We start from the raw sequence: 72089 nt of genomic DNA, 5'->3' as shown, positions 1-72089 counted from the left end.
TAATAATAATAATAATAATAATAATAATAATAATAATAATAATAGCAGGATCTTAAGGAAGTTAGACACGAAATCGGGTGGAAAAGGAGAAAAATTTGCGCTCAGGTCGGTTGGTCAGGTTGGTTGGTCGGATGGTCAGGTAGGTTGGTTAGCGGTCGGATAGGTAGGTTGGAAGGTCTTCGGTCGGTTGGTCTGGTCGGTTGGTCCTCGGTCGGATGATCAGGTCGGTTGGTTAGCGGTCGGATAGGCAAGTCGGAAGGTCCTCGGTCGGTTGATCTGGTCGGTTGGTCCTCGGTCGGATGGTTAGCGTTCGGACAGACAGGTCTGATGGTTAGAAGGTCGGACAGACATTTCTGATGGTCTGCGGTCGGATAAAGTAGGTCGACTGGTCTGCGGTCGCAAAGGCAAGTCAGCTGGTCCGCAGACGGATAGACAGGTCGCTTGGTGGGTGCGGCCAAGGAGTCTTTTGGACTACCGATTGGTCTCTGGATTGGTTGGGTGGGCTATTTAAGTTCTGGAACTGGTGGAGGCGTTTGGCGAGGCGGTTGATGTAACTGACCTGACGACGTTCCAAAACGTTTCGTCTTGGGCGGTTGACGACGGTTCCAAAACGTCTTTTCAAGCCAGTACAAAGGTAGGTTAAGGGCTAAATTGTCATTTTTGAAATGAGGGGCAAGATAGACTTTTCAAGTGGCAGATCCGTACAAACTCGTATTTATAAGATATAATATATATAGAATGGAGTAAAAATATAAATATGAAGTGATATAATTGAATATCACTTTTATTACTTTTAGTTCTACACACAAAAAATAATAAATAAATAAATAAATCAAAATTAGGATCACTCAAAAAAATTTTCATCAGTTTTGGTTATTCCGATGAGATTACAATAAACCAAGTCAGATGGATGTACACTACTAGAAAAAAATTATTTTGTTGCGGTTGAAATTGTGCAAAATCTATCTATTTATGTGACAATTTTAATACATTATCACGAAATTGTCATAGAAGTAGTTCCGCACTGGATTTTTGGTCTAATTATAATTGTTGCAGAAGACTGCGGCGATTTGTTACGAAAAGTTGTAACAATATTAATATTTATTGTCGCATCTTTTTGCAACAACATATATTAGTTGTCGCAAATGACCGCAACAATGAAAAATTTCATTGTCTCAACTTTTTGCAACAAAATATTGTTGATACATAATTGCGGAAGGTTGCGACAATTACTACTTACATCGTTGCAGAAGATTGCGACGAAGATTGTGACAATTACTATTTCATCGTTACGGAAGGTTGCACAAAATGTTGTAAAAATTATTCTTTCATCGTTGCGGAAGGTTGCGAAAAATTTTGTGACAATTACTATTTCATCGTTGTGGAAGTTGCGACAAATGTTGCGACAATTACTATTTAAAATTTATATTGTTGCAAAAATATGAGATAAGTAAAAATTATTTTGGTGCAAAAACTGAAAAATGAATATATATTGATGCAAAAATTTGCGACAAGTAATTATTTTGTTGCAAAAAGCTGAGAGAATGAATACTTTCATTGTTACGGTCATCCGTGACAACTAATATGTGTTGTTGCAAAAAGACGCTATAATGAATATTAATATTTTTGCAACTTTTTGTAACAATTCGTCGCACTATTACGCGACAATCATAACTAGCACTAAAAATTCGATGCGGAACTACTTCCGTGACAATTTTGCGATAATTTATTAAAATTTTTGCAAAAATAGATAGATTACGCAACAATTTCAATCACAATAAAATGACTTTTTTCTAGTAGTGATTACACTACAAAAAAATAGTAGATCTATAACAGAATTTTTTCGTTCCTAAATTCATATTTTTCATTACTAATGGACTTAGGGACGGAAAGTCGCTTACACGGTTCATCTTTAGTTATGTTACAAAATAAGAGATGAGATGTTACTCTTGGAACAAGATATCCCCTAATTTATTTCGGTATATGGGCACTTATGTTCTTTTTGTTGTTGTTTTCTGATATTTTCATTTGCAGTAAATTGTCTTGTCTGGTTGTTGCAACGGGTTAACAACAATATTTTTTGTCTTATACTCTCTCGGTTAGTGAGCACACATGACAAAAGAAATTGATGTTTTTGGTGGTTAACTTGGTTACGGATTTCGTGCAGAGACACCCAATATCATTTATGTGCAAGGGGTTTTAATTGTGTTTGTCTTACATGCACAACAAGGTGGCTGTATAGATAACTTCGTTTGCGAAGCGAGAGTGTGGTTGTTGGAAGGGTTTTGAGAGTTGTGTATAGTGAGAGAAAGTGTGTTCAATCCTCTCAAACCCAACCATTTTTTTCTCTATATATTGAGCGAGTGCTTGTCACTTTTATCCGCCGGAGACCTCGTCGAATGAAGGAGAAATCAGAGTTATGATAAGGGGAGACGTCCAGATTCTGAGCAGTCTTGCTTTCTGGTAGTTGTCAGTACGAGTTTGTGACAACACAAGCCTGTGGAGGATTTTTTTCGAAGGTAACCAATGTAGAGGAATGGGTTGAATGAGTGGTGGTTGTCTTTGTTCTTAATCAGCCCTTATTAGTGAATTTCTCTTGGATTAATATCCTCCGGATGTAGGATTATTTATATCCGAATCGGGTAAACAAACTGTGTCTCATTTACTGCTTTGTATTTCTGCATGCATACGGTTGGCAGTAGGGTGCTATAACTGATATAAATATGCTTCGAGAGTTGGCCTTTGTTTAGGTGTTCGAAGGATTTTTGGTGCAACATCTATTCACCAACATTTGGTATCAGATCAGTGTTCTCTAAGTTGCTGAGTAGGTCATTTCAGAGTTGCAAGAATTAGCAAGAAATGTCGTTTAACGTCGAGACCTCCATTGTTCGATGAAACAAACTATCGAAGTTCGAAGAACAAGATGGAAACATTTTTGATGTCTCAAAGAGAAGATGTAGTTGAAGAAGTTGAGTTCGCATGGTCTCATCCAACAAAGACCATTCGAGGAGAAGATGATGTTCTCACTGTTTTGAAGAAGCTTAAGAGGGAATGAACTCTAAATAAAAAAGCTGTTGTAATTGCCAACTCAAAAGCTATATACTCAATTTCTAACGCTGTGGATGAAACTCAGGCGAACCTAATATCCAACTGAAAAACTTGGAAGGAAGCTTGGGATATTATGGAAAATGCATTCGAAGGATCAATGCAAGTCCGATAATCAAAATTGGAACATGTGGAGACATTGTTTGAATGGATAAAGATGAATGAAGACGAAACAGTTGTTGAATACTACAATCGCTTTATGGATGTTGTCAATCAAGTTGAAGCTTTAGGAATGCACTTTGAAGAAAAGAGGCCGGTGAGAAAGATGCTTAAAAATCTAAAAAAAAAATTCAGACCAAAAGTGATTACGCTCGATGAGCCTCCGAAATCAAAAGGTATGACTTTGGATGAATTGTATGATATGTTGGTGAGTTATGGGATGAACTATCTTGAAGATGAAATTCTTAAAAGTATGGTATTGAGTGCTGAAGATATGAAGCTGATTGAATCTGATGAGGAAATGGCTCTTTTGAGTCGAAAACTTTCAAGAATGATAAGTGAGAAATGAGCCGCCAAGCTGAAGTATAGAAAGTTCCAGAACATAAATGGTTATTAGGGAGTGAATACGTCCAATTTACAACAAAAATACCCTAAGCATAAACCAACTACTTACAGCAAACCAAAACAAAATTTTGATGGTAAATTTAAGAAGAAGTTTGTGGTGTCTGCAAAACTTGGGACGGTTCAAAAACCTACATGCTATGGATATGGTGGTGTTGGACATATTAAATCCGAGTGCAACAGTAAAGAAAAGAGAGCTTACCAAGTCATATGGAGTGACAATGAAAATGGTGAATCTGCTGGTGTTGATAAACGAACAGAAAATGATGAAGTGATGACATTTATGGAAAATGTTGATGAAAGCAAAAAGAAAGGAAGAATCCAGTTCTAAAACTACTGATGAGTCAAGGAAACTTGATGCTGATGAGTTGATTGAAGCCTATGAGAAGATGGTAGCTGAACGGAAAAAAATTGTGGTAAAAAGCAAAGAAGTGCTGGACACAATATATCGTTTTAAATACTAGAAAAATAAGTTTGAAGATGAACTTGAAAAGATGAGAAAGATTATTGATGAAAAATTTGTTGAATTTGAGAAGTTCAAGTCTGAGAATCAGAGGTTGAAAGAGGAAAGTGACAGATTTCGAAAGGGAATAGAGAAAACTTTTCGGAGATTACAAAGGAATATATTTTTGTGAATCATCTGAAAACAAACCAATAACATTTGTTCGTGGTAGACTTTTTACTGATGTCGAAATTCAAAAAAAGAAACAAATCCTAGTTGTGAAGCATAACTCGAAAAGAAACAAAAACAAAAATTGAGAGGAAAGTCGCAGGACATAGGGTGTTAGATAGATGTCATCACGACGTAATGACTGCGTACACTGCAGATATCTTGGACATTCAGTTGAAAGATGTTTCAGATTGACAAGAGATGTAATGAATGGAAGACATATTCAGTGGCCTAATGAAGATCTCAGGAAAAACATCAAGGTCAAGTTGGTGTGGATGCCCAAGAAAAATTAAAAGACAAATAATTCTTACGAAGACATTGGATGCGGATCAATTTGAAAAGTTTCGACGTTATTTTGGTATGCATTCGTACCCTACTTGATTTTGTATGCATGGACTTAATAATTTCTCCAATATACTTATAGTATTTGAAATATTCTTGATTAATATTGGAAAATAAAAATAATTCGAAAAGAAAACTTTTTGAAAATCCAAAAGAAATAATATTGAAAAGAAAGTTGATTGAGCAATGGCGAGAACCAAATTTGGTGCTATTTTAGTGGAAGAATGAGTGTTCATTGCACAATCCATTATTGATGTTGTTGCTTGAAAAGTTGTTGGTGATACTGATGAGGTTGCTGCTGCAACCATTTCTCAGCAAATTAAGGATGTGTTGAAGGACTTTGTTCTTTTTGACATATGCTCCTCAAGGGGGAGAGATGTGCTTAGTAAGGGGGAGTCTGTTGTTTTTGTTGTTGTTGTTTCTTACTTGTTTTTGTATTTTGATTTACTGTTAAGTGGTTGTATTCTTGATGTTATAACAACCACCTCATTCGGAAGGTTGTCTGTAGTTTGCGTTTTATCTTGGCTTGTAACGAATTGATGAACTTACTGTCTAAATTATTGGATTGATTGGTTTGGTGTGGGCGTGATTCTCCTGCACATTGGACAAAGTCTCATATGCAAAAAAGGGAGAGAATGTTGGAACAAAAAATCCCCTAATTTATTTTGGCATATGGGCACTTGTGTTTTTTTTTGTTGCTGTTTTTCTCAGATTTTCATTTGTAGTAAGTTGTCTTGTCTGGTTGCTGCAACAAGCTGACAACAACATTCTTTGTCTTACAGTTTCTCGGTTTGTGAGCACACAAGAAAAAAAAATGAAAGTTTTGGGTGGTCGACTTGGTTACAGATTTCATGCAGAGACACCCAATACCATTTATATGCAAGGGGTTTTAATTGTGTTTGTCTTACATGCACAACAAGGTGGCTGTATAAATAACTGAGAAGTGAGAGTGTGGTTGTTGGAAGGGTTTTGAGAGTTGTGTAGTGAAAGAAAGTGTGTTCAATCCTCTTAACCCCAACCATTCTATTCTCCATGTATTGAGTGAGTGTTTTTCACTTTTATCCGCCAGAGACCACGACGGAGGAAGGAGAAATCGGAGTTCCGATCAGGAGAGAAGTCCAGATTCTGAGGAGCCTTGCTCTTTGGTAGTTGTCAGCACGAGTTTTTGATTATGCAAGCTTGTGGAAGAGTTTTTTTAAGGTAACCAGTGTAGAGGAATGGGTTGAAGGGGTGGTGGTTGTCTTTGTTCTTAATCAACACTGATTATTGAACTTCTCATGAATTGGTATCCCCCGGATGTAGGATTATTTATATCTGAACCGAGTAAATAAACCGTGTCTCATTTGCTGCTTTATATTTCTGCATGCATATAGTTGACAGTAGGGCGTTATAACGGATATAACTACGCTTCGGGGGTTGGTTCTCGTTTAGGTGTTCGAAGGATTTCAAACAAAAACTTTTGGTCGCAAAATTGGGAACAAAACCTTTCCATCCGTAATTTAGGAATGGAATTCGTTACTATCCGAGGCCTGAAACTAATGAAAAAAACTATTCTCCCTAATTTCTTTGCTAAATAAGGGACGAATTTAGGGATATAATTTTACGAATGATCATTGAGAGTTTGCGGAAAACAAAATTCGTCGCAAATTCCATCTCTTAATTCATTTCTTGCAATTGCATAATTTTGTATAGCACGATTTACCAATACCTGTCCCAACCAATACATGAATACACAATTAAATTATAAACTACAATTGAACAATCGTACCGAATTAACTAAATATCCATAATAAACGCCCACAAAATATTAAAAAGTTACAGTCACGGAAACCTAAAGCAATCCAATATAATACAATATTCGAAATATATAATTCAGTCATAACATCGTCAATAGTAATATTAATTATTCGAAAAATATAAATGCCAACAAACATGAGGCTCACCTGAGTCCCCATTATTGTTGCGCCTGTCCAAACGAGAATTGATCATATTCAACTACTCAATAATGTTCAAGTGATTCTTCTTGAAGTTCTCCAAGCGTAAGGTGTAACTCGGACCACCTAGGATACATATGTCACTGGAATCGGAAACCTGCTCTGCTGGCCTTGTCGTCGCAAGCAACCCAAGCAAAAAAGTCTTTTCTTTTTATCCCAGTAGACTAAGGAAAAAAGTGTCTTATCGCGGCTATACTCCATATCGTTGAGTTGAGACATTTGTTACTCAATCATAGTCATATCCTCTTGAAAAGAAAACATTGACGATTGACCCCTCAATTTATGCCTAATTTGTAACAATTTTCTTTAAACAGCGCAAAAATCAGAAATGAAATGAACATATTGCTTTATTTTAATAATCACAAAATACGAAAAAAATACTTTAGAAATTAGAATTAAATATGAAATAGTTGCCTATCAAAAGGGTACATCGAACGAAATTGGACTAGTTCAGCTATTTTTGCCTCAAAAGGAAAATGAACAGGTAGATGTTTCATACTGTTAAAAAAGTCAGGTACGAATATTGTCTGAAGCTTGCAAAGAATGACCTTAGATCGAGTAGGCAATACTTTAAACTTTTCTAATATAAACGCAATTAAAAATAAAAATAAAAATAAAAAATATAATAGGATTGTGCTTTTAAAATGTCTTTCCAATTGTATATATATGTTTGTCAAACATTTTTTTTCAACACGATTTTCAATATATATAAATATATATATTCAATTCTTTTAAGAAAAATATAATACATAAAATATTATTTATTTATATTATCTATGATGTTCTATATTTCACATAAAAAAAATATATATATATATATATCAAACTAACCTATTAAACAAATAAACTTATAGTTAGGCATCCTCTTCGAAACAATTATACCATAATTATTGTGATCAATGTAAATCAATGGTGCAAATGTTTGTTTAATTGTGGCTCCAAATTAATTTGGAATAGATGTTGATTTGAATTATTGTTAAAATGATATTTATGAGTTGAAATAATATATTTTTATTAAAAATTACATAAATTAAATAATAGTAATTTTGGTTCAAAATTAAAAACTTGTAAGGCTCAAAACACTTCTTCCAATAATATCTCCATAAATTGCACACTACTGCTTTATATCAAGTGATATATAAATAGTTGAAAAAAAAGAAGAAAAAAGAAAGTGGATTTGTTAGTTTCACCGTGTTGGTTTGTTTGTTTGGAGTTTTGGATTTTGAGTTGAGATTTAAATAGTAAAAAATTTGAATTTGAATAGTTGTATGATGTGATATAAATAGGTGTTGATGTGATGTTTTGAATGTAAAATTGATTTTTAGTATAATATAGAAAATAAAAAATAGGTATTTAATTTGATATTTTTGGGAAAATTTTTTTTGGATGAATAGTGAATTTAAAATCCAATCCCCAAACAAACACACCCTAAAAATACTAAGCTTTAGAGAAATACAATATTAATATACGTATGTATTAACATTTTGAAAATTGTGAATATATTTATATGAGGTTCTCACATAGATTTTAGTAATCATTTCTACATTCTATAGATATATTTACTTTTTACTTATTAATTTTTAAATATTAATTATTATATCAAAATGTAGTATAAATTAAAAAAAAATTGCAGATATACTTATACTAGTGTCTTATAATACTAATAGAATGATATTTGTACAAAAAATTTATAGAAATATAATGATATTTTTAATGTTAAGTACAATAATAAAAAAAGTAAATACGATCCTTAGAAACGGTCAGAGAAAGTTTTTTTTTTTTTTTTTTTTTCAAAATTATTAAATTTAATTATTATTTAATCCCTATTTCGTTGAAGTGTATGTTCACATTTTCGTGTTTAAGTTTTAATGAAATATATAATGATTGTTGGTTTTTGTATGTTGTAATACATAAAAGTATTATAATATATTAATAAAAAATAAAATGTAAATATCATTAATCACATAAAAAATAAATATAAATCTAAATGACGGAAGCATTTTTTAATATTTCATTAAAAATTAATTTTATACTGTATTTAAAATACAACAAACAAAGACACCCTTGTTTGAGTTTTGGTTTCGAGTTTGGGAATAAAAAAAATTGAATCAAAATAATATATGCTCGTATTTACTTTTCCAGATCAGCCTCTTTTCACACTATATATATACTCTATAACACCCAAAAAAAAAAAAAAAAAAATTACTATGTCATCTAAAAATATTCTTAATAAAAAGATAATATTCTTTTCCTTTAGTCCAAAATAAAATTTTTTTTATTTGAGACGAGAATTTATATGGTATAAATTTAGGGTGTGTTCTTTGGGGCATTTACCCAGATTTTTACTATTTATTCAATTCTTTTTTCTCCAAAAACATCAAATTAAACACTTATTTATACTAAAAATCAATTTTATATTCAAAATATCACATCAACGTCTATTTATATCACATCATACAACTACTCTAATTCAAAAATTTTACTATTTAAATCTCAATTCAAAATTTAAAACCCCAAACAAACACACCCCAAGTTATTTGATAGTGAAGATTAATGTAATGATTAAAACAAATTTAAAATGTGTTTAAATATTTTTAATATTATATCTAAATAGAATATGCATAATATAAATATTATTTTGTAAAAAATAAAATATATTTCCTTCTGTCTCAAAAAAGATGTTTTATTGGAAGAGGGTCCAAGAATGAAAGAATAATAATATTTAATTGAAAGATGGTATAAAGTAGAAGGTAAAAGACTAAAATATCATTACTTTTTGAATGATTTTAAAAAGCAGATTAGAGTAATAATTAAAGGTAGTTTGGAAAAGTATGAATAATTTTTTTATAAAATGGGGACCACAATTACTAGATAAGAAAACAAGACAATTGTTTTGGAACGGATGAAAATGAAAAAATAAGACAACTCTATTGGGACGAAAGAAGTATATAATACATATAAATAAAAATATTTATTTATTTATTTATCATCATCATAAATTAGTTTTATAAAAACAAATGAAAGTTTTAAAGATAAATAAAAATATTTTTTAATTGTTGAAAAATATAGAAATAAAAGAATTTTGAGTGGTACTATGCCTAAGATGTTAGGAATTTTAATTTAATTGATTTTTAAGATTTATAAATTTACTTAAAAATATAAAAAATATCTTTTGTGAGACATAAAATAATAATAATAATAATAATAATAATAATAATAATAATAATAATAATAATAATACCTACCTTTCATGTTTTTTCTTCTTATAAAAACAAAAGATCTCAAAAAAAAAAAAAAACAAAAATACTCTTTCATCTCGTATCTATATATCAATTTGTTTTTTCCACAGAGTTTTAAAAATATTATTATTATATTGGAATCAAGTAGAAATAGATGTAAAAAGACTAAATTAACCATATTAGCATTATATTATATAAAAGTAATGACATTTGTATAATATATTGTAAATTGGAAGGGTATTTGTAATGCTAGGTAGATAATACAATTACTAAAAAAAATAGATACTTTATTATGGGATAAATCAAAATAAAAAAAATAAATATATTGTTAAGGACAAAGTATATAATATGCCTATCCTGTTAAAATTTGTATCCAAAAATTTGAACAATGGCTAAAAAAATATATTATTTTTTATATTATTTATATATATTCATATATGAGTATAAAAGAATTCATAAACTATTTTTTTTGGCTATGTCCATATTATCATTTTTATTATTGACAAATTTTATGTTATTTATTTTTTTTAAAAAAATATTAACTTTAATTTTATTTTAAAATTTCTTAAAATTTTAATTTATAATCACCTATATTATAAAAAATTATTTACTCACAAAGACACTCAAAATTAAAATTAAAAACAAAAACAAAAACACACGCACAACCGAAAAAAATGAAAAGGGTTTTGGGTAAATAATTATCAACTTGTAGGTAGGGTTGTCAAAAAGTAAACCCGATGGGTTTGGGTATTTCGGGTTTGAAAAAAATCAGGTCGATTCGAACCTGAAACGAAAAAAATTCGTATCGTGTTCGGGTCGTGTTTCGGGTTGACTTGATAACCTGAAATATCAAAATCAGGTTAGGTTTTGGATTTCGTGTTTCGAATTGACCTGAAATTTTTATTATTATTATTTTAATTTATAATATTTATATTATTTTAAATATAAAATAATATAAAAATTAAAATAAAAATGATATTTTTTAAGTCAATTTAATTTTTTTTAAATTTTCTGGTCTGTTTCGTGTCGGGTTCGTATCGGGTTTGTTCGGGTTTCGGGTGACCTGAAACTAATTCAGGTCAACCTAAACCCGACCTGAAAGAATTCGTGTCGTGTTTGAGTCTAGTGTTTCAGGTCAGATTTCGGGTTCGGATCGGGTTCGAATTGACAATTTTTTTGTTAACCTCATGACTCAACCCGACACGAACACGACCCAAAAACACGAATTGACATCCTGTTCGTAGGTTTGTCACAGTGCCACTCACTTCTCACTGATACGTGGCGCAAAATAATTGGTGGAGTCAATATTGACGTGGACGTGACACTGGTCTCTGAGGACATAAAAGGGGCAATTTGGACATTTCAGAAGAGGGATGGGAATGGTAATGGAAAAGAACAGGAGCAGCAGTAAACACGTCGGAAGGGGCCAAAAGACATGAAGAATGGACTGTCCATCGGACATTTATGCCCACACCCAACGTTTCCCAACTACTACTATTATACTACACTAATGTCTTTTATTTATTTATTTATTTTTATTTATAATGTGAAAATTTGTAACCGCTATTTATTTATTTATTTATTTTTTAATTTTATGTTATTTCAAACACACTACTATACTATCTTTTGTTTGTTAGAATATTTTATTGCAATTCAATTGGGATGAATTATATGTCTGTTTATAAATATATATTAAGTTTATGTACATATTAATTTTTCTATAGTAAAGAAAAATAATATAATTATAATAAAATTGGAGAAATTTAAATTCAAAGTAGATTTGAAAAATTGCATCAATTATTGAAAAATTATATTTAATTGAAGAATTGTACAAATTATGTGAAAAAATTCACATTTCATTGAAAAATTGCATTTATTTTTGTGTAAAATTACATCTCAATCTCGCATTGCTTAAAATTTGTAAATAAACATAGAGACTCTGGATTAAAGCAGACGAAGACACTAAAAAAATAATATATTTGTAACATAATTTCGTCCCAAAAGTTCAAGTAGTTAATGTAATTTCATTCCTAATTCTATCTCTAATGTCATTAGTAACGGAAAAAGTAGATTTAGAGACAAAAAAAAATTTTGTTACAAAAATGATTTTTTCTCAAATCAAAGCAGATCAAATTCACAATAATTGTTTGTATGCACTATAAACGAATCAACTTGTTTGAGTTATTGTGAATAATTAGTGATTTATGTCTTGATTATTAAGACATACTTTATCCGTTTTTTAACAATTTATCTATTTTTTTCATTTTGGTATGTCCCATAACAAAATTTTTATTTTCTTTTTTAGTAGCTATATTATTTAGCTTACATTACAAATACCCTTCTAATTTACAATATATTACACAAATGTCATGATATTTATATCATATAATACTAATATTGATAGTTTAGTCTTTTTATCTTTATTTCTATTACATTTCAATATAATACTAATATTTCTAAAACTTCATATAAAAGGTAAATGGATGGATAGATATGTGATGGAGGGAGTACTTATTACATTTATATTAATTATTGCAAATAATTAGAATTTAATGTCTCAAGGGATTAAGGTATGTTTGTACACAAATAATATATGATCGATAGTTGCTAGAATGTTGAGTGTAGGATTATAAATTCAAGCATGTTAATGTCAAGTTGTTTTGCATACATTAAGTTTGAATGCTTGATTGGTTTTGTGGCTGAAATTTGTGGATTGAATGTTGCAAATCCATGAAAGATAGGTGAGAAGCCGAGGTAATCTTTGCTATAAAAATAAAATGACATAACAAAAGAATTTCTAGTTCACAATATCATTATATTGAAAAAGTATTTAAAAATTCAATTTCTATGATTATTCTCCGGCGAGTACTCTTTACAATCCAAATAGAAACTTGTACCTAATCAAGGTAAAAAGTATATCCATTGAAATATGCAAAGTTGATTGGTTGCTTCATGTATGCCATGACAAGCACACGAGATATAGCATTTGTTATAGGCAGATTGAGTAGATTCACGAATAATTCTAGTATTCAACATTGGCAGACTATGAAACGATTTTTTTCAATTATACAAATTAAAGAAAATTGTGAATTATAACTTAATCTATGTCGGATTTCTTCTATCATAATAGGATATACCGATACAAGTTGGCTCATTAATTTGGAGGATCATACTTGCACTAGTGGTTGGATATTTTTGCTTGGAGGATATGCTATTTCGTGGGTTTTCAAGAAAAAAATTTGCACACTCAATCAACAATAAAATATAAGTTTGTAGCCTTGACCGTTGCCGGTAAAAAGATAGATGATTGTGCAACCTAATTCATGAGATTCTATTGTGGCGGAACCAATTGCACCCATTTCGATCCATTGTAATAGCACAACTAGCAAGAGCCTATAGTTAAATATGTAATGGAAAATCGAGACACTTGAATGTTAGACACAATATGGTTTGAGAGTTAATCATGCGTTGAGTAATATCAATTGATTTTGTTCGTTCTCAACAGAACTTAGCTACAACTTGAGAATGGAGTTGGCGCGAAACTTAGTGCACAAGTTTGCGATAGAGATAAGTTTAAAATCTAATTAAATTTATATTTATGAGAAACACAATTTTTCTCTGGTACAACACCAAAGGCTTGAATTCAATGTGGGAAACTCACACTTATAAATTAAAATGCATAATTAACATCATCCCAAGGTATGTGTTCGGTCCTACAATCGTTAAGGTTGAAGTTTAACTTCTCAATAGTTCTTCTGAGAAATTGTAGCACAAGTGCATGATTTAAAGGAACTATCTATGCAAGTGCGAAGTTGGTTGCTTAAAAAAGCTCGTACTTAGGCGTTCGTGAAACGATATGAATGCATTTCCTTCAATAATGTCAGAAAAAATTTAAATAAAAAAAATGTAGAAACTTATGTATATACTATCTTTAGGTGTTTAAATGGGTTGAAAGAGTTCAATCATTAGCGACATCCTAATTTTCAAACATTTGGAATGTGTAGTGTAATAAGACGAAAATTCAATCGTCATGATGGTTTTGTTTATGCGCGAGTTTGTTTTGATTCGTATTGTACTTATTTGAGATAAGTGTGATTACATTAAAATGAATGAAGATTATTGATGAATGAGGATTATTGATGAATTTAGTGCAATTCAAGTGATATAAGTTTTGTGTGCTCATGAATGGATATTAATATCCTACAAAAATTAATTTCTTTGCAATGGAAGAAACATTAATTAAATTTAATTTCTAATTAAATTTAAAAAATTGCATCACTTCTTAAAAAATCATGTTTAATTGAAGAATTGCACATATTTCAATCTCATACTACTTGAAATATATAAATAAGCTTATGAAATTCAGAACTTACCTTTACACAAATAAGCTATTCTTTATTGGACAACAAAGTCTTTAAATTTATGTAAAATGTGTAAAGAAAATATTTAGATATATAGAAATAAAAATAATAGTAAATTGATAATTTAACGGGTCATGTAAATTATAAATAAACTATTTAAATAGGGCAGTACGATGCTAACAACACCTCAAATATAAATATAAATATACATTGCATAAAATATAATTTAACATTATAATATTTATATGAATATAATACGAATATAACATATGAACTAACAACATATGACAATTATTCACATAACAAAAATTATGTTCTTATTAATTGTTTTCATCGTACTAGTCATATTACTTCTACTCAGCAACTTAATCATTCGTGTTTTTTAAGCTTTGTTTAGTTATACATTTAAGATTTTAATAATATTCAATAACTTCTTTTAGAAAATATCACATTATATTATATTTTTTTTCTTTTAATTTAATTGTTAGGTAAAAATATAAATTATTATTATTATTATTATTTCCTCCGTTGTTCTCTAAAAACAAATCTTAAATAAAAGATTAATCACTGACTACCTAAAAATTCCAAAAAACTTCAATTTCAAGGCTTAAGGAAAACCGATTAAAATATTACTCCTCCGTCCCTTAACAATCTATCGATTTTTCTATTTTGGTTTGTCCCATATTAAAGTATTCATTTTTTTTTATTTTTTTTAAATAACTGTACTATCTACCTGATATTACAAATACCATTCCAATTTACAATATATTACACCAATGTCATTACCTTTGTATCCGCTTTACGTTAGATGGCATTTTATTTATTTATTACTCAAATTAATGAAAATAGTATGGGTTTAATATTGTGTCCACTTGGAAATTAGCCTTTGGTTGGGTTCGACCCAGTGATTAAATAAGCCCAATACTTTTAAACAAATATGACTAAAATTCTGTTCAGTTAGTTTCAAACAAAACAAAATATTAGGTTATGTTGATTTCCAATTCGAGTTAAACTGTTTTACCATGCAACCCTTATAATTTATATAATATATATATATATATATATATTTGATAGAATATTTTATTAAAGTCAAAATTAAAAATAACAAATAAAAACAAAAGCAGAAATCAAACTCTAAAATAATATATATTCAAAATTTATCAACTCAATATATTTGTTTTATTATTTTTGTCTATTTTTTTTTAAAATATTCATTTAAAATTATAGTAAAAATAATCATTTATAAATATTGAACTACCTCTTAATTTACAAAAAAATATTTATTTATTTTTTAGTAGTTTCAAGGGAACAATATCAAAACTATTTTACACATTTTAACTCTCTAATAAAATATTATTATTTTTCAATTCACTGGAAAAAAAGAAAAAGAAAAACCAAATGCACATATTCCACTGGACAGATGAAGTATAATAGATGGTCGAATTAAAGGGTGGTTCTCTTTGCATTTGGATTATGGATGAAAAAATCTATAATACTGATTTACGTACTAAAAAATATTGAATATATTGAAAATTTTGATATATTGAAACTCTCGGTACATATTATATCGAAAAATTGAATATGATATCAATATTTATTTTTGGCAAGTTCGATATTTTAATATTGTTCATTCCTCGTGTCTAATATTTTCTTTTTTTTTTCTTTTTTTTTATTTATTAGAATGAAAAAGTAAAGTAATTTGTGAAACAAAATGAAAATTTAAAGAATGATTTGGCTTAATTTACCAAAATTTGAGTTTTCTTTCTGAGATTGATTTGAGAAAATTTATGTGCACTCTGAATCTTGTTATTATTTTATTGTGCATTTTTTGAAATTACTATTGTATTATTTTGAAATAATTTTTGTACTTTTCATTTATTTTTATTATATTATTTCATAATTAATATTATTCTCTCGTAATATAATAATTGTGCTTTTCTATTATAATATTTGTGCTTTGTAATATAGTTATTGTGCTTCATATTATTTTCTTCAATATCTGTCTCATTTTTTTTTAAGCATGAGGGCATTACCATAAGCAAGATTCCATTGTCATTTCAATCAAGTCCTCGTATTCTTCATCCATATCCCATTAGCACCAAAAATACCTTTCAACCATAACCCCACCTTTTGTACCAATTACACCAGACCCCTAGACTAGATATCATACTCCCTCCGTCTACAAACTAATGTCCCACTTTTCTATTTGGGACGTTTAACAACTATTATCCTATTTTTTTTAAAACACACATTTTACATTTTTACCCTTCATTTATTTATTACTTTTAATCTCTACCATACAATTAATGACAAATTTGTCAATTCATAACAAAAAGACAATCACCTAAAAAACCGTGCAAATATACTTTAGGACAATAGAAATTGGACGGGAGAGTATTAATCATATCATCCTCGTCCCCCTCCTGCAATACTTATATTATTATTATTATTATTATTATTATTATTATTATTATTGTGCTCTTTTATATTTAAAACTCCCTCCGTCCTTTAAAAATATTTTATTTTTTATTTTCGTCTGATCCAAAACAAGTGTAATATTTTTTAATTTAGTAATTGTACTACCTACTTAACATAATAAATATCTTTTCAACTTATAATATATTACATAAATATCACAATCTTTATAATACTAATAAAGGTGTTTTCGTCTTTTTTTACTACAATTCAATATAATACTAATATTAAAAAATCTACAAGTAAAAAACAAACGCTACACTTTATACGGGACGGAGGGAGTATTATCTTATCTTGATATAATTATTATGGTTTTACGATATAATTATTGTGCTCCCGTGGTATAATCATTGGGTTTTTTTATATAATTTTCTTCAATTATTTCCTTTATACTCTTTCTGTCCGCATAAAATTTCTATTTTTTCTAATTTTGTTCTGTCTTACATAATTTTTTTTCCTTTTGGTTTTTAAAAAATAATTACACTTTACATTTTAAATTTTATAATTTACAAATTTTTTAAATTTTAATTAAATTATTTAATTATCTTTAACCTGTATAATTATTTGTATTATATAGTAATAATTATTTTACTAATACGAAGAAGGTATTATTATCATGATTTTTTATTACTAATATTGTGCTATTTATATTAGTTTCTTAAATTGATTCCTCATCCATCTTTTTTTGTTTTTTTTCTTTTTGGATATGGCTTAAAAGCAATACTATTAAATAATAAAAAAATATTCAAGTATTGTGTTTATAAGATAATGTTGTGCTCTTTTATAGTAACACTTTTGCTATAGCTTCAATTTTAATTATTTTTCAAAGACTGTTTAATTACTCATTCAAAACTATATAATAAAATTACAAATTTAATATTATTTATTATTGACCATTAGATATTAAATTATATAGATTAAAAAGTATATATTTAATCAACACGATATTGATAAATCTATGTGGGTACGATTCGGATATTTGCAAATATGCATGTATTTGATATCCAAACCGAATCGAACAAACACGACAAGAAATTATCAATTTTGTAACGAGGTTTTTTCGCTCCCTAATTTACTTTTTCCGTTACTAATGATATTAGAAACGGAATTAGAGATGGAATTACGTTAGCTACGTGAATTTTATGAACGGAATTCCGTTATAAATATACTATTTTTTTTTTGTAGTGAAATATTCGAAATTGCGAATCGTATCCGAATCAAAAATTTTTGGTTAATCAAAAATATTTGCAATATTTGCAAATAATTCGAACCGAACCAAAATTAAAAAAAAAATTATATTAAAAAATAATTAAAATTCTAATTAAATCAAAATATTTACAAATATTTCAAATATCCGAACCGAAATCAAACCGAATATAATTATTTATATAAATTTTAAAATATAATAATATAAATATACAAATATATTTGGTTCGGTTGACCGAACCGAAAAAGTAAAAAATCGAAACCAAACCGAAATGAAAAAATATGCAGTATTTGTATTCGAACCAAATTTGCTCGATTAATCGAAAATTCGGTTCGATTTTTTTTTTTTTTTTTTTGCCATTCATCACATACAATCCTTACACGTTATTTATTTTTTCTTTTTGCCATTGATCACATACAATCCTTACACGTTAATATATATATATATATATATATATTTATGTATTTATTAACAAAGGATGACGATGGAACTCGAAGACAAAAGGTTCTAAAACACATGAATTTTCTGCATCTCATTCGAAGGCCTTGTGCCACGTATTTAAATTAATACTCCCACTCTCTCACTTATCTATTTAATATTTATATAATAAATTGTAAAAATATTTTTAATATCAGTATAAATACAACTATTAAAAAAATAAATACTTTATTATGGAACGAACCAAAATAAAATTAAAAAAATAAATTGGTAATGGACGATGAAAGTACTACTTATTTTCGAAAACAATTGACCAATCATTACGGCTATCATAAAAATACAATCCCTTAATTAAAACCTATCGAAAAATACAATCCCAAAATTTAGAGAAAATAAAATCCCAAAATTAGTAATACCTGATAATAAGTCAATTCAAAAACTAATATATAGTAGCATATCATGCAATCCCATTTTCAGACAGAAATAGTAGTAGTAGTATTGTAAGTATCGTCTTCTCCACCCACCTAAACAACCTAAGACTCTGTCTCATCCCTCCAACACACTTCTCTACAAAGAATGAATGATTCCCTAACCAAAATCGAACAAAAAGGAAAAAGTACCAACAAAGAAAAAAAAAAAAAAACCCAATAAAGGAACCAACCAATTAACAAGATTAATCCAACAGAGAACAAAACTAAAACTCCATCATCATCATCATCATCATCATCATCATGATCATCAGTAGTGTACTCCAACCTTTCTTCTTAACTTTCATTTCTTCTCCTACCAAGAAAACATTCAACAGACAGACAGACAGACAGACGACACAGAGACACAGACACAACACTATTGTCTTCACCACGACAACATTAATTCATTCATTCGGGCCACAACACAAAATTAACCTAACATTCAATTACCATTCATTATTTCCATCACCTGATGAACCTGCCCTTTGTTCCGCATCTCCAACACTTTCTTGTGCGAGTTCGAATGCACCGCCGCCACGAATGTCGGGCTCGCCGCCGGCCGGTACTCCGGGAACAGCCGACCCGACCTGTACCTGACTCCGCAAGCATTGCACAGTGTCTTCGGCCCCATCGGCCCCTCTCTCCATTGGGGCGTCTTCGTCACTTGACAATGAGTGCATTTCTTGATGGCCCCCGAATTTTGCGGCTCGACCCCGTCGGTTGTCGGGTCCATTGCCACCACCGCTGCTGATTCAACGGAAATCTGCAGCCGGGATTGCTTCTTTTTCGCCCCTTTTGTCCTACGCGCATTTTGAGTCTTCCGGGAGGTCAATAGCGGCAACACTGAAACCCATGGGTTCGCGCCGGATGGTCTAGATCGTCTTGATCTCACGCGTTTGTTGATGCGGGATTGCGGTAAACAGGCCTTTCCGGCTGACGAGGAGGCGCTACTTTCGAGCACCGAAACCGGGCTCGGCGATTGGAATAGAACTTGCTCCGAGACCATGTTGTATTTGTTTGGTTGAGGAACGCACGAGCCTGAAGAGTCCGAAAATTGGTAGAGTGCCGGCTTTGGCTCCGGGTCCATCTGAAACAGATCGAATATTCGTTAAATTTATGATGCCAAATTTAAAGGAAATATAATAGTGATCATTTGTGTTTATAGTTTCAAATTTTACGTAATCACGTCCGACGACTATTTCACCTAAAAAAACATCAAAACAAGGGGACAAGTGAACATACCCTAAACATTAAGGAGAATCAATCATATTTTACACACATATTGTTTATATAAGTATTGCACATTTTAATCACTTCACTTTCACGAACGTACTAATTATGTAAATATATATTCAAAAACTTCATTGCATTGAGATAATTTGTTAAAAGTGAGAGGAAATATAAAACAAAAGGAAAGGCAAGGACAATGCTAGAAGAAACTAAGATCACATTTTGTTGGATGAAATGGATTTGAAAATGAATTAAAATCACCAAAATTGAAATATACGAAATTTAAAATAATAGGTATTCAAATACAATGTTTGGATTTTATTACGATTTGACGGCGTGTTTGGTTGAGAAATTTGCGTTAAGACAATACAATGGATTTAAAATCTACTCAAATCCACTCGCTTAATATTTTAAAATACTCTTTAGTACTATGTCATTTCAAATACTTTATCGCCCCAACAATGGATTTAATTTCAAATCCGAGGTAATTTCTCAATCTATTTACTTAAAATCTAACTTTAAATCCAAATCTATCCACCCAAACGCACCCTAAAATCCATAGTCAAAACAAATGGCATTGAGGTCTTTGGATTGTTAAAGGAGATGGATTTCAAATCCATAACTAACTTCAATTATTTGAAACATATCACATCCACAAATGAAACTCCAATTCATTTGGTCCGAATAACCCGAAAAATAGGGCCTAAATCAACAAAAAATTATGTAAGAAAAAATACTTTTAGTAGAAATAATGTTTTAAGTGGAAATTTAGTAGAGACTATCTACGAACATTACGCAAGAGATTGTTTAAATGTTTTATGAAGGTAACTAAGGTTAGTAAAATTCATAGGAAACAAAGAGTATGTTCACCGAGTGTTTCATTCCTATACGATTCCTCAAAAATATTACCTAAAAATATATACTCCCTCCATCCCAACTCAATGTATCATTTTTATTATTTTCGTTCATCCACTCAAAAGTATCCATTTCATAGTAGAGTAAAAGTAATCAATATGCAAATATTTACACATTTTCACTAACTAATAAAATACTATTATTATTTAATCCACTAAAAAAAATAAATGGATACTTTCTTGGGACGGAGAGAATAATATATATACACCTAACAATAAAAATCAACAAAAATACACAAAATTATCATTTTTTTAATACTCCCTCCGTCCCACATACCGTGTTTGCTACAATGTAGACCCGGTATTTTAGGAGCGATATAATTAGTAAATAATTAAGAATGTATTAGTGAAAATAATTATCCGATAATATAAATAAGTATAAATTAAGATTAAGATAACTAATTAGTTTAATTAAAATTTAAAAAAAAAAATTAAAAAGTTTAAAATGAAATTAAAGTGTGTAATCATTTTCCAAAAAATGAAAGTAACATGGTATGTGGGACAGACAAAAACGGTAACGTGGACATGGTACGTGGGACAGAGGGAGTAATATTTTCACAATTTCTCATACCTCACAACAAAAACACTTAGAATTATAAATATTAACCAAAAATGCTCAAAGACTTTGTTTACTTTGAGATTTCCTTTTTTTTTTCAATTTATTTATTTATTTATTTTTTTTTTGCAATCTTTGTATTCTCTATAAAAATATATCATTTCATCTTATAAAACATCCCATCCAACCTTCTCTTCAAATTAAAATCTTTTAAAAAAAAAAAAATCACTAAGTAAAAGTGTATATTTGCTTGTGTTTTATTTTTCTACTTTTTACTATTCAATCTCCCAATTTCTCTAAATAAACATTACATCTAACAACTACTTCATATGGAAGATATCTAAAAGCAAAAATACAAAGTTAAATAATAATCATAATAATATTATTATTATTATTACTAAGTATATACTTTTTAGTAACAGAATATTAAAACTAAATAAGTTTTAATATATATATATATGTTTTATTATATATTGCAATTCATGTAGTTATCATCAATATGTAACTTTTATTCAAATATGTTATTGATGGTAAAAATATTAAAAATTAATAATTATATATCGAAAAAGAGATACAATTTGGATCCGAAGTCCTTTATCATTTTGGTTCTTTAAATGGGCACTATATATGTAAAATAGCCTTTATCACCCTCATGTTCACTCTAATGGTCCTAATTGTCCATGTTGCACTTAAACATGCATTGTGGACCCCAACATGCCATTTTCGATGAATGCGTGACTGTCGCAACATAAAATTTGAACTATTAGAGCAACAAAAAATGAGATACAAAACAATTTCGAATAAGTGTCCACTTAAAAGGCTAAAATTATATAAATAAAAAATAAATAAATGCCACTGATTAATAACTAAGACCTACGGTTAAAGTGACTTCATTCTCGTTTCATTCCTATGTTCCGACCGACAACTTTTCATAAAATGTGTCGTTATAACAAAGTTTATTAAATCATTTATCAACAAATATTAGACTTACAAAGTTCTATAAAATGAGATAGAAAGAAAAGGGAGAATAATATCTATCTAAAATGAAGAAATGTGAGAAAATGTTCAAACATTCATAAATATAAGTAGAAGAATGTATGATTCTAAGTTAATCGATCAAAATGTCTGGAAGCTAGGTCTAAATCAATAATGAAATTCATCTCCGTTTATTTAATGAAAAGACAACAAAAAATAAGTTATAGAACTCACTTGAGAGGGGAATGGAAACGGAAATGGAACCGGATGTTGTAGGTCGGTCTTGGCATGAGCGATCACCGACGATCCCATTAGGACATCATCAGATGGAATGGGTCCGAGATAGTGTGACTTGCTCGAATCCCAATCTCCTGCAAGCCCTTCTGCTTCTAAACTTTCCATCGGAAAATCCAAAATACCGTTAAGTATGTTGTCCAACTCATCGTCCTCTGTCGCCCCGCTCATTATCCCGTCCCAATTCTGAGGAAGTTCCATGTTCTAACAATATGTAAATACGAATCCCATTAGTATAATCCACAAAAGCGATGTATATGATCATCAATAATATTAATATAACTAACAAGGTAAATATCAATCACATGTTATTACAATTGCATGGCACTAAGGTTACTATGTTGTAAGAAAAATGGGAGCTTTAATGGTGAAAAAGAAATGTAAACCCGAACACAAAAGATAAAATGCAAGAAAGTTTTAGTTAATGATTCGGATACATTGGAGGCCCGTTTCGAAGAGCATGAAGAATCAATAGCCCTAACCGGACACAAATTTATTTCATATGACTTCAAAATGTTTTGACAATTACCTTTTAATCCAAACCTAAACCGAACAAAGGCTAGTCCTAACTCATCGATACAAATAATATCGCAATTTGGAAAGCTATGGAAATGTGGATGCATTCGAAACACAATTGACAATTTCCTTTACAATGAGAGCTATAGAAATATGGGAATCATTTAGAACTAGCAATAATGTTGTTCTTGATGCAAGTAATTTTCTTTACATAATATAATCTAAGAAAATACTGAAAATTGGTGTATAAAGTGAAATATAGATTACAACAAATTTTGGAACAAGAATATTACAATGGGTTCAAATTCGAAAATATATTAGGAAGAAAAAAGAGGCAAACTTTTTTCTTATTTATTTTTCAAATTCTCATAAAAAAAAAAAAAAAAAAAAAAAAAAAAAAAAAAAAACTAGAATCAACAAATGGAGTTTCCTTTTTTTTCCCTTTTTTTTTTTCGTTTTGCTTAATTGAAAAGCTAAAACCTTTTTCCCATTTTCCTACCAAACGACGACGTTTCTACGTTACCATCATAAAACGGCCGCTATTACTTTCAGACAACCATTGCCCCAAAACCCTACGCAAACACAAAAACAGTGCCTCCATTTCTCCCCCACAAACAAATATCTTCAGCAATTGAAGAACAAACCAAAATAAATTAAACAATTAAAAAAAAAAACCCAAATTCATAACCACGTCCTCAATTAAAGAGAAGAAAAAAAATCCCAAAAAATGCCCTTCAAAATCCATTTTCACCTCCATTTTTTGAGCAGCCAAACAGCCCCTAGCAACGAATGCATGCACCAAAGTGATAAACCCCCAAAAAATTTAAAAGTTTCGGTTTTTTTTTTTTTTAAAAAAAAATTGTGCTCTATTTTTTACTTTTGGGCAGCAGTGAGCGGAAAAAGACATGACAAAAACTAGGTCGAAAATGCAAGAAAGTAAAAATGGAGGAAAGAATTCGATACTTACCAGAAAGACAAACCCTAAAACCAAAATCCTCAGCAGCAGGAGGCCATTGGGATATTCCGAAGAGGGTTCATTTTTAAAATAGGGTGAGAAATTGGGACAACGGGGAGAATTTAAGACAAAGGGGAAAAAAATGAGGGAAAGAGCTTTCAGCAGATAGGGTAAGAAGATAGGGGCAGAGTTAGAGAGAGAGAGAATGAATTTCTTCAATGTCTTTTTATTTATTTATTTATTTAATTTTAATTTTAATTTATATTTATTTATTCCATTTTTTTAATCCTCTCTGTAATCTATGACTGTGGGCTTCTGTCTGAATTATGACAGTATGGGAGTAATCCAGTGCGACGCGGGTGCAGGAAATGAAATGTTCTCCACCGTCGGATGAGATCTGGATGGGTCCACTCGGTTTGAATGTACCGGTCAAATGGGCCCACACTGTGACCGGGTGAGTGTGCCTTCTAATGTGAGCAAAGTTATTCTTTTTTTATAAATAAATATTTTTATACTTTTTTTCGTGTGGACTAAAAATAATTCATAAGTATTTATTTGTTTTTTTCACGTAATTTTAAAAATATTAATATTATATTAATATATAATAAAAATAAAATAGATATAACTAAAATAATTTTATTATATACTATATAAAAGTAATGACGTTTGTATAATATATTGTAAGTTGTAAGAGTATTTGTAATGTTAGGTAGATAGTACCGTTACTAAAAAAAGAAATGAATATTTTGTTATTAGACGGACTAAAATAGAAAAATAGATACTTTGTCATGGGATGGAGGGTGTACTATTTTTATTATTTTTGTTCGTTCATACTCTAAAGTTTTTTTTTTAAATTTTAATAAAAATAATTATACATCAATATCAAAATACTTTTAATTTTTACATAAATTATAAATATACTATTATATATACTACCTTTTACCATTCTATTAATTAATAAAATATTATTATTTCTCAATATAATGTAAAACAGACTCATTGAGTATAAAAGAGAATTAGAATAAATAATCGTTTTGTTGCTTATGATGCATCTCTCGTAATTGATTGCTATTATGGATATTTTTTTTATTACCAGTCAAAATTTGTTATTTTTTTTTTATTTAATCATTATTTCAGAATAAATTTAAATTTATTTGCAGACTTAATATATGTAGTAATTAATAATTACACACGTTTTTCCATATTAATTATCTATACAAATATTAGAGGGTACTTGAATTTTTAAAACAAATAAATAATCAATTTATTTGATTAATATTTTTAGTTTGAGACGTGTTTGACGCTAGATATGATTAACATAATATAAGAAATATATTTTTTTGTCCATTATTAAATTTCTTATTTTTCATTTTAGTGTGTATTTAAAATAAAATTTTTCATTTCATTTTTTTTTAAAAAAATAACTCTCAACGTATTTTTATTTTTTATTTTTCATATTATTTTTCAAAAGTAAAATGATATTTTACATTATTTTATTATATTATATATTTATAAAATATTATTTTTTATTAATTCGCCAAAAAAATTAAATAGAAAATTCACCTCGGACGGAAGAATTAATATTTTATATTAAATAATTAATTTTTAAGTTGATAGAACACATTTATTATAAATGTATTATACATATTTTGTGAGTATCTTTATTTTTGGATTAATACACCTAATATATTTTTTTTTTCTTTGAATTTATTTAAAAGGTTTATTATTCTGCTTTTCGATCAAAATATAGGATGTGCTCTTTTTTGTAAAAAATTCTACATATATTTACAAAACAAAAATTAATATATTGTCCATTAACAATCTATCTATTTTTTCATTTTGGTCCGTTCTATAACAAAGTATTTATTTTATTTTTTAGTAATTGTACTGTCTATCTACCTAACATTACAAATACACTTTCAAGTTACAATATATTATACAAATATTATTACCTTTATATCATACAATACTAATATGATTAATTTAGTCTTTTTACTTTTATTTCTACTTCATCTCAATATAATACTAATATTTCTAAAACTCCGTGTAAAAAGCAAATAGATATATAGATATAGGACGGAGGGAGTATTATATATATTTATTATTTTTATATTATCTACATAATTCTTTGTGATTCACATAAAAAAAAAAAAAAAAACATCTTTAAATAATTTTACAAAACAAACACATCCATGAGTATGTTCTTTAAAAAAAATAAAAAAATGCATACATATTTTTCCAAAAATATTACTCCACGTTACATATATTCATTACTTTTATATTCCTACATAATTCTCTATACTTTCACATAAAAAAAAAATTATCTCACAAAACAAACACATTATATTTTTCTTTGAAACATTGTGGAATGAAGCGTAAAGTTTTTTTTATGTAAAAAAAAAAAAAAAAACACACCCTTGTTTTTTTTATATAATTCTTTAATACTATTAGTTTGAAATCTCTCAAATTTTTACATATAATTTTTATAATTTTATTTTAAATTAAATTAAAATAATAAAACAAATTGTTTACATATTAAGAAACAAAAAATAAATACAGGTGAAAATAGTTCATTTTAAATTGGAATCTGATTATACATATATTTTTAATATTTCATCTTTATGAAAATCTAATTAGTTATTATTATCATTATATTATTGTAAAGGATTCCAATAGTATGTTTATTTTTTTATTTATTATTTTAAATAATAATTTAAATGTAATATTTTAGAAAAATAAATATATAATATTTTTATAAAAAAATAAAAATAAACAAAAAAATAATTTGAAAAAAAAAAATCACCAATAAGACCAACCCTAGTAGTGTCCTTAGGAGGGGCCATGGATACACTTATGTATTTTGGACATTAGTAGTAACAATTTTTTATTTTTTTTTTTTCATACATATAAATAAATAAAATTTATTTTGAGTTATTACTATTTTTTTAAGGAAATACAAAATAAACTAATAAATTCCAACATCCCACGTGGTAACAAAATTAGACAGGGCCTTCGACAATAGTTATTTGGTCAAGTTTTAGGTTCATTTACATTGAATGTTTTTAATTTTTATAGTATTAAAAAAAATTGAAAATAATAAAAATTTGAGTATTTGATATAATATTTATTTAGAATTATTTAATATGATATTCCTTAAAATAATATTGATTATAATATAAAAAAATTAAAATATATGTGTAAATCGAGCAATATTTATGAGAGAAGATTGATACTTAATAATTCTAATTATTGGCCACTTAATTGTCATTATTAATAGTAAGATAACAAATTCAATTAAATTTAATGGTTATAATCATTAAGGATATTGTCACAATTTTTATTGTAGTATAAAGTTTATTCCAAAAATAATAAAATTTTGAATTAAAATAAATATATTTAAACATTATTTTTTTAAATAAAATAAAATAAAATCGATAAATTGTATGATTATATGTGTTTCTTTTGATGAGTTTGGAAAAAAAGTTATTTGAATTTGGTATGAAAATAATAGTTGATGGAATATTTTGTGAGAAAAAAAAATATATTTTTTTCGAAAAATACTGAGTCCAAATATACAAATTTGGGAAAATTCGACTAAAGAAACATCTGCTTTTTTAATTCAAACATTGAGTAAATGTGATATATATAGTTCAATAGAAAATCAAATCATTTCAATAAAAATTTGTAAGAACTGGCATAATTAATATATATATATATATATATATTTACAACCATATTAATATAAATATTGGTATCTTCATCATGTTATATAAAATTAAGGAAATCCTGAATTTATTTTAATTATTTGGTTAATTTTATGGCAATTCAACTATTAATTTTAATTGGGGGTTGTTTTGGATATTTTAAAAAATAATTTAATATCTTTAATTAAAAAAAATTCAATTATCTTTAACTACTTCCAATATAATGAGGAAGTCGATTTTAATTAAAAATAAAAATATTTGTAAATAATTACTTTTCTAAATTGTATATATTTAAAGGGAACGGTTATGGTGCTGATTTGGAAAATTCAGTATCGTGTTGATTTTTCAAATCATCATCCGTAATATATATATATATAAATAACACACAGTCTTATTATACATAACACATGTTGTATAGTAAAGACATGTATTGTTGGTTTGTAACAGTATGTGGTATGTTGAAATCAACTATTATTTGTGTTGTATAAGACTATAACATGTGATGTTAGTTAATGTGTTGTATTTGTGTTGTTGGTTCATCATTACAAGTGTGTTGTCTAACAATATGCGGTGTGCTGAAATCAACTATTGTTTGTGTTGTATAAGACTATAGCATGTGTTGTTAATTTATATGTTGTACTTGTATTACATGAATGCATACGGTATGTTGCTTGTAGTAACATTGTGTGTTGTCTGATAGCACATGTGTTGTCAGCACGGTCCGCCATATTCAAAATATAATGATGCATACGGTTATTACATATGATGTCTTTACAATGTTATTATGATGTTTTATTACGGCATACACTCCATATATAGTTTATTGAAATGATATTTTCATAAATACATTATGATGTATCTTTTTAACCCGCATATTATTTATTATAAAGATAATAACAATTAATTATATAATTCTTTCACTCTCTCCACCCCCGATTTATTTACCAACCTTAATTTTATTGTGCATAGACTCTCTTCCTCCTCCCATCGCCTTGCCTGTCGACCATGCATTTGCGACCATCAACGGCGACATCTCTTGCCACGCCTGCCTTCGTCAAACACGCTAGCCGCCTCCGCCCTCAAATCCCCTTATATTTATACCTCCGTTGTTGACGACCGTTGTCACCAACATCCCAGGCCGCGCCTAATGCCGTCAAACACGCTTGTCGCCTCCAAGCTCCACCCTCAATTTTACACATTCACAGTTGACGACCACTGCCAACGACATCTCTAGTCGCGCCAGCCACCGTCAAACACGTTTGTCACTTCCGTCTCGATTCCCCTGTTGTGCGAGGTGTGAGGTAGGGGAAGGGGAGAGATAGGACTAGTTGACGATGAACAGATTAGATGGCTTTGTTTTCAGTATTGCGTTATTTTTTTATGGTGATCGTGCGTAAATGTGCATTCTTGAATAGTATCTTCTAGAAAAAAAATATATATATCCGTACAGTTATTCCTAAAAATCTCTTTGTTAGTCTTCGAACTCGTACGTTTATATTGAGAACATATATGTTGTTTAACTCATGATAGACTAATGATACTGAACGTTATTATACATGCTTTTATTTCATGTTATGGTTCCTATTTATGATTTATACATTATATAGTTATGATATATTGATCAAGTTTAAATGATAAATTATGTTAGATATATTCTTCATCACTATGTTTATAAGTATGATATATAACTTCAATAGACATGATGATATATACATCAAATATAAATGATGTAAGTTGCATATAGGGATGTTGCACGTATAGTTATGATATATTTTATTTTATGATTCCTATTTATGATTTATATAACGCATTAGTTATGATATATTGATCAGGTTTAAGTGATGGACTATATTATATATATATATATATTTCACCATTATATTTATATGTATGACGGAACAGTAACATTCTCTGAGCATGTTTGTTTGTTATTGGTGATATGTACTATATATGATGAATATTTTGTTATATTTTGAGCGACTTTTGTGTGCGACTTTTGTATATATGCTCATAGTGGTGTAATTTTTGGATTGTTTACTAAGTATTATGGAGTTGACAAATTTTTGGGCAGGTTGTGGACAAAAGGAGCCACCGTAGAATAGTCTTAGGGGTAATCACGCTTAAGGAGAGTACAATGTGGAAAATGATAAATTATAAAGAAGTCCTTCATGGTTAGATTTTAATTTCAAAGGGGATCATGGATTAGAGAAATTAAAAGAGAGTGGCGTGCAATTGAAGAAGAGTGGGAGGAAACACATCATCATGTTCAACCTATGACACTAATCTTTGGAGGGAGAAGAAAAGAGCTCCAAGGAGCGGTGCAGATAGAACTTCCGGGCATTTCTGCTTTATTCCTAGAATTGGTACGTTGTCGATTCCTGAAATTGAAGGCATAATCAACTTTTTTATTTGTTTTATGTTTTCAATTTCGATGGATTGTGAGTAATTCATTTCTAATATAGGTGTGAGTTGATGTTTGGGATTGAATTTATCAGATTTGGTTTTGGTTGAATTTGGTGTTCATTGATGTTGGGTATTTTAATTCGTCTAATTTACGAGTTTAGAAATCTTAAATTGATTATTGCGCACATATTGGTTTGAGATTTCATAGCTATATTGGAGATTCACACCCGTTATTGTGTAATATTCCAATTGGTGTAGCAACCTAGAGGAAAAATACTTTAAGGAAGAATTTAAATCAATTTGAAAAAATCCTCATAGGAATTTTGTTAAATTGAAATGGACATTTATAGTCCTTAATGTTGTCGAGTCAGTAATACTACGGTTGTACTTAGGATTTTCACTCGATTAGGAAAATAACTAACGGTTGTACCTTAGCTATCGAAAAAGTAAGAAAAGATTGGTCATGAACGCGTGTAGATCAACTATAACCAACTTATCCAACTAGTTATTGAACTTGCTTTTTAGTCGATAAATGAATTTTATATCCCGAATAGAAAATTCATGCTTATTCTAGAGGTTAATCATCTTTGGTAAATCGATCATCTTCATTTTAGTTTACTTTATTTAATTGAGTGAATTTTATTTTTCTCCAATTTAGTGTGGTAAATGAAAATTCCCCCTATTATATATATAATATAATTATAAATAACCAAATAGTCGACTCCACTTCCGGTGGCAATCTCCTCAAGTACAAATATTTTATTACTACCATAAAAAAACACGTCTTAAAAAACTATATAGAATTTCAAAAATATAATTAATAAAAATAAGTATGAATCAAATAGTAGAAAACAGTAAAAAGATGACAAAGAAATAAAACTTTCTGTTAAAAGATAAAAAAAAAAAACTTACCGTAGAAATGGATTCTAGTTTCAAATCTTCCTTTTGCTATAAAAAAAACACCGTGTAAACTATACAGAAGCTCAATAAAACTTTATTTAAAAACTTATTTCAAGAAATCGACTTCTGCTCCCGATGACAATCTTCTCCATTACAAAGATTTTTCTTTTGCCATAAAAAAACACGGCTTAAAAAACTATATAAAAATTCAAAAAATATAACTAACAAAAATGAGTATGACTCAAATAGCAGGAAACGGTAAGAAAATGAAGAAGAAATAAAACTTTATGTTACAGTATAAATGAATTTTAATTTAAGATATAGCTTCTACCCTAAAAACCACTCCATACAAAATTAGCACACTTAAAAAAAAACTATAACTCCACTATCAATAAGTAAAAAAACTGTAGAAGAAAAAAACAAAATTAATCTCAATTGAGATTTCAATGTATTGTTTTGAATTTTAAAAAGTTTATGATTCCGTGGATTTTCTAAATCCACTAAGCTGAGTTTGATTTATTTTAATAATTAATTAGATAAATTTTTACAAATTTGATTAAATTCTTTATGAATTTATATAGATTTCGTAGGATTGAAAAATATTTTTTATATTGATATATACAGTTATATAAATTTATATGAAACATAAGTTTTATAAATATAATATATTTATAATTAAAGTTATTATATATTATTATATTTCTATAAAAAAAAATAATAAATAAATAATATATATTTATTAATAATGTAAAACAATATTATAAGATACATAACTCTACTATATTGTATATTAATATTTTTAATTTTATAGTTTTTAGTATTATATAATCATTTAATATATCAAATTATTTTTATATTTTTTTATTAGTTATTATTATTATTATTTATATAGTTTTATACAGAGAAAATAAATATGTATATAAATAAAGTAAAAAATATAATTTACGAATTTTTTAAAAAAATATTAAAATAAAAAAGTAAATAAAGATAAACTAACGGTTCAACGAAAAAATATATATAAATATTTATTCAATTGTTACCGATATGACAATATAGTGTATTTGATAGTTGAATAGGGAGAATGACACTAGAATTATAATATATTGTATTCGATAATTGAAAAGAAAAGACGATAATAAAATATATTTATTATGATAATAGTATTTTTAAATATTATATTTATAATATAAAAATATATATTTTAAAAAATGATAATAATTCGCTAATACATTTTAATTTGAAATTATTTTTTTCTTAAAAACTATAATAATATTAATAAATATTATCATATTATTTATCATGTATACAATAATAACAACAACAACAATAATAATAATAATAATAGTAATAATAATAATAATAATTTTAAATTTTAACAATCCTTCAAAATCTTTACTTATCATGAGAGAATTTATATTATACAAATATTCTATTATTTTCCATCAAAATCCAATAAAGTCTATAGACTTTAAAAGTATATGAATTGTTGAATACATCGGAATTTTAAAAGATTTTAAAAAGTTTGGATTGAATAGCTTCATATTTAAACACTACAAGAAATTATCAATTTTGTAACGAAATTTTTCCGTTTTTAAATTCACTTTTCTGTTACTAATGATATTAGAGACGGAATTAGAGATGAAATTACGTTAGCTACGTGAAGTTTAGGAACGGAATTCCGTTACAAATATACTATTTTTTTTTGTAGTGAAAGGGTATGTTTGTTCGTGGGTTTTAATTTTTAGGTTTGATTTTTAATACTCCCCCTGCTCTACATACCGTATATGCTACATTGTAGACACTGTATTTAGGAGGGGTGTAATTAGTACATAATTAAGAATATATTAGTGAAAATAATTATCGGATAATATAAATAATTATAAATTAAGATTAAGATAAATAATTAGTTTAATTAAAATTAAAAAAAAAATAAAATTAAACAGTTTAAAATGAGATTAAAGTGTGTAATCATTTTCCAAAAAAAAGAAAGTGACATGTTATGTGGGACGGAGAAAAAAGGCAACGTGGACATGGTATGTGGGACGGAGGGAGTAGTAAAAAGTTGAATTTGAATAGTTGTTTGATGTGATATAAATAGAGATTGATGTGATGTTTTGAATGTAAAATTAATTTGTAGTAGTATAATATTAAAAAAATAATAATTGTATATGAATAGTAAAAATATGTTGTAAAACTCACAAGGAACACAACTTAAAAAATATTTAAAAATTTTGATTGAATACCTCTCATTTTTAAAAGACTTTCAAAAGCCTAAATTGAATATAACAAATTTTGAAAATTCAACAAAATTATACAAAATCAGAATTGAATACACCATCTGAATATTATAATAGTAAAATCACAGTGAAATAATAGTAATAATAATATATATATAGTTCCTTATACTATTTGTTATTTTAACAAACTCTAAGTTTATCTGCTTGTTATTCTAACAACCCATAAATGATCTATCTTTATATATTAAATGTTAAGTTATTTCAATTTATTCAAAATTTTATGTAGCAGTATGTGGCCAAATCTAATAATCTAAAAACACACACACAGTCGTAGCCCTAGCTAGGTGGCTAGGTTCAGGGTTGAGAATGACGACGACTAAGACGACGACGTTTCGGATTAATTTGGTGGCCGGAGAAAAGAATGTTTCAGAAATAAACGTGAAGGTGTGTTCCGACGTGAGCGTCGAAACCCTAATTTTGGAGGCGCTGCAGGCGGGGGAGGATCTTCAGTGCTATCAATTACTGTCTCTCTACTCTTCCTCCCACCCTTCCCAATACGCTCTCTATTACACCAAAGTTAGCCGAAAATGTAAGTAATTAATTATATATTATCATCGATCAGCATCGTGGATCGATCCAAATTGAAGAAATTTTAATGAATTGATTGATTGGGATAATTATTGATACAATTTGATATACTGATGCAGGTATCGACAGGAAAGATTGTGTAAGGAATTTGGCGACCAAGAGACTGTTTCTGCGGCCTATCATGGTGGCTGGAGAGCGGCGGCGGGGGGCGGCGCCGGCGGACTCTTTTACGGTGGCCAGATGGTGGTGGCTAGGACTACCGTTTCCCTGGTGGTTCTTTTGCTGTAATCAAGATTAGTAATTTATTGTTATTACTCTTTTGTAATTTTTTAATAGTAGATTAAAATATAGTACTTAGATTTTAAGGATCTTATCTACTTTTTATAAGAAAAAATTATAAAAATATAATAATATTTTTAGTGTTAAGTATAATGTTAGAAGCGGAAGGGAGTAATATTTTTTTAATATACTCCATTCGTCCCGAACACGGAAATTTAGGTGGAGAGTATTAAGTATGATAATTTGAGATAATTTTGATATTAAGTTATGTGATTGGAGAGAAAAATGATTATTTGTTTTTTTATTTGCGGGATAAAGTGAAGTGTATGTTAATATATATATATAAATATTATTAATTATTTCTAAATTTAAAAATGTTGCAGTAAATTTAGGACGAATCAAAATGTTGTAGGGTGTTTGGGATCGGGGGAGTAGTATAAATGCATAATTGATTATACATAAACTAAATTGATTTAAGACATATAGACTCAATTAAGAAGTAAGAACTTTGGAACACTTTGAAAGACTACTTGTCAATTCGTACCTAGTTACTCAAATTTCACTAGAACGTTGAATACTTCTGAATCTAGGACTTCACTAGAAGGTAGAACACTTCTGAGTATTGGATTGCCCAAGATACAAGCGCAAAGCAGATTATAGCAAAGCCAACAATTCCAAGAACAACAGTTCAATATTGCTTCTCTCATCGCAGCCGCAAAAACACCATAGGAAACCATTCGAATAATACAAAAGCAGCTAGGCTCAGATGATTCAACAAGCCAGTCCAACGACACATGGTTCGGTAATAGTGAAATGAAAAAAAAAAATTGCTGTCAACATTCCACATCATACGAGAGATACCATCCTAAGACCAATTGTGACACAATTTTAACATACCAGAGAAAAAAACTTAAATATACTCTACTATCTATATACCACATATCTCACTTACCAAATAAGGAATGATGGTCAACCAGACTACCACCACCTTTCACGAATGGACAAAACCCTCGTGACATTTACACATCAGTTCCTCCTTATTTACCGAAAGACCCATGCCTCTTCCTATAGAAGGCCTTCACTTCATCAAGGGGAGGAGCAAGCAAAAGACTCCTTATTCTTTCCTAAATTCCAGAAGCATTGAAGGTTTAGAAGTGTTCTACGTTCTAATGAAGTTTGAGTAACTAGATTTAGAAATGTTCTACATTTTAGTGAAGTTTGAGTAACTACATTCAGAAGTATTCTACCTTCTAGTGAAGTGTATTCAACGTTCTAGTGAAGTTTGAGTAACTGGGTACGAATTGACAAGTAATCTTTTAGTAAGAATGTTTTAATATCAAGAGTAAAGAATTGACAAGTAATCTTTTAATAAAAATGTTTTAATATCAAGAGTAAAAAATGATAAAAAAAAATACTCTCTCTGTCCCATAACATATGATATATTCTTTATATATGATAAAAAAAAATTAATTCTCTTATAAAATTAGTTTATGTTCATCATAAATAAATAAATATTTTTTTATTTATTTATATTATATGAAATTTTATCCTCTACAAAATAATATTTATATTTTATAAATTTTATTAAGATATAATTTTTAAAATATTTAAATACATATTTTGAATTTTTTTTAATCATCTATATTATTTTTTATTTTAAGATTACTAACAATATATTTTACATAATAAAATAATATCGTAACTTCGTAATGTAAAGAGAATAGCTCAACCAATTGTGCAATACTAAATTCTTTGGAGGATTCACATGAATAATTTTTCGCATTTAGGATTTGTTTGGTTACCTAACTAATTTGAATACGACTTTAACGAATTGAATATAAATATTTTATAATTGTATATTTTGTATTCAAGTTTAAATCACAAAAACTTCAAACAAATATCGCATTGAGGTTGCCTCTAAACATTTTTTTTTAAAAAAAATTTAAATTATGTTCACTTTATGTTTTTTTATAATGTATTTTTTTTTGTATTAGATATAGGTCACACAAAAATAATTTGCTCTATTTTTCCAAATACAAGGAAATATTGCTTGATTTCTAAAACAGAGAATGATATGTAGACTAAGTTATAAATAATTTTGTATTACATTATATAAAATAATTATTTCACATTTATAATGTCTCTATGAAATCCAAAAATTTCTTCCCAAACCTCCATCGTGTGTTTTCTAACGTTATAGATAAATTTTTGTTTTTATTTTTTTAAATAATATGTTTTTTTTAGTGCGGAGTATAATAGCCTGCAAATCATGTAACTCGAGTAAGACAATGACACATTATATATATATATATGTAGTGAGTGTAGAAAATTAAATTTTCTCTTATAAAAGGTCGAGTTTTTTTTTTTGTTTTTTAAAATTTATTTATTTATTTATTTTTGTAAAAGGTCAACTTGTTTATTGAATGCATAATAGGTTCTATACATTTATTGAATTTACTATTGCACTTTATTTTTTGTTATACTAGTTCCGTCTCATAAAATCAGTACAATTTGTCTTTTGCATCACTGTATTTAATATTAAAAATATCTTTATATTTGTATAATTTACTCTACAAATGTCATTATATTTGTATTATAAGAAACTAATAGAGGTATTTTTGTCATTTTTTCTTGATTTGTAGTACGTATTGATATAATAATAATAATAATATTCAAATATCAACACGCAAAAAAACCCATGGTACTCTTCTGGGACGAAGATAGTATTATTATTTGGATAAGTTGTTAGTTGCCATAGCACTTTGTGTACGGTTGTATTAGTTGTTTGCAAATGGAAACTTGTGAGGGAGAGATATATTGTAATAGATCTTATATAAATTTTAAGGTTTTGAATTTTATAAAGATTCTATGTAAAGAATTAGGTATCTTTATCAAGAATATCTCACTACCTTTTAATTTTCTAATTAATTATACTATTGTTGTTTGTGTCCTTTCAAATGGGGTTCAATAGTACATATAGAGTAAGGTTATTCATATTGGTTTTAACTACAATTTTCTTATACCATAATTTTTAATTCATAAAAGAATTGTAAAATTATGGTTCAGTTACGGGGAATCATCAAGTTGATTTCTTAAATAACATCAATCAAGAGTTTACAAATAGTAAATAATTTATATTAATATAATACAAATACAATACAGACACAAGAACAAACAGAAGAGCATATAATATAGCATACTCCTATAAAACACAGTATGAAAAAATCAGCACTACATTACGCCGATTTCTCAAATACCACCAATAAAAAATTCACATAATATCATTTATATTAATATAATACAAATACAATACAAGAGCGAAAATAACATAATATAACATAGTTTTATAAAGCATATAATACGGTGATGATTTCTCGAATAAAATTAATTTAAGAGTTAGAAGATATTTTTTTTCTTGATTTAATAAGGCTAGTATAGCCAATAATTTGTAATATTCATAGTGATGGAATGAATAAAATCATTTTTAGCTTATGGATATTGTACTCTATTTTTGTCAAATTCAGCATTTATTGAATTGATATAGGCCAATGATCAATGATTATATTAAACTTTGTTTTTTAATTTTTATATTTATGGGATGCTCAATCTCGAATAAATAATTAATGACTGCATTTTTCTAAACGTTCGAGTTTTTAGATAAAATTGTTATTCTGCATCCGACATGATAAATGACATTTTTTCATCGTGACAACATCTACACTTCATTTTCATTGACATCCGCTCCTCAATTCTCCATATTGTGTATATTTTATGACATTATATAGGTCTTGAATTGGGTTTGTGTAGATTTTTTTTTTTTTTTAATTGGATATTAAATTTATTGATTTTTTTCTATTTCTTCTCATTAGGTTTCTCTCTTTTTAATTGCTATTGGATGTAATGTTTTGTAAAAGAAAATAGGAAAAACTATTTTCTAATTTCCTAATTACCCCTTTTATTATTTTAATTTTGCAATTGGAGCTTGTATAAAATTTATCCAGTGAATGAAAATTTTTTGGCACAATTAATCCTCCAGCACCCCGAAGATACGTGCGTGGCACGCTGGAGTACTTGAGTCCGCTAGGTAGGCTCCACAGGGCGAACACATGAAATTTTAATTTATTTTATTTCAATTTTAAAATAAATTTAAGCAAACATTGAATTATTTTATTATATAATAATATAATAAATTACAATAATACATATATTATAATCTTATCCAACAAAATAAGAGCACCCTAATATACATGTCATGCATAGACTAGAACTAATAAGCACTCTAATGGCCACAAAATCCATATCCATACCAATTGATTCTTGTTGGCAAAGATCCCATGGAGCAAATCATACAATTTAATCCGACAAGTTTTGAAAACTTTGGACAATAAAAATCGGATTAACTAAGCATATCATCATATGTTTTCTATACACATCACAAAGAACTGAAATTTTCACAATATCCGGTGGTGGGTGTGTACCTACAGATCCATCATCATCTACGCCTACCCCGACATCGATAGATTGTATAAAATGAATTTGAACTAGCCAAAGCAACAGCAACAACATTTGCAAGCAATCATCAAACTTTCTACGCAGAAATCTCAAACAAAAACTAACCATTTCTTGGTAGCTTCACGGCTTTACTAACACGGACTTAGCGACATCCAAATGGTTGAAGCGACAAGTGCCGATGAGATGTTCAGGCAGCTCTTCCGGCGTATTAGCCTGCCAAAAAGCGAGAAAGGAAATTGTTTTGTTATCTCAACAATCATGAATGTGGTTTGGGATTTGTAGTGGTTTACCTGTACTAAAAATGCCATCTCAATTACTAGATTGTTGAGGTAACCAAGAACAAGACTGACCACACCTCTCGCAACTGTTGACGAGCCAATATCAATCCCGAGCTGCAAAACAGTCGAGCATATACACAAGTGAGTTCCGGGTAGTTCCTCTTAAGTTTATTTCGATGGGATGGGATAGGACATGGCGCTAAAGAGTCCATATATTAGAGGCGGAACAAAGGAAGCGGAACAAAGGAAGCGATGTCTTGATTCAACGATTTTCTTCATTGAAAAATGTGCGATGATTGCAAAAAGAATGTACGAAAAAAAGCCTACTATATCTATACTTAATATATCGAGCAAGAAAAAAGGTTGCTACATGAATATATAAAAACAATACCTCCAGGTAGTTTTTCCCGTGAAAATAATTAATTTCTAATGCTTGTCCAACTAGGCATGCCTTTTTTCCAACACTCTGCTTGACTATCCATGAGCCCTGCAGGGATGAAAATCGAAAAGAAAATAATTGTATATGTATCGAGTTTGATATGCACGTCGTCACGCCAAGTGATTCATGTAATAATAATCTTCAAAATGCAAATGGGATTTAGCAATCAAGGACAAACAAGCTATTAAGTTTAATTATGATTTTGACAAACAAGTGCTTCAAGGATACATAATTCAAGCGGCGATTTTCACCTAATCAAGTTAACAATTACAAAGTAAATTCTTCAAGCAAAGCGATGCTTATTTTCAGTGATCAGAGGCCAACGGAAATGGTTAAAAATTATTATTTCTGAAATTTAAAATTTTCAATACGCCAGGGTGTGTTTGTTTGGGGGTTTGGATTTTGAGTTGGGATTTGAATAATAAAAATTTTGAATTTGAATAGTTGTATGATGTGATATAAATAGGTGTTGATATGATGTTTTGAATGTAAAATTGATTTTTAGTATAATATAAAAAATGAAAAATAGGTATTTGATTTGATGTTTTCGGGGGAAAAAAATGGGATAAATAGTGTATTTAAAATCCAATCCCCCAAACAAACACACCTCAAATGATTTGATAAGAAACTATGGGTAGTACTACTTTACCAACCTTCGATATATATGGTATGAGCTTGAACCTTGAATTTCTGTAAGCATCATCTCCTTTCACAAAACTTTCAAACAAAGGAGCATCTTCCAAGGGTGTATTCATCATATAGTATAAAGCAAGATTATATGTTGTTGAGCCCGGGACCTATTACAATAAAGTAGAGAGTAAGTCGCTAGAAAAACCAGAATGCAGCAGCCAAATGAAAATTAGGCTCATGTCACCTGTATGTTCACAATAAAGAAGAACTCTGGACCACCCTTTTCAGCAAATTTCTGCAAAGTTGAGATACAACTCATGTAAGTTTCATATTCAACAAGGGATCTTAGTACGCACTGCAAAATGGGCAAGTGCTCGTGAGTAAGGTCTACTTATGAACTCGTTTGAAAATGAAATACCTGAACTATTCCCCCTGGGCGGCCTCCAAGATCATCTTCTCGTTTGTCAGACCTCAACCAGTCAGCACCTACCATTTCCATCAATGTGCCTTTTGCCTTGATCTAGAGTAAGAAATTTACATGAACAAAAATTGATCAATGATGGTCATAGTCCTAAAATTAAAAAATCAGCTAACGTGATAAGGTTGAAGGCAGAGGGTAGATTAGATTCGTTACTAATCATAAATGAGACCCTAAAGTGCTCATGCCCTAAGTAATCTACACCTAATACTAATACTAATACTACAATTGATATTATAACTATATAATTATTTTAAAACACAAGTGTAAAAACTATTACATATATATCCTAGAGAATCAGTACCCCATACAATATTATTGTGCATGGGGAGTACCCTATCTAAATTTATATGGAAAGAACATTGCCCACGCCCTATGCTAATGTATATGGATGGAGTACTAGAGTTCTATTCCATCCCAGATCAAGTATATTTCACAGTACGGCCAATATAACAACTATAGAATTATCCATTTTAGAAGAAATCTAATACAGTATTTAAATATCAGTATATACCTTATAGTTAGATACTAAACATGTAGGCTTATTGAGGATAAATTAAACCCTGAATATTATATACAACCTCAAAATGTGATGTGCTAGGAGTGGGATTTAATGAACTAGAACTACCGTACCTATTTAAACCTCCAGATTGCACTTTTGTTTAATTGAATAAAAAACAAAGGTCATAGGATTACTTATGGAGGTAGAAATAGTATAGTTTTGTATTGTTAGAAAATGGCATTACCTTCTTTCTGTCATCCAAATAGGTCTTTCCACGAATTAAAAATGTTGATGGATCCGTTTGGGTCCAACTGCAGAGTAAATTACAGGTTGTATCCTTTGGAAGAGTGTATCCATATCTGCATGACAGGCTATCTTCCCTTGACATATCATGCAAGTCTACATAGCCCTTCTTCTGAACTGCACCATCAACAACATAAAACTATGAACAGTGTTCATCACTTTATAGCAAAGGGAAAGACTGGGAGAAAGTAAGCATTGTGTATATGAGCCCTTGAATACCTGCAAGATCATGCAACCTCTTCACAAAGCCTGCAGCAGTTGACAGTTTGGGTTGCCGTGCATCCTGAAACACCAAGAGAATTTAATGATAACAAGAATAACAAGGAAAGGGAGCACTTAAACAGATTTCATGAAAAACAAGAACAGCTCAGAAGTGGTGGTGAGTCAAAGATGAGAGTCATTATCATCTTGGGGAAAGAAAAACAGGGTGACTTTATCTGAAGTCTGAAGTGTTCCACTTCAGGGTGGATTATTAAATTAACATATTAATCCAAAGAAAAGAATATCCAAAACTTCACAAATCAGATGTCTCATTTCTAAGTAGCTATCGGTTGAGAGCTGAGACCAAACTTCTAGTCATTTTCATGAAAATTCTACTGAATCAGCACATGCAGCCGCTGAAGGCTTCTCTTTCAAGAGATAAAAATGAAAGTAACAGCTGGTACCTGAGAATAAGTTTCAGGACCAAAATCAGAAGGCCAACCATTTTCTGATTGATCATAATCCAAAGGTTCTGATACATCAAAGAATTCATCTGATGTGTCGTTTAATCCCACGAGACTTGAGTGCTCGGAAGGTGATATAATTGTGTTTTCCTCCATAACCTCCCTATTCAGCCCATTCTCTACTTTTGTTTGGACTTCAACTTTGGTGTGCTGTGTGCACTTACTGCTCATTAGCTCCCCTGATGAGAAATTAGATGAACCATCCAATTTGGCTCTAAACAGTTCCCGCAAGGCTATAAACAGGGCAGTGGAGTTGAATCAGTCTGATGAAGAGTTATGCAATGATCAATTGTCAATATCATGGTTACTGACTACATAGTTTCAAAGTTAGTACAACTTTACAACGGTTCTACTTTATAGACATCAAATTTCTAGCATTGTAAGTTTATCAAGATTTCCTCTGTTTTTGCAATTCACAAATGACTGGTGTTGTGTAAACACAGGCATCAAATGCCTTCAAACAAGCAAGTTTATCAGCTCCACAGGGGCAGTGCATGGAAATTTAAATAAATAGAAACTAGATACCAAAAACTGAGATACCGCCAATAAATTTGATTCATAAATTAGTAACATGCATATTAGAAAAAGAAATAGCAGTGGAACGCACCAGCTAGTCTCCCCAGCATGCTTATTGTTATTGACCTGGCTGATGAGGTATGTAAACAAGACTTCCAAAATTTCCAATCAATAGCAAGCATATGCCTCACTACAGAACGCTTTCCTTGATTAACAGGAGATACAACATATCCTCCACCTGTAAGAAATCCATAAAACCATCCAACTTTAACCACAAAGGCTAAAAGCACATAGATTGTAGAATCCTTTTAAACTTGAGTTAATTATTCAATACACCCACTTATGCACATCAAGTTGTGTTTCATGCAACTTTGCATGTATAACAATTCTTTCAAAATGTGTGGCAGTGGAAATCTAAAATGGTACTTGATAGCGTGTAATCATGTGAGCATCTCAGATGGTTCTTAAGCTGATAGGGAATATATCATTGAATTTATATAGAGAGCAGAGGTGAGTCGAAGCACTGATAGCATATAGGAACTCATGCATGCGAGATCAGCACAAGAAATAAAGATCATCAAAGCAAATACATAAACTTCATGATAGAGATCACTTTTGTGCCAGTAAAAATAAGACCTATTGCTGATTAATATCGAGGATATTCAATGAATTCTAGACTAATATCTAAAAAGAATATAAAGATGCAAAAAGATATGACAGACTGCATACCAGGACATGGCCTGGCAGTATTAAGTGAAGTATATTAAAAATTTAAAATCACATTAATTCTTCAACATGGCCTGGCAGTATTAAGTGAAGTATATTAAAAATTTAAAATCACATTAATTCTTCAAAGAAAAGCATACATTACTTTTAAGGCAGGCGCGTACATAACCCCTTTTTGGTGGACACTTCAGATGAAACACCGAATGATATAGAATCACTGCAAATGAATATATTAGTATTAGTATAACATTCACATCTATTAAACATCCACAATACTTAATTAAGTTTTCAACGTTAGAATGTTACCATATGTACCATCATCCTCTCTTCTCCAATAGCGACGTAACAGAAGATCCCTTCGTTTCATACCCCTGTAACAACCGACAACACAATTCAACTAAGAGTGTACAACAAAGGAAAAGAAAGAGAAATAATAATAGGCATATAATTCAAATCAAACCAAGGCAGCCAATCCTGATACAAAAGCTTGTGGACTATATCAGTATGGCCATCAAGATGTTCAATCACAGAACCCTGATAAAAACAGAAATCCCATCTGCATAAAGAATGAAAAATGAAAGGATGAGAAAACCCAACAATACCTAGTCCTCAGGATTGAAAAACTTAAAACCAGGACCATCCTCTTAAGCCTAAAGTATCTCCAATAGTTTTCAAGTCCGAAAGATACTCTCGTCTTATCTTGTTAACTTACTCTGATCTTGAAGGACCTAGAGACATGAGTGTTTGGAATATAGCCTCTGAAGTTGCATCAATAACACCAACAGCCATAATTGCAGGATGATCATCCCACTACAAAACATGGAAACAACTCATATAAATGAAGCTTTACAGCTTTCATAACATTAACAGAGCGCTAATAATTCTAACCTTTCCACTCAACTCCTTCTCTTTGGCCTCCTTAAATAATCGGAGACCTGCATATATTTTGTATTAGACAAATATTAACAGCGATTGCGATAAATAGACCATAAATAGAATCCTTACCATTCTGGCAACCAAAGATTTTCCAAGGTGATGGAGCAACAACATCAGATGTCATCGCATCTGTTACGGAGGATGAATAGAGGGTCCAGTCAATGGAACGAGAATGCTTATTGGAACAATTTAACCTATTTAGAGAGAAGAAATTCATTAATCATTATAGCAGCAAATACCATCTAGGCAAAATGAAAGTAAGAAAAACAAGTTAGAATCGCTGTTTAATTTTTAAACAACTTCAATCTCCACTCAGTTGCGTACAACCAACTGACCAACAATTGGACAGATCAAATTTAGGTTGCCATTTTCAAACCACAAATGTAAAATGACTTACCGTAATGAGGGTCTCTCATGCCTAGCAAATTTAAGATCTCCTTGATTCTGTTCTGGCTGCATTTATTATAAACATCATTCAGGAATGTATTTATCCAGCGACATAACAGAAAGAGCAATTTCAACCTTTAAAGATGCTTCATGGAAAGACTGAATCCATTTTGCAGCCTCTTCAGGACTGTTTGCGCCCAACTAGATAGAAATTTTGTAATTAGGAAGACAAGAGAAAACACTCAGAAATTAGAGTCGGAAGCTTCCAAACCTTCAGTTGATCACTGTGATTAGACGTATTGTAAAGTGTGAACATGAAGATAACCTGCAAATTACAAAATGTAAGAAGAAAGTGCAAAGAAACTTATTTGATGTATGCAGACTTATTTGAAGAATACTGCAAATCACAAATTTGGAATTTCAAGAAACAGTAGTTCCGCATTCATGCCTTCCTCTGAATACTCTCCCTTCCATTGTCAGTCACCCTTATGAAGGAATCTATAATTGCACTCCTAATAGGATCCTGATTAGAGAGACAAAAATGAAAAATGAAAAAATAGCATGTGAATTTTTAATAATGTACAATGCTTAAGTATGTAGTGCTAATCCATCTTAGCCCCCCTGCCACGCACACAGAAATTTAGCATGTACAGAGCCTCGAGTTTTGAAATAAACTTGCCAATTATGGCTTGCAGTTTACATCGTCACAATCAGCCATGGACAACTTTACAACATGCAACATAAATTTTCTACCTTCTAGATGACAACAAGCTAGCGATGGCAGATCTGGCCCACAATTGACACATCGAAACATGGGATAAAGATTAAATATCAGAAGTGACTTACGTCAACTGCATGCTTTTACACACACGAGTACCTCTGCCACTACACATGTAATGAGGACAACTAATCATCTTTATCAATGCAAAAGAAAATCTCCAAGAACAGATAAAAATGTCACCAAAACTCTGTTACCCACAATTGAAGGTTTCTTGATATAGAGCAAATCAGCAAACATTTCACAACATACATTTGCTAAATAGGTTTAACAATAAAGTTACCATTAAAGTAGAACAAAAAACTATTCACAAACATCAACATAAAAGGCTACAAGTAAAGCACATTGATCGCCATTATAAATCAAAACAAGAGAAACATCAAAAATGGAAACTCCAACAATATTCAAGTACACATACAAACACAACAACATAAAACAAAATCCAAATTCCCTCAATCCACCACAATTTCTCCATGCCTAATCTTGCAAAAATTATCTCCCTAACATAAATAAGATACAAACTATTCTGGAAATCTCAAATACGCCATATATACATATGTGTAAACAAACATTCACAAAGATTCAAAGCCATTACTTACAGATCATCAGTAAACACCACATCTCTACCACCCTCGGAAGGTAAATCCACCAAACCAACAACAACAATAAATTTAACTTCACCAAATTCAAAAAAAAAAAAAGAGAAAAAGATAAATAATAATAATAATTAAATAATTCAATCGAAGCAAACCTCGTCCTGCGAAAGCGGAACAGATTTGTAGCTCTTGAGCAAGTGATCTTGAAGCACAAAGTAGCGCTTTCTTGAATACTGAAGCCCCAACCGATTGGAACGTATCAGGAACAACCAGCCTTCCATCCGCCCACCATCATTCTGCGAAACCCCCATCGTTACCCAAATCCCCCACCCAATTCCCTCCAAACCAAAACCCCTCAAATCAAGTACGTCAATTCCAATTTATTGCGAAATGCCGCATGGAAGCAGAGCAGACGCATACATTACATAGCATCACGCATAATCCGCTGGGCAATGCGCTGTCCGGGCGTGAGAAGGAAAAGCAGAACTTCTTCCCCTCGTTTTAATGGCGAGAGGTTTTGCTTTTTTGTCCTTTTCTTGGCGATGCTTCGATTGGCCGCTGCATCTTTCATTTATAATTTTCCATTTTATTATTTTATTATTTTTTTAATTTTTAATTTAAATTGAACGCTGTCTGTGGAAGCAACAGAAATCGGTGTGAGACAAAAAGCTTCGGTATCGAACACAGTCCTAATCATTTCTCATGCGAAATGACGTTATTGCCCTTCCTAAATAATTGTTTTTCGCAAAACAGCCCACTCATTATCTCGAATATCAGTTCTCATCCTGATCTTTCTGAATTTGTCACATTGACCCCGCATGTTTATGAGATTTCTCAAATAAGCTCACCTCATACTTACATCACATTTTTGATACGTTATGTTTTTTTGCGTCCAAATTAATTTATGGAAATTATCAAATAAATAAATAAATCAATAGTAGCATCGGTATTTAGTCATATTACATGAATTCTTTTATTTTTTTTCAATCGGCAATTAATTTTTTCGACTTTTTTTTATCGTGCATACAGATATATACATATCCGCACAAATCCAAAATTGGAAGGCAAGCGATGGCAGGGATGACGCTCATCTATGCATTAAGAACGTCATATAACTAGCGTTGCGTAATTGTCCCGGACAAATTCGATTTAAACTATTATAAATGAAAATTAAATCATTTGAGTTTGAGTTTAAAAACAAAAGAAAAAATGATATGATCATTTTTAGTAGAAAAATATATTTTATTGTTAATTAATACTTCATCCGTCTTATATATATATATATATATTCATTTGCTTTTTATACGTACTTTTAGAAAAATTAATATTATATTGTGATAAAGTAAAAATAAATGTAAAAAGACTAAATTAATCCTATTAGTATTGTATGATATAAAGGTAATGACATTTGTGTAATATATTGTAAATTGGAAAGGTATTTGTAATGTTAGGTAAATAGTACAATTGCTAAAAAAATAAATAAATATTTTGTTATGGGACAGACCAAAATAAAAAAATCGATAGATTGTTAAAGGACGGAGAGAGTAGTTAAAAAGATAAAAACAACAAAAAAAAAAATACAAACAATTATAGTATTAATTTTTTAAAAAATTATTATTATTTTAATAACATTAAATCGAGTCTTTCTTATTACCCTCCAATGCATTATGCATTACGATTTGATTTTTTTTTTTTTTTTTTTTGAAAAATACACAATGAATAAGTTTTGGAAAGCAAAAAAGCGTGACAACATCCATGCTACTTGGAGGCTATTGGAATTCATCTAATGCATTTAATATCATTGTGTACAGAGTTGATAACGAGTCGAGCCGAGTCGAGTCGAGCCAAATTTTAAGTGTTCGTTAACGTTCGCGAACAAGGCTCGTATTCGTTCGTTAAGCTTTCGAGCTCGAACTCGTTTGTAATGTCCGAGCTCAGCTCGTTATTAAGAATTTTGTTTATTGAGCTCGTGTTCGGCTCGATTAAGCTCGTTCGAGTTTGTTCGAGCTCGTTTGTCTCACTTTTTTTAATTTATATATAAATTTAAAAAATAAAATTATTTAATTTATATATTTAAACTTAATATTTTATTTATTTATAAATTATAATTTTAGATGTATACATAATATTTATAGTCAGGGACGGAACTACACTGGGTTTAAGGGTGACCCCCAAAGCCCAATTTTTTATAATTTTTTTAGTGTTAAAAAATATTAATTTTTATGTATTTATATACAATTTGTCCCTCCAAAACTATCTAAACTCATATATAATTTTGTCATTATTTTTTTATTTAACTTTATTAATTAAATATTAAATAAATTATAATATTTTGCCCCCCGGAATTTAGATGCTAGTTTCGTTATTGTTTATAAAAAATATATTATTTAAACGAACGTTCGCAAATAAAGCTCAGGCTCGTTCGTCAACCAAACGAGTCTGTTTATATTGTCCGACTCGGCTCGTTAACGTTCGCGAATGAACAGCTCAATTCGTTTAACAACTCTAATTGTGTATGTATTTGTGATTTGATTTTTAAAATAAATTTATAAGTTGTCACGTAAGTAATAGGGTTTAGGGTAATAGAAGCTATTTTTAAGTAGACTATTACACATGCATGTTCTTACTTCTTAGAGCGTATACAATCGTTTGGAATTCTTTTTTTTAAAAAAAAAAAAATTTATTAGCTTATGCATCAAATGGCACAATCTAATTAAAAAATCAAAACAAAAAAGAACACAATAATTTCACCTCTCTCTTAGCTTGGGCCTAAATAAATATAAATAATATATTTTTATTTATAATAAATATAAATAATTTTCTAATATTTATAGATGAAAAGTAGTATATAGAATTTGAATTTAAGGCTTCAATATTAAAAATTAATTTATATACCACTAAATTACAATTATTTACATTTACATATATCAAATAAATTGTATATATATAAATTATATATATATAACATAAATATATAATGGGTCCCCAGTTTACCATGGTTCCCATAAATATTCTTATTATAATATATTTCTGATTTTGTATTATTTAAATTTTTATGTTGATCCATTCAGAAATTCAAAATTTCAAAAGATTCAAATCAACCCCGTGTATATATATATATATATAACTCGTTATTATTATTTCAAAATTTGAACATATCCAAATATTTTTACATTAATATCTGAACAAATCAAAACAATAATAATCTTTTAAAGCCAAACAAAACAAACATTAATGGCTTTAGCCACTCAGGCAAGTGAGTCTTTGGACTCTCTATCTTGATGGCTCAACAACAATGGCGTCGTATCCTTATCTTTCACCTAAAATTAAAACAACATTAATTAATAAATTATTTTGAAAAAAAATAAATTATTCGAACAATTAGTTCGTCAGCCAGTCAAGTTAGTTTTATTACCTGTTGTTGTAGGGACGAAGACAAGGAAGGAGGGGCGGGGGGAATGTCATCGCCATCGTGCTTCCTCTTGGCCTCATTGGTGCAATAATAGGAATACATTCCCATGCCGGCGATGGCGATGAGGATACCAATGACATTGCGGAGGGTGAAGGGGTCGTGTAATAAGGTGTAGCCGAACGCGAGGACAAGACATGTCTTGAGATGGCCCAATACTTGGTATGTAACTGGTGATGTCTTCCCGATGACCAAGAACGTGCTGAAGTTCACGAGCACAGCGATAAGGCACGACAAAAGTATGAATCCCTGGATGTTGTAAGAACAACAAATATATGAAGTTGTAACAGGTAATAATACAGTATGTTTTGCTTAAAATGTGTAAGAACAATGATATGTTTCTTTAGCTTACAAATTTCAATTTTTTACTTTTTAAATTTTTGTGTTTTTAAAAAAAATATATATTTTTTTTTATCTCACAAAATATCTCATCATATATTATTTTAATATCAAATCTAAACTAATTTTTTTTCAAACCATCAAAAGAAACATACCCCAAGTTATTGTTGATAGAATTTTTAAATTTGTGGCTTTACTAGAATTGAGCTTTTTTTAAATTTGTTTTACTATATATTAATTTATTGTTCTTATGAAAATATATATATATATATATTTTATATAAAATTTAGAAGAAGAGTACGCGCGTTATCGCGCTACGGCTTAGGCGGTCATCGAATCCATGGTCAAGGCTGTACAACTTGACTTTGATCGACTTGTCCGCACAGCGTCTTTTTTATTACATTAACAACTATTTTATTTAATTTATAGAACAAAACATTAAAATAAAATAAAATAAAATAAAACAATAAGACTTTGTTTATATACACATTTTGAAAATTTTGATATTATCTATTAATAATAAAAAAATTAAAATAAAAAATCACATTACATATCTTTCTTTTTTTAATTTTAAATACTCATTTTTTTTGAAATATTTTTTATAGGAGTATTACTTATAATATAGTATATCCTAAAATTTATGCAATTTTTTTTATCACACATTTGTTTCCCATTTTATCATTTTAAATACAATTTATATATTTAAATAACATATCTAAACAAAATGAAGAGCCAAAATAAAAGTTATACTTTTCAAAGATTGTATAAAAAAAAAAAAAAAAAAAAAAAAAAAAAAGAAACTAGCAAAGGAGACGTGATGGAAGAATATTACATTCAAAATATACTAATATTATATTCGAAACATCATATTCAATATTTATTTATGTAATATTATCAAATATATGACTTTTTTTAATTATTTCTAAAATTTATCTGAACAAGAAACATATTGTCGTAATTAGTGGAAAGACATACCAAAACGATAGGCGAGTACTTGTAGGCGAAGACGTTGCGATTGGTGAGGCAATGGTCCAAGAAAGGGCCGGAGACGAACAAGATTGCCGCTTGAAATGGCGACGATTGGTACAACAATTGGGTCGACGATACATTCAACCGCTTTTGTATTGTGTTTGTGAGCTGCAAAATTATTACCATGGTTAAAAACATATCCATCTACAAAGACACTCTAAAGCCATGTTTAACATTATGATTCTTCAAAAATAATAATAAATAATACAAATTTTTTATAAAAATCAAAAAGTAAAAAATAAAAAATAAAAAGCAAACCTTCGTATTTATTTAAAAAAAATCAAACAGTAAATATTTAATTTAAAATAATATATTTTATATTTTTAACGTAATTTTTTATATTATACATAAAAAATTAATTTATCTAAAAACGCTATCTGAACAGAACGTTTATTTCCAATTTTTTTAATTTATCTTATTTAAAATAAAAAATATATATATATTTTGATGACATCAAACACTAATTTTGTATTTGATTATACATAAATAGAGGATAATTAAGATGGCTTATTAGCTCTAAGCCTCTAATCAACACATGAGCAACTACTTTTTAACGTATGGTTTGAATAATCAGCATTTATTGTATAAATTATTATTATTATTATTAGCAAAGATCAATATTTTTATTATGTCATATACGTTGTATGACTATTACTATATATATATATTGTCTATATGTATTTATATGTATTATACTCCTTTTGTTCCATATATTTTGGGTATGTTACTTTAAATACGAAAATTTAGGTAAAGTATAATTAGTAGATAATTAATTAAAAAGTGTATTAGTAGAAATAATAATTATTTAGCAAAAATAATTATAGATTAAGATTAAAATAAGTAAATAGTTTAATTAAAATTAAAAAATTATAAAATTTAAAACTTAAAATGTAATTAAAATGGATAATCATATTTAAAAAAGAATGACAAACGAACAAAAATAAATAATAAAAATACGTGGGATGGAATCAGCACGGTAATCGAGGTCTCATATATATATATATACTTACAATTTGGCCGACGCATGTGGTAATGATGGCAAGGAGAGAGAGGATCGAACCCAAAGCATTAAGTTGGAGGTCTGTCACAGAAGCAATTCCCACTCCCACCAACAGCAACCCTAAAGATAGTTTTATTTTTTGGCTGTATGTACAAAATATTAACAATAATAATAATAATAATAATAATAATAATAATATAATAATAATAATAAAATTAACAATCGAATCAAATTTAATATATATATATATATATTTGGTATTGTAGGAAATTAAATAAAAATTGAACAACTACCTGAATTGCTTCTTGAGGAAGAGAGTTTCCAACATGACTGTGAAAGGGATTATTGCAAGTTTTGTCATCTGTACATTGCCACAAAAGTACTCAAATAAAATATAATATAAGAAATTTAATGTGCATGTCTTTAAAATTCTAAATATTTCGTACTAATGAATTTGAAAAATTATTTTGAAATTTTTATTACTATCCATTATTGACAGCAAATTTTTCAAAAAAAAAAAATCCTATTACATCATATACGTTTTTCTTTTCATAAAATATCACTTCAAATAATCAAATTTTTTTTTTTATTAATTCTAAAATTTTCTAAAACTTGGAAACTTCTGTTCCGACCTGATAGAATCCAATGGAGTTGAATCCCAAGCTGAGGTTGAGGAATCCAATGGAGATTCCGTTCAAGATTCCAAATAGCATCACGGTCTTCATGTCGATCGGTTTGTTCTCAAAAAAATTCAATCGGAGCGCCACGTGAAGGCTGCAATACGTCACCATTAGGTGCCAACTTGTGAGCGTCGTGGCTGTCCGAAACGATCAAATGCAAGTGAATAATTAGTTAGTGTCGCATCTATGATTGGCAATTTGACATTAAAAGAAATAAAAAAAAAATCTAATATAGAATATTATTTCCACCTTGTCGTGGTGGAAGTCATCAGTTCGAGCCTGATTATCCCTAAACCGAAATAATATGCTAGACGTGCTCAATTTGGTGAAATTTTTTATCCAAACCAAGAAGTTCCATTCGGTCAAACAAAAATAGATTAATTATCCGTCTACTTAAAATTTAAAAATTCTATATATATATATAAATATATATAAATAAGATCGATCTATTTCCACATATGCATGAGTGTTAGTACCAAACGGGAACCCGAGATTGCTCATAAGAGCTTTGTTGCAAATAACAATAGACACGGAGGACGCCACCGAGAGGAATAATGCGCCGATCACGCCTACTTGGAATCCCGGCATCTCTCCCATTTAATTTCCCTATAAATCATCACAAAAAAGTATTAGTAACAGTAGTAATGAATTATATTTTTCGCAAAATCCGAACAAATATATTCATATAGATAACAAGCTTGATTTTTTAAACCTTTCTAAATAACGCGACAAGATCGTTTTATACTAACAAATTTGCTCGATGCTCAAAAGAAGCCCTCGTCGACAAAAGTTGAGGCCTAGTGTAGGGCGGCGGCGCGGCGGTGGTAGGGCGGTTGTAGTGGTGGTTGGAGGTGAATGTAGAGTGAGAGAAGGCTAGAGAGAGAGAGTTATAAAAAAGGGTGGGGGTGGGGGTAGGGGTGGGGATGGGGGTGTTCTTGGCTTGTAATAGAATGGTGTGATAGGAAGGGTTTTTATTGCTAAGTAAACAAGTGGTTGGTGCTAACCATTGTTTGATTTGGTTGTTATTACATTGCTTGGTGTTTTTTTTTTTTTCTTTGCCTAACTGAAATTATAAGCAAACCCCATCAAAGCCATTGGCCAAATTGGATATTTTTTTATTTAATTTAATTTTCCTAAGCATTCATTATTTGGAAATCTTCAATGTAAAATCATTGCCATAATTTCTTCTTAGTTGATTCCAAATTTGACCCTTTGTGAAATGAAAAATGTGACCAAAATCCATCTCAATAATTCCTATTCCAATAGACATACATACATTCTATGAATGGACGACATTGTTCAATGTACAGTGGTATAGAAATTTTGGGTCTATTTGGATTGTTCTTTCCTAGTTTTAAATTGAAATTGACCGTATTCACTATATATAGTTTCCAATAAAAATATAATACCTTCTCTGTCCCAATATAAGAATCTTATTTACCATTTTTGTCCGTGTCAAAAGAATAATCTTGTTTTCATAAATAATCATATCACCGTAAAACTACTCTTACTTTTTCATTTTTATTACACAATTGCGACTATTTTTTTCACAAGGGCAAAAAAATCTTTTATTCATATTTTTTACCAACTACCAATATAATATCATTTCGTTCCCAACTCAATTAACACTATATTTATGGGACGGATGGAGTATTTTTTTTTAGAAAATATCACATTTAAATAAAATTTCAAATAAATATCTTATTTCAGATCACAATCAAACAAATTCTTTGTTTTATAAGTTTCGAGTAGGGAGAGTTTGGGATGTTATACCGAAATTTTTATGATGTATTGTATAGAATATAAAAAAAATGATATGTTCAATTCAATATTGATATCATATCAAAAATTTTAATATACAAAAATTCAATAAACTAAATTTTTCGATATGCCAAAATCCAAAATTATGTACCATACCTAAAATTTTTTAGGTTCATCATTCCTTTTTTTTTTTTAATTAAAAATTATCAAATTAAATATTCATTTTTTATTCAAAATATTATACTCTCTTTCCTTTGATAAGGTATTTATTTATTTTTATATTATTGTATTTAATATTAAAATTATGTTTATATTTGTATAATATTTTATACAAATATTATTACATTTATATTATATCACATTAATAGATGTATTTTTTTCTCTTCGATTTATACTATGTATTCAACACTCAAAATACTTACTTAAATAATATTGTTTACTTATGTTTTTTACTTTTTTTTTTTTTTTCAATTCAAATTTTTATTATTAAAAAACATGGTACCCATCCAAACAAACAAACAAACAAATTGATTGATTAATTTATTTGGAAAATTAAAATTAAAAAAAAAAAAAAAAAAAAAAAAAAAGAAGAAGAAAGGATTATTGGGATACAAGGTAGGAAGGTGAGACGAACACTTGAATTTCTTTCTTTATAAGCAAAAGAAGTGCATTCGTTTGGTGAAAGGTGACAACTCAATTTTGCACAACTTTTCTCTCCAACCCTTTTTTAATCAATCCTCTTTCTATTCTATTATTTTCATTTTTCAATTTTCATTTTCTAAGTGTGACATCTTACCAAACGTGGCCTTCCATTTAGTATTCCAAAAGTTATTGATGTAATGAAATTTGTTATGATCAGTACAGTTCGAACAGCCGGTTTCAGAAGCTTCTAAAAGTCATAATTTTGATTTCAAAGTGATCGTTTCAATTATTCAAATTCAAAATAATTGCCGAATTGAAATCACTTGGGCAAATTATAGTTTTGATTTCAATTTGATGATTTTAAATACGGCAATTCAAAACAATCGCCAAATTCAGAACCTTCTAAGTCATAGTATTGGTTTCAAATTTCGACGTAGCAATTTTAGATTTTAATTATGGTAATTCAAAACAACTGCCAATTTGAAATCGTCTGCACAAGTCAGGTCGTTAAAGTCATGTAATGTAATCCAATTTTCTTTGCCTTGAAAGCCCTTAAGATTCATATTTATACGACAATTCAAAACAATCGCCAAATTCAGAACCTTCTAAATCATAATTTTGATTTCAAATTTCGACGTGGCAGTTCTATTTATTTCAATTCAAAAAAATCGCCAATTTGAAATCACTTGGGCAAATTATAGTTTTGATTTCAATTTGACGATTTTAACTATGGCAATTCGAAACAATCGTAAATTTGAAATCGTCTGCACAAGTCTAGTAGTTAAAGTCATGTAATATAATCCAACTTTCTTTGCCTTGAAAGCCCTTAAGATTCACATTTATACGAGGTAATATGCGCGCAACTTATATAGTCGTGTAATATCATTTATAGGAGCAAGCAACATTGCTCACGAAAATGAGAGCTATGTTAGAAGTGGAGATCGGGGAATGAATAAAGCATGTCGTTAAGCAAAAAAAGAAAACCGATACATATTATCTACTGCTGCACAAGCGAAGCGAGCATACGTTTTCAGAATCCAACGGCGCTTTTACACTATTTTGCAATGTATCCTACAACTAATGGAGAAAAGGGTTGCTATAAACTCATGAAAGAATAGGGCCAATGGCACTCGAGGTTACGCTAGAAAAACATAATGTACACGATAAGTTCCCCGTCAGATGGTAGATTTTTGCGCTAAACCTTTGTAAGGTAAGCCTTGTCCGCAGTCGCAAGGCGGTCCTGGAAAAGTGCCCATTCCTTTCTGCATCTCTCTCGTACCTGTGGAAAAATAAATAATTACGATAATATGAACTTAGCTACAGAAATGTCGATCGAAATAACATAGGTATGAACAGTACAATGGCCCAGATATTTTGCATTTCTTAGTGTCACGAAATTGATAAAAATAAGTGTTTCGGAAGGATTCTGATGAGGAGTGGTCCAGCATGTTAAAGAAGGATTTGGCATTTGATTTTCAGGAGCTCGTTGTAATTGGCGAAATAATTAATGTTTTTTTGAATGTAGTGAACGATTTTCAGAATGGATTTGTATTTATTCAATAAGGACAGATCAAACCAAGATGCATATATTCGGGATATACGTACCCCCTTCCATGGTGCTTTCCCATCCAAGGACTCCCCCTGAGAATTACGACAAAATTAAATTCAGCAAGATTTTGCATAGAACTTTAGACTTCATCGAAGAAACAGCATAATATCAGAGGGTTCCATGGTGACGATAATTGAAGGATTGAAAATGGTCGAATGACCCTTAAGCATCTTATATCGAAGGCTATTACGACGCTAACTATTAGCAATAATGCAGTGTCATGAAGGAGAATTGAAAGAACTCGTGAACACTCGCTGGCATTAGCAATACAATTGACATGTATCACAAATTACGAAGTATTAGAGAGTCAATACTAACTTCAACTAACTCGACTTAGATTTAGATGACGAGCAAAGAGTCATATCCCAATCTTCATTGCTAAGTTAATGCATATTATATGTAATACAACAAATATATATATATATATATACACGAATAATAGACAACCAACCTGATTCCCTAGTGAGGGAATTACTTGATGCACAATCCACTGTGAGTCGACAACGCCAATTTTTTCATGTGCAGGCTGCATTACCAAACAAATATTTACTTGATAGATTTTGGCAGGGTATGTTAACTTATTTCCGAACACAAGGCGAGAATTCCAAGAGAAGATGTCTTTCATCCTCTCTCAACTTCTATATGTTAAATATCTTAATCCTTAGTAGTATTAACTTAGAGAGAGAGAGAGAGAGGGCTAACATCTACACATCTTCTCAATGCGAAATCCAATCCCCATCCATGAACCAAGTCATTCTGCAAGAACAAGATCAAAAAAGTTCACTCCACATAGCATGATGAAACAAAAGCCGCGTGAAATTCAGGTTACATGATTGAGAGCTCTAAGTACAGCCATATGCTAATAAATATCTAGAACGACAGGATTTGATTCCCTTGCAATGAAACAAATACCTGAATCATATGCCAAACACATCTCCAAGCTTCACGAGAAAATACTGGAGCCATAATTTCTACAAATCTGAAGAAAGACCAGAGACGAATTATCCTTGTGCATTTTCCATCTATAATGTTAGATAAAATGTTACAAAAAAATATGCAGATACGTTCGCATCCCCAGTTATTTTTATTTACGTCAAGAAAATCAATACTTTCTTTTAAACCCATATAGATATCCACTCGTCTGGATGCTAAAAATCAGTGATAGTCTTATGTGGCCACTGATCGACAAGCAATGCATAGGTATCAAGGAAAAATTGGATAACACCCAAATTTTAGTATAGATACACATGATCGGAGGAAACAATTTTTAACTCGACTTGAGCAAATAAGATAGTAGAATTATGAAGCATTTCAATGAACAGAATTACCCATGAAACAGGGATACACATGCTCGCCTACGACACAGACAGTACTAATGCAAAGATGAATTTATAGAAGAGGAACAAATACATACGCTGCACATGGAGGTAGATGAGGGTCGCTACACCAGCCTGGTTTTTCCTCTGTATTCCTGTCTATCCGCTTCCACTCATAAGTAGAACATGGAAAATTTTCCGGCTATTAATTTGGACTGAAAATACGAAAAACCTACTTGTGAACTTCTTTGTCACCTCTCCTCTTCGTCATTTGCCATGTCAGTCCATTGTTGGGCTCAAGACCAGGTTGGGAAATCTCCAGACCATGTTTTTTCACCAATTGAATGTACCTAAAAGTTGACAAGATTGCTTGCTGATTCAAACTGATTACACAAGCATAAAATTACAACCTGTGAACAAATTATGGTGATTACTTATCAGGATCGAAGTGTTCAACTCCAAGATCTTCATCCCATATGAAAATGTAATCATACGCAGCTACAATATCAGGATGAAGAAATCGCTTTGCATACCACCTACAAAAGGCAAGTACATGCGCCTCCATAAATATGACGAATTATCTCCAAACTCCAGCATTTATAGAGATTCCCACAACTATCAAGAACAACTGAATGAGATTTAATCTTATAATGACAGCCTTGATTTCCGATCCATTGTAATTTTGATGAAGAGTAACCCTAGAGTGGCCAACAATGAAATTATCGGTGTTGCCTTTCACGTCCAGTAAGTTACATTTGAAACGACATTTTTTGTGTTAACTCAGGCACATAAAGTTTCAATTCCCCTTCAATACGACTACATAGGCCAAGCATACAACCAAAGAACAAATTAATTAAAGATCAGAAGCTAGCAAAATATGTAGAACATTACCATTTTGCTTGTTTCCTTGTACTTATATGAATGGCATGTTGAGACCACTCAAATTGATCCCATTCACTTGCTCGGCCATCATAATGAAAAAGTAGGATTTGAAAATCATCCGAAAACTACAATATATGTAGCAAAATTATTTTTAGTATGCTGACAGTGAACAAACAAATTTCTCTCAATAGCACATGAAATTGTATTCACCTTTTTTACAACAGCATTAATATGGTTTTTCTGATCAAACCCAACTGTAAATGTTACCAGATACTTTGGCTTCTTTTTCACATCCTGAAAATTCCATAATTTAGATGTAAGCATACTCCCAATACCTTATGAACATATTTTATGAAAATAAGAGCCGAAACAATATCTACTGCTTAATGTAGCCATAAAATTAATCAGACAATAAATACACTGCAACGGTAGTGAATAAAAGGTTGCTTTTAACCTACAAAATGTGATCAATTATAAAAGTATAAGCCTTTCATGAGCAACAGGTAACAAACATAAATATAAGTAAGATATAATGCATAGACAACACAGACAAATATAATTTATACTGGAGAGCCTGATGCAATCAACTAATATAGATATATCGGTAGACGGAGAAAGAGGATCCAAATTCATTATCTCCAATTTCTTAAGCAATACCTCATTGGGATCACCCCATAGTCTGCGCAGAAAAAAATCAGATTCAGCAGCAACAATTCCTGGAGGTAAGAACTCCGCACCACGGGGATTTGTAGGAACGTATATCTGAATTCCAAAAATTTCAAAAGAACTATTAGAAAAATTGTATATACTGAATTCAAATAGAACATAAACAAGCCAAATAGAGTGTTGAACTGTGTATAACTTAGGGTCAAAATATTTGGAAATATCTTGAAAAGTTTTTTTTAATAAAATACAGCAGTCGAGTCCTCAATTCTGACAATTTATGTTAACATTTTAAGGAATGAATATGAATAAAAAGAATCAATAATTAAGTAATAAGCTCACTACCTTATTCACCAAAAATAATATAAAGCCACAGCGAAAGTCGAAAACATCATAATTTTTGTAATCCTTCTAAATTGGTAGAGATCAAAAGATCTATCTTTTCTCTATGCACCGAAGCTCTCTTTTCTACTATTCATTTACTTGTTCTTCTATAATAATTAAAATCACACATTACAAACCTCAATGCATAACAACAGTAAGTGGCATTAGAACAGCCTTAGAAAAATAGTTCAAAATCAATTATACAGTTTGCAACTTTAATGGTTCTCACGGCATTCCTAAGCACATAACACACCATAAAATGTAGGTTCAACAATAGCAATTCCATGACCGATGCAGTTAAGAGTAAAACTTAAATAAGAGAAGAAAATTGAACATTAAAAAAATGTGAAAAATTGACGTGGATCGATTTTTCGGCCAGTATATAAAACCAGAGGAATTGGAATATTTGAAGATGAAAACACCATAGTTGTTCTTTCCATTCAACCAGATAAGAATTAGAAACTGGCAACCAAACATCACGACCAATAGTAAAAGAACAGCATAAATCGAGAGAATGATGAAGGAAAAAGAAAACAAGAAAAAGAGAGAGAAAAACAGGTATGAATAAATGGACTTTCAGTCAATGCAAGAATGGACAAGTAAAAGAACCACCTTAGGTGTCAAAGAAGTACTACTGCCACTTGAACCCCGATTCCCAGGTAAATCCCGACGAGCAGAAATCTGAGATTCCTCATTAAAAGCTACATCAAGCGATGACATCAGACTTGAGGGTAGATTAATCTGTCAGCAGTGTAAAATACAATTATAGATGAATAACAAAATGCAGATAATAAGGAAGAGGCATCATCCACTAAGCAAGATACACTACAAATAGATCATACCTTGTCCAAAGAAACCGATGGAAACGAAACCCCTATAAAATACCCCAACGTCATCCCCATGACAGTTGTTATAAGGAGTCGGGCAGTGTCATTCGACTTCTTAGAAACCCCACTACAAAGAGAATCAAAATTTAATGTAAGCAATCCATCTTATGATTAAACTACAAAAATTCAAAATTTGCAGCTCCACAACCTGCGATGTGAGGTTCCCATTATAGTGATTCGATCTCAATTTACGGCCTCCCCGAGTACACAAATCTATTGCTCGAACAACTTTAGAAGACAGAAAAAACAGCAGCTCCAACGTCGAAAGCTCTTAATGCTCAAGCCAAGCTAAAAATAATGTAAAACATACAGAATCAATTGGACTTACAATGAGAGGCAAAATACAAGTTACAGTTCAAACAATTTTGGAAGATCAAGCACAATATTATATCATTCAAACTTTGATCTACCTTATTAAAATCCCAAAGCACATATTACAATGGCATCAACAAGTAAACGTTTTCCCAAAAATACCATAAAAACACACACTTAAATTCCCCGACAACCACCCCAACCGACATTCCAAAATTCCCTAATATCGCAAAATCGATCCTGAAATCCCCAAACATACAAAACGATATAAATCCCAACAAATACCTCATCCATTCCCCCCAAAAAAGTTCTTCAAATCCATGGATGATTAAATTGAAGAATACGAAACAGAAGGGTTTGGTTTGGAGGGCTTACCAACAATCCAACCGATTGCTCAGAAACAAAGGGATAAGATGATCGATTTATACGGCGAGAAACAACCCCCAAAGAATCAATTGAGAATTGGTGCCGGGCTTATTCTGGAATCGGCGTTTCGCCTCCGCTATAAATGCCAAATCACAGTGCATTTAGGTTGGTCGAACTCAAATTTGAATTGCAATTAGGAGAAAAGGAAGCAGCGGAGGACAGCACATCAATCACATCACGTATCTAACTAAACACTATTATTCTTTACCGTATTGTATTTGAATTCGTATTTGTATTCGTCTCCTACAAATCCATTGTTTATTATTACTGCCATTTTTTTTTTGTCTGTTGCTATTAATAGAGAATGAAGTGAAAAAACATGCTCTCGTACTTACCTTGTTATTTATGCCGCCATTAGTGGAAGCTTCATCACATTTCCTCCCTATTATTATTAGCCACGGCGGGCGTTCTCTTTCGCTGTGTTTTTCAAGAAGATTTCAAAGCCGACATAAATTCTTGGTTCATTTCTCTCGTTCACATTTATTCGTAGAAGGAATAATTTATTCGTCATCACACACGGACCCGCGGATTGTGGTTTTTTTGCAATTTTTTTAATCCTCATAAAAATATATTTCATCTATTTTATAAAATATATTCAAATTATTTAAAGAAACAGAAATAAAAACTAAATTAGAATAAATAAATAAATAAAAGAAATAAAGAGATTCTAAATTTTGAATAAAGAGATAATGTTTGTTTAAAATAAATTTAAAAATATTTGATAAAATACATTAAAAACTATTGTGTAATAAATCATACTATCATACTTAAAAATAATAAAAATACGGTCTAGTCTGTTAGTGTGTTATGATATAAATATAATGATTTTACAATAAAGAAAAGTTAAATATAAACTTATTAAGTGGATGGAGAAAATATATTTTATAAAATACAAATAAATTAAAAACTGTATATTATTTTTATCTATACATATTTTAGAATTTTGATGATAGTCTTTATACAAAGTATTATATTAAATATATACATATTTTGTTATTTAAAATATCATTTTGGGATAGAATATTATTTAATTTTTATGAAATTTACTTTACTCTTCTTTTTGCTTTTATTTTCTTTTAGTTTTTTTTTTATTTTTTGTCACATGCTTTTAATTTTTTTGTTTTCTTCTCCTTTTATCTTTGTCTCATTTTTTCTATTCTTGATTTATTATTTGTGGGTTCTGTTGATATCCCTAATTTTATTACATTAAAATTTAATTTTACATTCAAAATATCATATTAATATATATATTTATATCACATCAAACAATTATTTCAATTCAAATTTTTAGTATTCAAAATCAAAATAAAAATCAAAACATTTCAAGTAAACAAAGCGTTTTATTGGTACTTTCATATAGTGCATAACTCTTTTTTGCAGTTTCTAGCTAGGTCTTGTGACAATTAAATAAAATAAGGTTATCAACTAATTGACTGAACTTTGTAGCATTTAGATGTTTGATAATGAAATACTAATATTAATTAAATATATATATATATAATAAAAAATAAATTTATGCAATAAATTTAATAAGTAGTTAAATAATACTCCCGCTATTTCAATACAATAGTCATATTGACCATTTTTGTCTGTTCTAAAACAATAGTCTCATTTCCATAAATAACTACGTCACTATAAAATTACCTTTATTTTTTCATTATTATTAAACAATTGCCACTATTTTTTACACTAATACACTCACAAGGGCAAAAAAGTCTATTACCCATACTTTTTATTCACCACTAATATAATATCAATATTCCTTAAATTTTGTGTCAAACCCAATTCAGACTATAGTTATGGAACAGAAGAAGTAATAATAAATTATAAAAATATTGATATGTTCTCTCTATCTTATATTAATTGACATATTTTTTTATTTTTTTTTTTATATTTCATTACCATTGACATCTTTATATTTCGGATAAAATTACTAAATCAAACAACTTAACAAATATAAAACTTAATTAACTACATGATATATAACTTCATCGTATAATCCACTTAAAACATTTTTAATTTTTATCTCTCTTAAAAAATAAATACTCCCTCCGTCCCACGTAATATAGGTGTATTACTATAAACACAGGAATTTAGCCAAAGCATATTTAGTAAGTAATTAAGAAGTATATTAGTAAAAATAATTATTATTTAGTAAAAATAATTATAGATTAAGATTAAGATAAGTAAATAGTTTAATTAAAATTAAAAAAATTATAAAATTTAAAATTTAAAATGCGATTAAAGTGCATAATTATATTTCTAAAAATAGAAAGGACAAATTACGTGGGACAGATGAAAATAGAAAATAGTGACAAATTATGTGGGACGGAGGGAGTACTTTTATTTATATTTACAACTACCATCTTTTATAAAATTAGTTTATATTAATTATAAATAAATAAATGTACTTTATATTTACTTGTATCATAGAAAATTTTATTTTCTACAAAATGATATCTATATTGTTATTTTTTTATTGCGATATAATTTTTTAAAATATTTAAATACGTATTCTAATTTTTTTTAGTACTACACTCCATCCATTCCTTAAATAGATATTAGTTTGCATTTTTTACACAGTTTAAGGTATATTAGTATTATATTAATATGTAATAGAAATAAAATAAAAATAACTAAAATAACCTTATTAGTAATAATGTGTGTTATATCACTTGCGTAATAATTTTAAATTGTAAGTGTATTTGTAATGTTAAATATATAGTACAATTACTAAAAAAAAATATAAAATACATACTTTGTTACGGGACATCTTTTCTTTTTTTAAAAAAATGATTAGACATTTTAGTTACATTTTAAATTTTATAATAATTTTTTAATCTTAATGATACTAATTAATTATTCTAATCTTGATATATAATTATTTATTAATTATATTGTATATAAATTTTTGTATCTACGGAAACTGAACAAATAAGAAGAAATAATACTTTATATCGAACTATTGACTTTTTATAGTGTGTAAAATAGATATTATATATTATGTAACTATGTGTTATATTGTATTTTTTTTATAATATTAATTATGAAAACGTATTGAAAGTGTTTTGTTGGGTGAAAATATTCAAATTTTTTACTCATAATTATTTTAACAATTAATTTTTAATTCGATGTAAAAAATATCGAATTGTCGAAATACGACGCACATCATACCAAAAAATACCAAAAAAATCTCAAACTTTTGGTATGCTAAAAAGTTCAGTATAATATTGAACCGAACTTTTTCGATACGTTATGAATATATAGTTTACCATTATCAATATATATCAGAATAGCTGTTGAGTTTTGGATCGATTCGAAACTCTGGACAATCTGCAAAACAGAGATTCTTGACAGAAAATTATTTAGTAGATTACAAAATCAAAGTATGCGACATGACTTTAATTTTAATATATCACACGGTACCATCTCTATTTTTAGTTATGTTTAATTTAAATAAACAAAAATGGGTGTAATCCAAAAATTCCGAGTCAAGCATAATAAGAAAAATCAAACTCGAAGTAGGATTAAAAATAAAAATAATTCTAATATTGTAAATAATATATTTAATAATTAAAAATTACTAACAGACATATTTGGTTAAAAATTTAGATTTCGAATTGAATAATAATTTTTTTAATTTGAATGATTATTTGATATAATACTATAAATAAATAGTGACGTTTGAAATGTATAATTGATCTTCTAATATAAAAAAATAAAAAATAAAAAATAAATTTGATATTGATATTTTGAATATATAATGCTCTTATAATATATAATTTCATTCGATCCATTTTAAGGGATCCTTTGTAAATCTGTACAAGTTTTGACAATTTTGCTTAGTCACCTTAAATTCTCTGCCTACATTTTATAGAACTGAAGAAATATATGAAGAAAATCCGCCGCCACTCATGTCTTTGACGGGTGCAATCTGGTATCATCAAATTCTAAGATTCCCAGCGTTTTGGCTTATTAATGTATGAGTTTGATCGAATTACGACTCTTTATGTTCAATCCAGATTGTGAATTAGACGGACCAAGGATAAGGGGATCGATTCGATTGGGTTCACTGTACGCGCATACAAAGTGTTCGATAAAATGCTTGACTGAAGGACAGGGAGTGCGTCGAATTCGACAATGGGGAAACCATCCTTATGGAATTCCATCGCTTCTCTCCGCCTCTATTCGTCTTCATCGGCGCTGAATCGTCTGAAAAATGGCGACGTTTTGAAGCAATCTAGAGTGTTTTCGGTATCGGACATCTCAAGGTACTCGGAACTGAGCCTGGACTTCAATCCTCTGCATTTCGATGCGAAAATGGCGAGAGATTATGGCTTCGTGGATGTTCCTGTCCCCGGATTGCTGGTTGCTTCTCTGTTTCCGAGGATAATTGCTTCTCATTTTGTGAGTATCGATCATTCTGTTTTGCATCTGCATACATGTGATTGGAATTTATTCTTTTGGAGATTGGGGCATAATTGATGTTGATGTTGATGTTGTTAGCCAGGAACTGTTTATGCGAAACAGAGTTTGGAATTCCGGTCGCCGGCTTTTGCCGGTGACGAGATCATCTGTGAAGTTAAGGCAACCAACATTAGAGAAATGGCCAAACAAAAATATGTGTAAGATTTAATAGACTTTGCAATGGATCATTCTCCATTGTTATTCTTAATCTTTTTTCGGAATCGGAGCTATGAGTGTGGCAAATGGTTACACAATTAGCGTTGTCGTACGGTAGCAACGCCAAAAAAAAAACAAGAAAAAAAAAAACTTGATTATGGTACTAACGGGACATATGATGTGTCTATCAGTATTATTATCACGTGTATATTACATGTTGTCGGTTGGTATGTTATTTATATTATATAACATATTTTGTTTATTGTTTGTCCATTTGTTACATGTTATGTTATATTTGAAGTGTTTTTATCACCATGTTAAATACTATCTCCATCCGGCTCTAAAAGTCTCATTTACTTTTTGCCTGACGTAGTACAAACTAAGAAAAAATTGCAAAAATACTTCTATTAGTGTCTTATAATACTAATAGAATGACATTTGTACAAAAAATTATACAAATATAAGGATATTTTTAATGTGAGGTACAATGACGCAAAAGGTAAATGTGACCCTTGGAGGCGGACGGAGGGAGTATATTGATTCGGAGTATTAACAGCAGCCAAAAAAAAAAAAATTCTTACTTGGTTGTGTGTTGTTTTCAGGGTGAAATTTGCGACGACATGCTTTAAAACCGGCGACATTGTAGTGATCCGCGGTGATGCCATTGCAATTCTGCCCTCCCTCGATGCGAAACAAGTCGAATAAGATAGGTGAGTTTTTGTTCGATTTTGGAAGGGATTAGCCTCCCTCTAATTGAAATTGTTGTGTGACATAGAATTTGTGATCCTGTTTGACATTTAGATGATGAGATTATTGATTGATACTATGTTAGGGATGTGGGACAAATACTTCTTAATCCTTAAATTCAATGGGACTTTGAGTTCATCTTATATTTAGATTTGTGATTATCTTCTCCTAAGAACATGATTCAATTTGTTGGAATTTGTGATTATCTTATGTTTGTTTGTTGGTTTGATTTGCGAATTTGAATTTAAATAATTGTTTAAATAATTGTTTGATGTGATATAAATAGATATTGATGTCCGAAAAAAATAAAATTCCACAAAAGAACACAAGGGTTTGTTTGGTAGGCTTTTGTAAGCATTTTTGGCACTATGCTGATTCAATACTCTCAAATTATTACATATTCGAGAATTTATGGGTTTTTTGGTTGTGTTTTAGACTAATATAAATTTTAAATTGAATATTGTTTGATGTGATATAAATAAATTGTTAAGCGTTAATGTTTTAAATAGAAATTTATTTATATATATTACAAAATGGTCTGGTTGTTGAATTGGAGGATTAATTGCTTTAAGATGTGGTTAAAATTGTTAGACCTTTTATTATTATTATTATTATTATTTTTAAACTCTACCAACAAATTACAATATGGAAATGAGAGTGTAGTTTAATGACAAACTTGTAAACAGGCCACAGCCAATGCCATTCAAAAAAACAGAAAAATAAAAATATAAAATTAATGAGCTTTAAAGATTTTTTAAAACCCTTTTTGTGATATTATTATGCAAGATAAAAGATATACTGTATTAATATATATATATATATATAATATAATCTTTCTAATAATATTTATTGAAAATTGTGCTGTTAAAAAATAAGAACAATCCCAATATTTTTTAGTTTCTACCTTTTGCTATCAATTACTATATTTTACAAGATGTATTATATTTATATCTTGAACATTATAGAATTATACTTTATGATTGTTCAACGTTTTGAAGATTTACATATTGACATTCGGACCCGCGATATTTTTGTTTTGTGAAATGATTTGAAAGAATTTTTTTTATATATTAAATTTTCTAGAGAAATATAATTTTTTCATTTTTGAAAAAATAAATAAACTTATTTTAAATTTATCAATATGATATTAGAGAATATCATTATCTTGATTTTGATTTTGGTTTTGGTTTTGGTTTATCTCGTTGCAATATTTCCTTTATTCTATATATATATATATCCATGTTTATTGCCTGTGACAATAATGTTCATCTTAAACGACAAGTGAATAAACTTTTAGACTGCAAAGTTAGCAATAATTATATTGAAATTTTATGTAGTTCATGCCAATAACATAGTTATTGTATCATTCAATTTTATGTTAACTTTATTTGTAGAATACAAAATTACTATAAAATTAATATATATATATATATAATCAACAAAAATATAAATGATTTTATCGTTAATTACTATATTAAATGCAACAATACATACATATATATATATATATTACCTCCAAATTGTAAGTTCGAATTTACAACTCCCATGACTTGTGAGATAGGTTATGCAATTTAAATAAATAAATATGTACAAGTTCATTATGAGGTATTGTTAAATATTCTCATTTCAAAGAGGCAAAAAAATTTTTTTGGGTTAGTGAAAATGTTTAAGAGTTTTTGATATTTTTGTTATTAGGGTATAATTATTTTGAATTAGCATCGTAAGTCACAATTGGTCTATCACAAGTGCATGTGTAGTACAAAAATCTCACACTAAACCCAATATATTAATACATCATACTTTAAAATGCTGCTTAGTATAGGCAAATTCTTGATCAATGTCACTTGAATTATATATTGGGGTAGATCTGACGGTCACAAGTCCAACTCCTACACCATCAAGCTATCCGTTAAGAGACAAATTTATTATTACTTTGTTTGATGGTATGATATGGTTATCTTTTTTTATCCAAAATATCTTAATAATCTTATTATAAATTATAATATAATTTATTTTATATGTTTTTTCTTCTAATTATAGCAATATAGTAATATATATCAATACAATAAAATTTAGTTATAATATTGTCATAAGATATATGTTTATAGTTTGATATAATTTTTTAAAAAGTAAAACCCGAAAATAGAAATTATCTTCGAATTTGATTAAAATAAATGTCTGAGATTTAAGAATCCCTAGACACCGTATGATACATAAATAAAATAGGAAAAATAACTACTACAGGTCTCTGTAAAAGTAAATGGTGATCCCAAAAAGAAATTCCAGTGAATCTGACGTCGATTGAAGATGGTTTCTTTAGGTCATGAACATACCTATTTAAAACCTATGTCAACCGCCACAACCAAGTCGTGTCTTTATATCCGCTCGCCGGTTGTAACTTCTCTCAACCGTCTTAGAACTGCTTTTCGTCCGACCGGCACACCTGCTGCTACGTCTCCTCTTGCCCGCCTTCCACTTGTCCAGTCTGCTCGCCGCTTGTAACTTCCCTTATATGCCTTCTAAGTCAGTTATGATATCGTGCACTACCAGTTATAACTGATAGAGAAACCTCATCGTGTTTACAACCGTCTGAAAAACCGTCTTTTGTCGTATTTATATTTAGCAACCGTTTACTCGACCCTATAACTTTGAAAACAACCTTCGCCTTTTCAGACGGATCATAAATCACCACTCGACTGAGAAATCGTTTGGACCATCCACCGACTGAACCTACTGAATAACCCAACGATTGACCAACCGACCAATCCAAATACTAACTGGTCGCTAGACCAAACGACTAATCAGTCGCCCACTCGAGCGACCACCATTCAGTCCCTTCAAACGGCTGAACAACCATTCATCGATCGCCCAATCAAGCGACCACCATCCAGTCCCTTCAATCGGCTGAATAACCATTCGTCCAGACGATTCATCGATCGCCCAATCAAGCGACCAACTGACCGCTCTTTCAAGTGACTAAACAACAGTTTGACCAAATGACCGGCCAATCGATCAGACGATTAACAGGTTGCTTAATTAAACATCTATTTATATCACATCAACATTTAAATCAAATCAAACATCTATTTTTCATTTTTTATATTATACTAAAAATTAATTTTACATTCAAAACATCCGATTAATATTTATTTATATCACATCAACATTTATTTATATCACATCATACAACTATTCAAATTCAAAATTTTTACTATTTAAATCCCAACTCAAAATCCAAACCCCCAAACAAACACACCCTTAGGGGGCTTTTGGTACAGAGAATGGAATTGCAGAGAAATGATAGTAGAGAATAGAATTGGAGAGAAATGGAATTGAGCAGAGAATGAGAATTAATTCTCTTGTTTGATAAAACAGAGAATTGATTTGAGAAATTTTTTTTAAAAAAGCAGATATATGAATGAGCAAACAAAATAAACGATTAACATGATAAAAAAAGAGTTTTAACGAATGAGAATTCATGAAAAATATTTTTGATAAATTTTTTTTAAAAAATTATAAATTATATACGATGTTTTTTAAGATTATATTTTAGTATAATTTCTTAAAATATCGTAAAAATTAAATACTTTTAAAATAAATTAAGTTTGTTTTTTGTAAAATTAAAATAATATAATTTTTAAAAAATTATAGAAATTAAATAGTAAAAAAAATTTAAAAATTAAAAAATATATATACTGCAACATAATTTCTCTCAATTTCTCTGCGTATAGGAGAGAAATGAAAACAGAAAAATAGAAATGATTTATTTCCCAAAGTTCCATTTCTCTTGACTCAAACAAACAAGAGAAATGATACTATTTTTATTTCTCTGGCCTCATTTCTCTATACCAAACACAACATTATTGTATAGAACCTGTATATATTTTGGGTTCCAATGCATTAAATTAAATACAAGAATAAGTCAGGTAAAATATTAATCAATCATACTTTCATGTACTAGTAAAGAAGCTATGATCACCAAGATTATACTTGTATATTTATTATCACTAAATCAAGACCAATATTCAATCTAAGAAATAATTAGATGCACAGTTGGGTGTGTTTGTTTGGAGGATTGGATTTTAAATTCACTATTTATCTCATTTTTTTTTTCAAAAACATCAAATCAAACACTTATTTTTTATTTTTTATATTATACTAAAAATTAATTTTACATTCAAAACATCACATCAACACCTATTTATATCACATCATACAACTATTCAAATTCAAAATTTTTACTATTCAAATCTGAACTCAAAATCTAAATTCTCAACAAACAAAGATTATAAAGAAAGCTGAAAATCACCAGCTTATTATATGGATAATTGCATTATATTAAAATAAAGATTATAATTTTTTGTAGGAAATGATTCTGATGACGCTTGCCTATCTCATTGGGAAATATGTAAGTTTTAATATAATAATTTGTTTAGTGTTTTAGTTTATAATATATATATTTTTTTGTTTTTAAGCCAAATACAGAACATAATAATATTAAAAATAATACTCCTTCTATCTACTTAATAAGTTGACATGGTGGTTATTATAGCGGTTCCTTCTGATCCTAGAAACGGTAATATTTGAATATTAATTATGATATAAAAATATAGTAAAAAAGACATATTTTTATTAGTGTATTATAATACAAATATAATAATATTTTAATAAAAAATATATAAATATAAAAATATTTTTAATATTAACTAGCAAAATATAAAATATAAACTTATTAAGTGAAAAAAATATATTTTATATCGATGACACTTATATATTTTTAATATTAACTAGCAAAATATAGAATAGAAACTTATTAAGTGAACCAAAAAAATATTTTATATTGATTGTTGATTCTTGTGAAAAAACAAAAGATAATATACTCCCTCCGTCCCATAAATATAGTCTTAATTGAGTTAAGTACGAGATTTAAAAAATATTGATATTATATTGGTAACGGGTAAAAAATATGCATAAAAGATTTTTTTGCCTTTACGAGCGAGTGTATTAGTGTAAAAAATAGTGACAATTGTGCAATAAAAATGAAAAAGTAAGGGTAATTTTACAGTGATATGATTATTTATGAAAATAAGACTATTGATTT

General features: G+C 29.3%; 6 protein-coding genes across 9 annotated transcripts; 2 read left to right on the top strand and 4 right to left on the bottom strand.

Annotated features, from left to right (window-relative positions):
• Positions 1 to 19040: 19040 nt before the first annotated feature.
• LOC127244368 (GATA transcription factor 11-like) lies at positions 19041 to 24508 on the bottom strand. Its single transcript, XM_051264861.1, has 3 exons — positions 24315 to 24508; positions 22772 to 23035; positions 19041 to 19949 (listed from the first exon to the last, which is right to left on the bottom strand). The coding sequence occupies exons 2-3, from the start codon at positions 23030 to 23032 to the stop codon at positions 19305 to 19307; spliced, it is 906 nt and encodes a 301-aa protein (XP_051120818.1). The 5' UTR covers positions 23033 to 23035; positions 24315 to 24508; the 3' UTR covers positions 19041 to 19304.
• A 9404-nt stretch (positions 24509 to 33912) lies between these two features.
• LOC127244426 (uncharacterized) lies at positions 33913 to 34432 on the top strand. Its single transcript, XM_051264961.1, has 2 exons — positions 33913 to 34135; positions 34254 to 34432. Exons 1-2 carry the CDS (start codon positions 33913 to 33915, stop codon positions 34430 to 34432), a joined length of 402 nt encoding a protein of 133 aa, XP_051120918.1.
• Positions 34433 to 38809: 4377 nt separating this feature from the next.
• LOC127244303 (protein ENHANCED DISEASE RESISTANCE 2-like) lies at positions 38810 to 46769 on the bottom strand. Its single transcript, XM_051264776.1, has 21 exons — positions 46375 to 46769; positions 45294 to 45368; positions 45117 to 45170; positions 44981 to 45046; positions 44856 to 44911; positions 44528 to 44652; positions 44411 to 44457; positions 44235 to 44332; positions 43983 to 44078; positions 43829 to 43893; positions 43668 to 43739; positions 42888 to 43034; positions 42221 to 42513; positions 41775 to 41838; positions 41497 to 41672; positions 40691 to 40792; positions 40517 to 40567; positions 40296 to 40439; positions 39595 to 39690; positions 39216 to 39317; positions 38810 to 39138 (listed from the first exon to the last, which is right to left on the bottom strand). The coding sequence occupies exons 1-21, from the start codon at positions 46528 to 46530 to the stop codon at positions 39046 to 39048; spliced, it is 2178 nt and encodes a 725-aa protein (XP_051120733.1). The 5' UTR covers positions 46531 to 46769; the 3' UTR covers positions 38810 to 39045.
• A 2606-nt stretch (positions 46770 to 49375) lies between these two features.
• Positions 49376 to 53647, bottom strand: LOC127244223 (UDP-xylose transporter 1). Of its 2 annotated transcripts, none has more exons than XM_051264663.1 (8): positions 53449 to 53647; positions 53213 to 53342; positions 52689 to 52873; positions 52350 to 52417; positions 52067 to 52199; positions 51003 to 51164; positions 49635 to 49937; positions 49376 to 49539 (listed from the first exon to the last, which is right to left on the bottom strand). In XM_051264663.1, exons 2-8 carry the CDS (start codon positions 53331 to 53333, stop codon positions 49468 to 49470), a joined length of 1044 nt encoding a protein of 347 aa, XP_051120620.1. In that variant the 5' UTR covers positions 53334 to 53342; positions 53449 to 53647; the 3' UTR covers positions 49376 to 49467. The 2 variants fall into 2 exon arrangements, with proteins under 2 accessions (XP_051120620.1, XP_051120621.1); XM_051264664.1 differs by having other exon boundaries at positions 53486 to 53647.
• A 2433-nt stretch (positions 53648 to 56080) lies between these two features.
• LOC127244222 (uncharacterized) lies at positions 56081 to 62085 on the bottom strand. 3 transcript variants are annotated; one of them, XM_051264661.1, is made up of 16 exons: positions 61954 to 62085; positions 61568 to 61694; positions 61029 to 61168; positions 60836 to 60947; positions 60606 to 60734; positions 59604 to 59708; positions 59157 to 59240; positions 58956 to 59071; positions 58499 to 58600; positions 58301 to 58414; positions 58163 to 58219; positions 57661 to 57727; positions 57451 to 57504; positions 57200 to 57274; positions 56745 to 56780; positions 56081 to 56418 (listed from the first exon to the last, which is right to left on the bottom strand). In XM_051264661.1, the coding sequence occupies exons 3-16, from the start codon at positions 61046 to 61048 to the stop codon at positions 56335 to 56337; spliced, it is 1155 nt and encodes a 384-aa protein (XP_051120618.1). In that variant the 5' UTR covers positions 61049 to 61168; positions 61568 to 61694; positions 61954 to 62085; the 3' UTR covers positions 56081 to 56334. The 3 variants fall into 3 exon arrangements, with proteins under 3 accessions (XP_051120618.1, XP_051120619.1, XP_051120616.1); XM_051264662.1 differs by lacking the exon at positions 61954 to 62085 and having other exon boundaries at positions 61478 to 61808; XM_051264659.1 differs by lacking the exon at positions 61954 to 62085 and having other exon boundaries at positions 61568 to 61808.
• Positions 62086 to 65415: 3330 nt separating this feature from the next.
• LOC127244216 (uncharacterized) lies at positions 65416 to 67155 on the top strand. The gene is made up of 4 exons (XM_051264652.1): positions 65416 to 65555; positions 65641 to 66025; positions 66125 to 66243; positions 66844 to 67155. The coding sequence occupies exons 2-4, from the start codon at positions 65759 to 65761 to the stop codon at positions 66944 to 66946; spliced, it is 489 nt and encodes a 162-aa protein (XP_051120609.1). The 5' UTR covers positions 65416 to 65555; positions 65641 to 65758; the 3' UTR covers positions 66947 to 67155.
• The last annotated feature ends 4934 nt before the right edge of the window (positions 67156 to 72089 follow it).

The sequence above is a fragment of the Andrographis paniculata genome, unplaced genomic scaffold (genome assembly GCF_009805555.1).
Source record: "Andrographis paniculata isolate CXL003 unplaced genomic scaffold, ASM980555v1 Contig9END, whole genome shotgun sequence".
Classification (NCBI taxonomy): Eukaryota; Viridiplantae; Streptophyta; class Magnoliopsida; order Lamiales; family Acanthaceae; genus Andrographis; species Andrographis paniculata.
The sequence above is the reverse complement of the archived record's forward strand: the minus strand, read 5'-3'. Positions and strand labels throughout refer to the sequence as shown.

Excerpts from the sequence above, each read along its gene's own strand:
- LOC127244368 (XM_051264861.1), bottom strand. The coding sequence starts at position 23,032 with ATGGAACTTCCTCAGAATTGGGACGGGATAATGAGCGGGGCGACAGAG. Across the intron at positions 19,950-22,771 it reads CGTTTCCATTCCCCTCTCAA|ATGGACCCGGAGCCAAAGCC; the intron begins GTGAGTTCTATA and ends GATCTGTTTCAG.
- LOC127244426 (XM_051264961.1), top strand. The coding sequence starts at position 33,913 with ATGACGACGACTAAGACGACGACGTTTCGGATTAATTTGGTGGCCGGA. Across the intron at positions 34,136-34,253 it reads CACCAAAGTTAGCCGAAAAT|GTATCGACAGGAAAGATTGT; the intron begins GTAAGTAATTAA and ends ATACTGATGCAG.
- LOC127244303 (XM_051264776.1), bottom strand. The coding sequence starts at position 46,530 with ATGGGGGTTTCGCAGAATGATGGTGGGCGGATGGAAGGCTGGTTGTTC. Across the intron at positions 45,171-45,293 it reads GGGAGAGTATTCAGAGGAAG|GTTATCTTCATGTTCACACT; the intron begins GCATGAATGCGG and ends TGTAATTTGCAG. Across the intron at positions 39,318-39,594 it reads ACGGGAAAAACTACCTGGAG|CTCGGGATTGATATTGGCTC; the intron begins GTATTGTTTTTA and ends ACTGTTTTGCAG.
- LOC127244223 (XM_051264663.1), bottom strand. The coding sequence starts at position 53,333 with ATGGGAGAGATGCCGGGATTCCAAGTAGGCGTGATCGGCGCATTATTC. Across the intron at positions 52,418-52,688 it reads ACTCCATTGGATTCTATCAG|ATGACAAAACTTGCAATAAT; the intron begins GTCGGAACAGAA and ends GGCAATGTACAG. Across the intron at positions 49,540-49,634 it reads CTTCGTCCCTACAACAACAG|GTGAAAGATAAGGATACGAC; the intron begins GTAATAAAACTA and ends TTTTAATTTTAG.
- LOC127244222 (XM_051264661.1), bottom strand. The coding sequence starts at position 61,048 with ATGGGAACCTCACATCGCAG. Across the intron at positions 57,505-57,660 it reads GTGTTTGGCATATGATTCAG|AATGACTTGGTTCATGGATG; the intron begins GTATTTGTTTCA and ends TTGTTCTTGCAG. Across the intron at positions 56,781-57,199 it reads TTCCCTCACTAGGGAATCAG|GGGGAGTCCTTGGATGGGAA; the intron begins GTTGGTTGTCTA and ends CGTAATTCTCAG.
- LOC127244216 (XM_051264652.1), top strand. The coding sequence starts at position 65,759 with ATGGGGAAACCATCCTTATGGAATTCCATCGCTTCTCTCCGCCTCTAT. Across the intron at positions 66,026-66,124 it reads GGATAATTGCTTCTCATTTT|CCAGGAACTGTTTATGCGAA; the intron begins GTGAGTATCGAT and ends TGATGTTGTTAG. Across the intron at positions 66,244-66,843 it reads ATGGCCAAACAAAAATATGT|GGTGAAATTTGCGACGACAT; the intron begins GTAAGATTTAAT and ends TGTTGTTTTCAG.